Below are 72,089 nucleotides of genomic sequence, written 5' to 3'. Positions count from 1 at the left end.
ATGAGCCTTTGGTGTCTTTGACAAAAGAAAGACCCCATCAGTGTCAAAGAGATGAGAGCTCTTCTAGCTCTTCAGGCTTTTCATTCTCTTTTTCCTTCCTATGCCCCTCAACATTCTCACAGACAGTAACAGTGATGTGGTATATCAACAGGCAAGAGCAGATGTGGTATATCAACAAGCAAGAGCGGACAAGTTCTTATCTCCTGTGCAGATTATCACTTCAGGTTTGGGATCTAGCTATCCAGTGTCAGGTGACCCTTCAGGCAGTTTACATTACCTCCGATCAGAACATAGTGGGAGATTCTCTGAGCAGATCCATAACATGATCCTGCAAGTGGATGCTTCACAGGCATGCATTTCTGGACATTGTCCACCAATGGGTTACTCCTCAAGTTGATCTGTTTGCCTCTCCTCTAAACAGACAACTTTCTCTTTTTAGTACCAAAGTCCCAGGTCCTCTGGCTTGGAAGGTGGATACCCTCTATTTTTCTTGGAAGGAGATATTTCTTTATGCCTTCCATCCTCTTCCTCTCATTCTGAAGTTTCTGTTTAAGATAAAACAGGATACCACCAAAATCTTGCTGGTGACTCCCTTTTGACTCAGACACCATTGGTTCCCTCTTCTTCTGCATTTAGCCAAGGACAATTATGTTACCTCACGGGGTGGGCCTACTCACACAAGAACAGGGATCTCTCATCCATCCCCACCTGTCCACTCTTCAGCTGACGTTGTGGGTGATAGGATTTTGATCCCCTTCAAACAGCTTTTTTTCTGAGGACATGCTTAGGGTCCTGCAGGAGGCCAAGACTCCCACTACAAGAAAATCTTATTTGTCCAAGTGGAAGAATTTTCTGTTTGTGTTTCTTCTAACCTGGATCCACTTACTGTGGATGTTCCTTTGATTTTGTCTTGTTTGTATGAATTGCTCAGTACTGGGTTGGCATATTCTTCTGTAAATGCCCATCTATCAGCTATCTCTGCTTGTCTGCCTTTGACTCCCCCTTTGGCCTCAAGATTTGAGACCAAACAGTTTCTTAAATGTATCCTTCATATTAGCCTCCCACGAAGCCTGTCCCTCCTTCCTGGGACCTTAATTTTGTTTCAGAAAAATTGACTCAAGCTCCTTTTGAGCATGCTGCTTCAGCTTTCTTACAGTATTGTTCTTGAAAGACTGTTTTTCTTTTGGCCCTTACTTCTGGCATATGAGTGTCGGAATTACAGGCCCTTATGGCTGTTCCTCCTTTTTTAGATTTTCATAAGGACAGGGAGTCCTTTCATACTAATTTTTTTATAGCCAAGGAGGTTAATGTGTCTTAATCAATCTATTCATTTGTCCACCTTTTTTCCTGTTCCATAATCTGCTAGTGAGAAGGTTTTGCACACCTTGGATTTGCATAGACATCTCAGATTTTATTTGGATAAGAATAAAGCTTTTCATAAACATGAACAGCTTTTTGTTTCTTTTCATCTCAGGTCTTTAGGCTTGACTGTTTCCAAGCAAACCACTTCTTGGATAACTATTTCCACCTCTTTTGCTATTATTTTCATGGGAAGAGTCTTCCTTCTACTGTTAAGGCTCATTCTACTAGGGATGTGGCTTCTTCTGGTGCTTTTTTCAAGGGTTTGGTTACTAATTCTATTCCTGAGACAGCTACCTGGACTTCTGTTCATGCTGTTACCAAGCACCATAAGTTGGATATGATTTCTCAGGCCAGAGCTGGTTTTGCCAGGGTCATTCTCCATGGTTTCCTTGAGGACTCTGCTGGCCCTTCCTCCTCCCAGTCTTCTTCCTGAGCTATTGTACATTCCCTATTGCAAAGAATACTGCAACATTGATGTGGAAGGGCATAGTACAGTTGTATAAAATCTTATCATAACAGTAGTTGTACTTCCCTTCTTTGTTGCAGTATTCGTTCTCTGTCTCCTCCCCCTTTTTCTTTCTAGATGTGCCGGTTACCTGATGATATCCTTAGACTGTTGTTCCTATTGGGCTTTTCTCTTTTGAGGATGGTACATCTGGACATCACCTTTATGCCCTATACCATGCACAGGGAGCATACTTTTGATGTACAGTGTACCCATTGCAACCTAAAGGCTTTGGTTTATTGGCCAGACGTCAGAATGCCATAGACAGGGAATCACTTTGCAAAGAATACTGCAAAAGTGAAGAGAAGGACATCTACTGTTATGGTAAGATTTTACAAAACTGTACTTTCTCTGTGTTTTAAGGGTTGAACAGTGTGAAATAAAGTTTTTGTGCTTCAGAATATGATTTTTAGTGAGAAAATGCCCTTCCCCATTTATGCATACTCTTTCATGAGGCTTAGTAAAAGGAAATAAATGCTTGACTCATCATTCTCTGTAGTTATAATTTCTTAATACAGGCTTATTGATTTTTTTGTTTATTTTATCCAAAAATTATTAAGTAAAAGTTTTAAAAATATTACTTTTTTAGGTACTTCTAGTTCCTGTATGTAATTTATGGTTATTTTTGTGGAATGTAATATTAATTTCCTAGATGTGACGTTAATTAAAAATTTAACCCTTAATATTATGAAACTGAAATTTAAAAAAAATCATAATAAAGGCATGCATCCTAAGCACAATAAGCATAATGCAGTCATGCTTCAGTTTGCTAGGGTGTCCATATTTGTATATATATGACTAACGAGAATGAAAATTAGTGGAAATGAGGGCTGAGTTCAAGGGAGGCAATTAAGATGTAATGTTAGATGACATGATGGATGAAATTGCAAATGATAGACAAGGAAAGTATGCCCTACACGTTTAAATACAAGAAACCTTAAATGATAAGCAAGACCAACTAAGTAATAAGAGATACCCGAAAAATTCAGGGTAACTAATATTAAACATTGATAATGTGTTGCAACAACTAAGAAATCTAAAAATATAAAATAGGTGCTAGAGAAAAATACAGGATATAAGAAACTATGTGCAAGTCCAATAGTTACTTGGGTATGTGGAATGCAAGATGACATCTTCAGCAGAAGCTATTTCATCATGTATTCTGGGTCATTAAAGCCATTAGCTGTTAACTGGGGATTATTTAACATGCGTTCACCCAGTTTCAAAAGTCATATTTGAGTTCTTTTTTGTTCTATAGAAGTTAATATAATGATAACACTCATTTTATTATCCTTTCTTACCAATTTTTTTTGAAAATTATCTTTTTTTTATTTTTATTCTTAATTGTAAAGCATTGGAAGCCTTATTTAGCTTAGAATTATTTCTTTTTGTGGAATATATCCTAAATAAATAAAGACATTTATGTTTCATTTTATACAATTTAATTCATTTTCAGCACCACCATTTTGGAATCTTTTTTCAATGATCCTTTGTATGTATTCTCTGAAGTAATATCAGGATTATCATATACCAGTTTTTGTAACAGATTATAACTGTAATCAGTTTCAGTACTACCTCTCAGTTGATCTTTTGTAATTCAGACTTTATTTCATAATTTAGTCATAATTAAATATGTCTCCTGTATGAGAGTCAAGATGGTTTACATCTTTTAATCTGAAATCTTACAGCATTATGGTTAGATTTTCTTGGAGGGTCACATGTCCTAATGTTAGAAATTAAACATTCTATGTTTGTATCCACAAAGACTAGTAGGTCATTCCCCATGTAGTATCTTAGACCAGCTATGAACATCCATGAAATTTGATAATATCTAAACATTTTTTGGGAAAAATGGCATGCAGCTGTACAATCTTTCCAAATAAACATTGCTTGCCAGTGACTGCTTTACTTGGTCATGTAGCAATTTTCATATCTGACCAGCTCCTATCATAACTTTCTACTTCTTGTTTCCCTTTTTCAAGTAGTGCAGGGAAGCAGATCTTGCTTATGTTGTTCTGATAGGTCTTCAGCTATGGAAAATAGATTCCAGAAAATTGGGCAATTCTCTCTCCTCAGGTGTCTGAAACAGTTTGGTCCCACAAATATTTAATCATCCTGAATGATTCTTCTGTTTTTTCACATCCCATGTGGAGGCAGAGAAGATTAAACTGCTTGCTATGTTTAGTAGATGTAGGGTGTCTGATGTTGTGTCCTTTTCATTCATTTCTCAACTGATGGGTTCAGATCTGACTTGGCCAGTTCTACCAGATCATCAGCAACCTAACATTGCTCAGATGTCATTTACCACCATTCAGCCGATCCTTCTGCTCTCGAGTTTTGAAGTTTTTGATAGCAGTTATTCATGAGATTTCCTCTCAGACTCTGTTAATTGTATATTTTAACTCTCCTACCTCCCTCCCATTTTTATTTTTATGTCTCTTTTAAGCTACCATTTTTTCAGTACTTACTTAAAGTACCATTGTTGGTACCTTTTCTCCCTTTTTGTACTCATGTGAGTATTCCTGTCTACCATTGTTGGTAGTTTCTTTCTAACTTCCTTTTTCCAGTCTAAAAAACTTTTCTATCGTTGAGTCTTTTTTTTTCTGCTAACTGCTTATAGTTGTGTTTATTGTACAAGATAACTGATAAAGCTATGAGATTTAAAAAGTGCATTACCTGTGCATATAACCTTCCCAACTCAGATGCCCACAGTTAATGCATGTATTGCCTAGGTCCTGCTCACTTGGATCTGGTTTTAACTCAAAGCTTTAACCATCCAGAGGAATAAGTTAGTCTTGCAAGGCCTTCCTTCTTCCTCTACTCCTTCAGTTGCTGGGGCGCAAACCCCTACCAAAATATCTGATGAGGAAGTCAGATTCCTCTTCCAAGGATAAGGAGTATTGCAGGAGGTCTCCAGATCATTCTTCTTTGTCTGCTTCTTCATCAGAGCCCCCTTCTAAAATGCATATGAAGACTGATCCATCTTTTTCAGATCTGACTATTTCAAAGTCTAGATCTCCTCTGATCTGTACCCCTCCACTTCTGTCAGATTCGGTGTCATCACGGCTGCCTTCTTTTCTGGAGAAATCTCCATGTAGACACTCAGGGCCTGCATCCACTACATCATCTCTTAGATCTTCCAGAAGCTTGTCAGAAGCTAATGTTGATAGTATGATGAAGTTTCTCAGACCAGAAATCCAAGTGGAGGTTCTTCCAGCTCCAACTCCAACTCCCACCAGATCCAATCCAATCCACTGTTTCAGAGCCCTTGGATCCAAGATCTCTGGGGGTGTCTTCATCGGATCCAAAGATGGACCATTCTTTATCTCTGATGGTTTTCCTGAATCAACCAACTCCAAGCCTTTCGGAGCTGGAAGACTCTCAAAGCCGAAGCATCAGCACCAAGTCAAGATGGTTGGAGTCAACTCCAAAACTTTTGGAGCCATCTCTTCCCCTCAGGGCTTCAGTGCTGATCAGTTCTGGTCTGACTCCCTGCTCGAGTGAAGTTGAGGTGGGTTTGCAGGAGCCAAAAGTTTGAGAAATTCAAACCCATTGCCATTGACTTCTGTGTCTCCAGGTCTTCTGCCTTTGAGGTTGTGGAGAGGGTTTTCTCCTTGTCTAGAGAAGGGGCATCCCTGCCCCTCTCTGATCAGATAGACTTGTTTCATTGGGTTCTATGTTGTGAGCCTAGTCCATTCATTCCACTGGGACAGCCAGCCCTAACAAGTCTCCAGCAGACATTGTCATCTCTTCTGAGACTTTTCCAGAACACCCCAATAAGGAAGTCCCTCAGAAGAGATTGTGTAAGAGGAGACACCTAGATTCCCAGGAATCTCTCACAGGGGACACCGACTTTGATGAGGGGGAGGGGTCCCCGAGATCTCCACCTGAAGACATCTCCTTTGGAGGCATCCTTGAGCTCCTGAAACAAAAAGATGGTCGGTCCTCTGACACCCCCTTCAAGAGGAATCTGTGTTCTTGGAGGCTTTTGAGTCTGTCCAGTGTACTTCTTGGGTGACCCCCACCCCCTGGCTGATGAGCTCATAGACTTAGTCTCTTGCCAGTTGTGGAAGCCAATTCCAAAAAGACCAGATAAAATTCTAGCCCCCCCACAAGGACCAGGCACACTAGAGCAAGGGATTCCTGGTCAATGCCATGGCTGTGGCTGCAGTCACTAGGAAATAACTAGAAAACAGAGTTCATCTGTCCATCCGAACAGAGGGTCCAGGGCTTTGGACAGATTTGGAAAGCACATGTACACCAGCAACCTTTGGCCTCAGGTCACTGAATTATCTGGCACATTTTAAAAGGTTACAAAGAGATCTGACCAAGGAGCTTGCCAAATCTCTTTCTGGGTCGACATCTGCAGAGGATGAAAATAGAATTTCCTCACAATTGGCCATCCTACAGTCTATTTCAGATGCGTACATGAGATTGATCTCCCATGCAGGTGAAGGTACTTCACAAGCAGTGGTTTCAGGCATAGCCATCAGGAGACATGCTTGGATGTTATTGTGTGACTTTTCAGAGCCCTGTAAGTCTTCATTCATCAGTACACCTTTTGATGGATCTTCCTTCCTCTCCAGATGTGAACAAGATGGAAAGACCCTGTCTGCTATGGGTGTGTGTTTTCAACCTCTCAAAGACCTTTCTCAAGGAATCAGTAAGGAGGTATAAAAATGTGGTTTAGAAAATCTCAAGGTCCTTTTCTAGATTCACAAGAAGATAGTTCCCCCAGAGGCATTAAGGGAACTTGAATGGTAGTTACTTCCCTCATGGCAGAGGTGGTCCGCAGAACCAGGGCTTCAGAGATTCTTTCTCAGATAAGCCACTTCAATGCTTCTGAAAAGAGACCTGACTGTTCCCATCTGGAGGCAATCAGGGGATGCTTGTCTCTGCACCGGAGAGCCTGGCTATCTACAACAGATTATTCCTGGGTGCAGAGAATCATATCCAGAGGTTATACTACACCATTTTCCCTAACCCCCTACCAATGTGAAAAAAATCCCAGATGTTCCACCCAGTCAGAGGGAAACAGCAACTCTAGAAATAAAAAAATAAGCTGCTAGAAATAGAGTAATCCAAGAGGTCTTCCCAGACTAGAGAGGATTGAACCTACTCAAAATTCTTTTTGGTGCCAAAAAAGACAGGCGCCTTGAGACCATTTCTGAATCTCAGTAAATTAAATCAGTTCATGCACTATTCAAAGTTTCAAATGGTCATGGTTTCATTCCATTTTGCCTCTGCTACAAAAGGAAGATTGGATGTGCTTGATAGAGCTTCAAGATGGGTATTATCACATCAAAATGAACAGGCACTCCAGAAGATACCTGCACTTCTGGCTAGGAGCCAGTTGTTACTAGTTCAGAGCACTGCCCTTTGGCCTCATCACTGTCCCCAGGATGTTCACCAAATGCATGGCAGTGTTAGCAACTCACTTGAGACTGCTGGGATTCAGAGTGTTTCCATATCTAGATGACTTACTCGTAACTGCCTCAACCAGGCATCGACTTCTACAGACAAAGGACTACTTGCTCCAGTTGTGTGTTCATCTGTGAATCACAGTCAATTACAACAAATCACAACTCACACTGACACAGAGCCTGGAGTTCATAGGTGCTCATCTGGACACAGTAAGTCAGATAGCTTCGCTTCCCTGTACTTGAATACAGGCACTGAGGTCCCAAGTCAAGATAGTTATTCAAAGTACTTCACTTCCAGCTCAACTAATCTTACAGACCTTAGGTTCTGTGGCAGTGATTATCACTCTCATTCCTCTGGCCATATTTCATATGTGAATTCTTCTTTCTGCAACATCCATTGATCGCTCCAGTCAAGATCACGCAAGTGTACAAAACATATCTTCTTTGGTGGACTCATTAAAATGAGCTCTCTGAAGGCTGTCCATTTGTTCTTCCCCTGTCCATGGCCATGGTGACCATGGATAGCTACCAACTGGGGTGAGGGGACACTTCTTGGGAAGGACAGTCCAAGGTGCTTGATCACTTGAAGAGGCCAAGTTTCATATCAGTGTTCTGGAGATGAGCGCAGTCCTTCTATCATTGCAGGGCTTTCAAGAAGTTCTCCCCTCCAGGACAGTTGCCATCCAGATGGACAATATGTCAGTCATCTGGTATATCAACAAACAGGAAGAAATCAGATCTTACCCACTGTGTCAAGAGGCAATAAGAGTGTGGCAATGGGTGCTCTCTTCTGGTCACTTTCTAATAGCAATGCACACCCCAGAGAAATCCAACATGACTGCAGACAGACTAAGCAGGCACAAGTGGGCTGTCAGTGTCAAGGTAGTGAAAAGAATTTTCTGTCAATGGGGCCAACCATGCTGTGACCTATTCGCCTCTCCCTTCAAGAAAAGGTGCAGCAGGTTCTTTGCCCTGATCCTTCCAGCAAGGGAGTTACTGAGAGTTGCTCTAGAACATGATTGGGCATCTGGTCATCTTTATGCTTAGCCACTGTTACCTCTAATTCCCAAATTTCTACAGAAACAATTTCAGTTGAAGAGCACAGTAATCCTCATTGCCCTCTTTTGGCCTCATCAAATTTGGTTTCCCTTCCTCTGGCCTCACCTCCTGCATCCACCCTGGATACTGGATCCCACTCCAGACCTATGTCTCACCCAGTGGGTATGATTCATCCAGACTTAGCCAGACTCAAACTAACCACATGTTTATCTCCAATTCCATTGATTGCTAAGCAATCCAGGCTCTCCTCCTCAGTCTGCTATACATTGTTATCCTCTAAAAAGCTTTTATTAGAAAGATTTACAAGAGTTAATGGAAAAATATTTGTTCGATGGGCAGTTAGCAAGGACCTGGATCCTTTTTCAGCACTGGTACCATCTGTACTTGAATTTTTAGCTTCAATTTTCAGTGAAGGGGATAGTTTTTAGCTGCCATTTTAAACTTCCATCTGGGTGAAAGTAAAGCTACATTGGCCTCATCTAAACTATGTAAAGCCTTCCTTAAGGGAGCCTTTCTACTTAGACCCCTGTTAAAGGATCTTACTCCTCCTTGGGATTTAACTATCATGCTTCAGGCCTTGACGCAATCTCCCTTTGAACCTTCTGCCAAAGCAGAACTAAATTTCTTCTCTAGGAAAACCATATTTTCAGTCTCTATTACATCAACTAGATGAATATCCGAGTTCCAGACTCTATCTTCTAAATTTCCTTACCTGTTTTTTCATAAACACAAGTGCCCTTGTGAACAAATCCATCTTTCTTGCCAAATTTAGCTTCCGAGTCCAACATAGAGCAGGTCATTAATCTGCCAGTTTTCTTTCCTAACCTTTCAAATAAGGGAGAGTATATGCTCCACCTTTTGGATGTGCACAGACAACTTCACTTTTACCTTGAGAGAACCAAAGACTCTAGATCTGACAAGTTATATGTTTCCTTTTGTCCTAACAGATTGAGCAAACTGGTATCCAAAGTTACATTGGCCAAATGGTTAAGTAAATGTATCTCATTTGTTTATGGTTAAAAAAGTTTATTCTTGCCCAAACTTTCTAGAGTTCATTCCAAAAGGTCTGTGGCAGTTTCTTCAGCCTTCTGGTCATGGGCTTCCTTAGATGACATTTTGTGCAGCTGCAACTTGGACTTATTCTTACACCTTTATTGCTCATTACAAATTAGATTTGCTGTCCAGGAATAGAACGTCCTTTGGCTCTGCAGTACTCCATAATATCCTTCCATGCAGGCCCCCAAAGTTTCAGTAGCTGGAGACTTTGTCCTAGCATTTGAGAAATGAATGAAAAAGACATCAGATGAAAAAGTTATGTACTCACAGTAATGTTCCATCTGTGTTGTCTATTTTCATTCTTCCTCAACTTCCACCCCTTCCCCTTCCCTTTGCTTCTGGATATATCTAAGAGTTGTACAGGAACCTATGTTCCTTGTTTGAGCTCCAGCTTTTCTCCCTTCTGCCTTTGATAATGTCTGTAAAAGGTTGTCTCTTTATATCTAGGGGCAGCAAACTTGATCTGAGGGATAAGTTATTTTTTCCATATCAGAGATAGCACTCAACTTTGGTGAGGGAGCACTCATCCTTATTCTAGAATACTTAATCCAATCCCCTCCCCACATCCTAGGATACCACTTTAACTCTCCAAGAATTCTTAAAAAAAGTCATTTCATTTTAAAAGTCCTAAGACATGAACACTACTGCTGCTCTTTCTCCCTCTCCCCCTTTTTTCATGTTTTCACTCTAAAGGTGGTTATATCTCACTTCCACAAGGATACATTAACAAGCTTGTTCACACTGTACTAAGCCTACATGTTTATTTTTATTATTGTGATGAGCAGCAGTGCTCCTTGAATATGCAAGCTACTAAGCAATCCTACAACTTGAGCAGTACCTGTTCAAACACCTGCTAGCAGCTGTGTTGAGGTGCAGATAGGCTTCAGCCCACAGTATAAACAACAGGTAAATAAGCTCACACTAACGAAGTGAGCACGCGTGGATGACACAATACAAGGCAAGGGTAAATTGAATTACATAACTGAGGGGCCAGATGAGTTTAAAGAGGAACATGTAGTTATATATAAATAGATTACTGTATAAACACCACTAATAATAATTACTGATAACTACTGAAGTAATCCTATCCATTCTGGGACACATCTATGTTTTAAAAAAAAAATGTCAAATGAATGAGAGAGAGACACACAACACACCTACGGTGTAACAAAAAGAGTAAATGTGAGTCATGTAAAATTATGTTAAAGTGGGAAGGTGAGGTAACAGTTGGCATGGTAAGCAAATACATTAGGGGATATTCTATATACTGTAGGTATTGCCTATCAGGTGTGTATCCAGAAATGTATAACTTGTACACAAACGTATACTGTTTTCTCCACCACCCACCTAACATTTAAAAGATGTGCTCGACTCAAACACCTGCCCTGTGCACTTCAGAAAGGGACTTCTGTGTTCAATTGTTGTCATGTGTAACCATAAAAAGGTTATTTTACAGGTAAATTTATGTTAGTAAACAATGTTTTGTATAGGAATTTATATTATACAATAGTTCAGACATTTATAGAAAAATCACATACTGTTTCCGCTATAAATTATCTGAGGCATGCTCAGAAAAAAAAATACTCACTGGAGTACATTGATTACACCTGTTTACACATGTGCACATGTATGGAACTACACTGCCATTGTCATGTGTACTGTGAGAGTAATCAAGGGAAATAATTTACATACACATGGTTAATGTTAGAATATACATACAGGTTAAAGAATTGTAACCCTTTCATTGCCTTATATGTATGGATGAATGAATGAAACAATAATGAAGTTCTAATGGCAATATGCACATCTATGACAATGGGGAAAGACAAGAGGATTCATGGACACCTGTGAAATCATTCCAATAATAGTATTAATTCAGGAAAAAAAGGATTTGTGCCAGCAACCTGCATGTTATGAATGGCAGAAAGTGTGACTGTTCATACATGCTGCATATGTGTGTATGTGTGTATATATATATATATATATATATATATATATATATATATATGGTCTACTTCATATGACTGAAATTTCATTTGACTGACTTTCATTTGACTGAGACTAAAATACCTAATTTTCAAAATACTGAAACTCATTAAACTGAAACCTTACAATGTTAAATTTCAAAATGCTAACTTGTATACCATAGACATGCACACTTACAACACCAATGACTAACTCTTTCCAGAACTTAAAAACTACTTATCCAGTAGTAACCAGACAATATAAAACCAAACTAGCTAGGAGTCTATGCCCCCCACACCCCCAACTATATTTACTACAGTGGGGAAAAGGGCATATACCTTTTACTTACCTTACAGTAGTCTACATGCTGCCACTACTGCTGGGAATGCACAAAACATCCACCATATTACTTGAGAAATTTCCCATAAAAATGTAAACAGACATACCCACATTTAGAAACACTACAACACTACTTTCTACATGACTATCGGTATTCTAATAATCAGCACTATAAGTTACAATAATTCTTTTTATCACAAGCAAGTCACAGGAGAAGGGAAACCCACATCATGTCTGTGGCTTACAATTCAGTATAATGAGATTCAATCAAATGAGTTTTCAGTTTTTTGAAAATTCGGTATTATGGTCTCAGTCAAATGAAATTTCAGTCATATGAAGTACACCTATATATATATATGACTGTATATGTGTGTGTGTAGCAATCCAGAAGGACATGACACATGCACTGAACTGTCACTTTGACTAGCATATCAACAGAATAGTGTACTACTGTCCATACTTACAGTTGTCTTAACTATAATAGATGTGAGATAAATGTGGCTGCAAAATGAGGGGCATGGTCATGTGACATTACTGTCATGCACATGAATTGATGCAAAACCTGTGTGTCCTCACTCCCTTGAAAACTAGGTTTTGTATGTAGGAATGTCAGTATACCCCAATGCATATGATGTATGTATTTGTGATAGAAATACCATAAATGGATAGGTAGCCTATACAAGACTCAGCCCAGACAAAATTATATGGCAGCAGTATTGTATGACATCACCTAAAGGGGAAATGTATCACCTCTCATTTTATAATTATCTGAATGTGATGGAGTTGTGTGAGTGTAATCATATTATATGTCTCCTCCCTGCTGCAACTGCCACACCATAAATGTTGAAATACAAAAGTTTTATCAAAGTACACATGTGAATGCAGTATAGCATCACAATTAGCCCTGAAGTAAGTCTTGCTAAACACACTAGTAATACCTGTATGACAGTACAGTAATTTAAGTCACAACCAGGTGAAGCATTAACATGTATTAGTATGTGAACTGTTGAAAGTTTGCATTTCACATACACCAAGTATACACTGTAACAAATGTTGCTATCATCACCATGTAGGTTTTTAACTCCATTGTGCAGATACTGGCAAAGCACATCTTGCAGAGGTTAATTCTATTACTTTTTGACAAAGAAGAGTAAATGACAAGAACAGTCTCATTCATTGATTACTTAATGTGCTTTGCGCTAAAGTTCATGCATCTACTACATCATTATACTGGGCAATGCTCATAAAGAAGTACAGCAATGACTACAATAACATCAACTACACACCGCAAAACTACAAGAAACTACCATAACTCAGGTCCACTCACACAAAGTTACAACATGGCACACACCAAGAACTGATGAATAAGTCATTATTGCCTTTAAAGCCATATACTGTGAACAAAATAATATAAATGTTTGCATTAAAGCTATAGACTACAGATCAGTATTCTTGGAGAAATAAACAATGCTAGTTAGGTATTGTCTGACATATTCATCACTTTCATCTTGCTAGACTTAAACCCATGCCTGAGGTCAGGTCTCATAGAGAGGTGCATAAACCATTGATGCCATAGAAAGAAGCATATCTGCTGTATGTGTCATGAAGAACACACTTGAGATTACATCAGTATCCTTTTGGAATGTTTATGGCTCCTCTAATATACCTGTCTAAGATCACAAGCTAGAAGACATGGCTTGAATTCCAAGCATCACACAAGACATTCTGATGTGTGAGATAGAGCACATTTTAAAGGATGACATCACCATGTACTGGAAAAGGAAAGTGTGTGCTAAAAGGGATTGAAAGTGGTTGGAGAGCCATCTCCTACCATAAAGGTAAACAAATGTTTGGGTGAAACCATTCCTACCAAGTTCTAGAGACAAACACACTCATTGTAGTAACTCACTTCTGGATTTGAACCACCTACCTATCCAGTTATGCAATCTACTATACATATTATCAGCCCCAAGTGCCACAGAAGAGTTTGACCACAAAAGTGACAGTGCACATTTGAAAGGATGACATCTAAAGTGTGTTGCAGAACAATTGCTTGTGTTAAAAGAGGAAACATTGGAGGTGCCCTCTCCCAGTTTAAATGTTACTCCTGAGTGTAGGAGTACATGTGATGTGTCGGTAAAGCCGTTTCTCCTTGATTCTAGTGACACATGCACACTAACAGACACTCATACTAGTTCCTCACTGCTGTACTTGAACCACCTGCCTATCAAGTTGCACAGTTTAGAGTAGATAGTGTCAACCACAAGCTCAACCAAAGAAATTTGACCCTAAGAGTGAAATAGTGCACATTTGAAAGGATAATATTATCACTGTGTTGCAGAGAAGATGTTTGGGCTAAAAGGGGAAGAAATTGCTAGGGGGAGTTCTCTCCCAGTGTAAATGATTCTTCTGAGGGGAAGTTTACATAACAGATCTTGGGGAGAAGCCATTTCTTCCTAATACTAGAGATAAACACTTGTACTACTTCTCACTGCTGTATTCAAACCACCTATCTATCAAGTTACACAAGCTAGAGTACATAGCATCAACCAGAAGTGCCACAGGAAAAGTGTTATTTTAAGTGTGAGAGCACATTTGAAAGGATGACCTCATCCATATGTTGTAGAGACGGTGTTTGGGCTAAAAGGGGAAGAAATTGATGGGGAGCCCTCTCCTGTTTTAAATGTGTTTTCTGAGTGGCCGTGTATGCATACGATCTCTGGGGGAAGTCATTTTTACTTAGCATTTGAGACACACAAAAACACACACACACACACACACATACTAGTTCCTCGCTGATGGATTTGAAAACCTACCTATCAAATTACACAATCTAGAGTACATTGTAAGAACTACAGGACAAGTCTTACTTTAAGTGTGAGATAGTGCACATTTGTAAGGATGACCATGATGGCAGCAGAGCAGATAGTGGGCATCACATTTTGTGAAAAGGAGTGTGTCTTGACAAGCAGGAAAAAAGAGCAATATGTTGATCACAAGTAATTACATACTCTGCACTGATAAGTTATGTATCCTTTCATTCATGGATATTTTGGTACTATGTGAGTGAGAAATTATGATCATTGTTATGCTTAACATACTTCACAAAGAATACTGTTAATTATTTATTTGTTGACATTTGATTACTGGGAAAGTACAACTGGGTAGGAGCCCATTTTCCGAGGAGGCCCGGGGTGAAAAACTCCAAAGTATTACACACATTTTAAGAAAAATCATTTTAAAATCTTTAAAACGAATATAAAAACAGCTACAGTTTAAATAATTATAACAAATTAGACATAATTTGAAAACATTGGTTAAGAATAGATACACGTTATATGACAATGATTTAATATTTAGAGAACCTTTAGCCAGTTTATAGAGAAATTAAAGGTAAGTTGGTAAAATACAAACAGTAATTCAATATAAAGTGAGAGAAAAGCAGGCCTATGGTATATTTAGAGAGAAAGCCAGGGGAGAGAAATTGATAGGACTGAGGAAGTGCGTGAAGAAGGGAGAGTAAGGAGGTGTAATATATATATAGATGCTTACATTTAGGGATATAGTTTATCCTGGTGTTGAACAAGAACAGAGCCAGCTTTTGGCTAGGAAGTCTTTCAGAATGAGTTTAAAGGATGGGATGGAATTGACTTGAAGGTAGCAACATGGTATGAGTACAGATAATCCCCAGCAGATTTGAAAGTTTGGGAACAGGCAAGAGTTTTTCATCACTGGGTCGTATTGACTGACTGGGAACATAGTTGTGTGAAATGTTATTTAGTTCCAGACAAGCAGATAGATAATTTTATAGGTTATAAGTAGCTGTGTATAAGTTAGTTGATGGGGTGGTTGAACCAGTTTAGGCTTTTAGGCTTTTTAGTGATATACAATGGTGGGTTGCTGTAAATTTAGCAACTTTGTTATAACATTGCTCAAGTTTTGATTTTTGTGATGCCTGAAGGTTAGTAAGGACAGCAGCACCATAAAGACGTGCGGGGAGGAGATATGTAGTGGCAAGTGTAGTTTTTTCTGTGTTGGTGAGAAAGGTTTTGGCTCTATAAAGCATCCCTAGTTTATAATGAGGTTTTCTTATGCAATTTTGAATTTAAGATTATCATCCACTATCATTCCTAATAATTTGCTATGAGAAGTGACTTCATTGATAATGATAATTTATTTTTTTTCATTAGAGAGAGATTTGGGGAAAAAAGCAGTTTGGCTTTTTTAGGACTCAGCAAGAATTGTCAGTTACAAAGCCATGTTTCAGTGGCTATTAAAGCTTCCTGCATAATTTTTTGTTGGTGTGTCATGTTGTCAGATGTGCAATTAATTGTGGCATCATCTGCATACTGTGTTAGGGAGGCCTGTTGTGTGGATGTGTTGTGGATGTTAAAGAGGAGGCGACCAAGAATAGACCCTTGTGGTACACTGGTGGTGACTGTGAGGTATGGAGAGAGGGTGTAATGCAATTTTATTGACTGATAGCTATTGACTAGGTAACATTTGAACCATAGGAGGTTGGTCTAAGAGAGACCTAATGAAGACATTTGAAGTAGAAGTTTGCTGTGACAAACTTTGTCAAAGGCTTTAGACAAGTCTAGAAATAAGGATGAGACTATTTTGTCATTTCTATAGCTTTATTGACAGTATCTGTATAGGTTAGAAGTACAATGTTAGTCCTATGAGAAGTACGGAAGCCATGTTGTGTGAGGTATGAGAGATCTTCCTGCAGGAGATAGTTTAGCATTTGATTTTGAATACATTTTTCAAGTGTTTTTTTTTGGGGGGGGTAAGATTGCTATATGCCTAAAGTTAGTAATGTCTGTAGAATTTCCTCCTTTGTGCAGAGGGATAATGTGTGACTTTTTCCAGAGAAAGTGGGAGCATGGGATTCCTGGACTAACCTGTTTATAAAGGCTGAGATAGGATGGACAATGCTATTGACTGCTATTTCAAGGTACTCACTTAAAGGTCATTTGCCGAAGTAAAGCATGGTTTGGGTTTGTTTAAGATTAGTTTTATATAGGATGTGGACACAGGTTTGAAGGTGAAAGTGGATGTGGTAATACATGGCTGTTACGCAGGGTTAGGATTAGATGTTAGGGAATCCATTGTTAGAGATGGTATACTATCTATGTTGTTGACATATTTAGCATTCATTACACAGAGTTGTGTTGTAAATTTAATTTTGTAAACTGATAGTTGTAGTTAATGTTAAATTCCTAATATTAAATCTGTGACGCTAGTTATTCTGACCCCCTTCTTTAAAGGTATTTGTAATCTGGATTTAAACCCTGCATTACTTCTACTGTTACTCCAAACTTAATGCATTGACTTTAGCTACATAGAAAGTTGCATTACATGTGTATTTTCTTCATTCAGTACTGTCCAGAGTGCTGTGAGAAGTACAATGGCTACTGATGGCATGCCAAATTGAAATTTTCAGATTTTGCCTTTAGAAGTTAACTATCTTTCCCTCTGACAATCGGCAGTGTGCATTTGCAAGTACTGCACAAAGGCAGAAGGTTAAAAAAAATCACAAAAATAAATAAGCAGTGTGTTGATTTATTCAATTGATGGCCAACTAAAATATGCTGCACTGAACACAGCAGCTTTGACCTTATCCTAACCCATTTGATATTTGAATAGCGTTTGCCACATGATAACTTGCATTTGTGTTGTACATCATCATCATGCCTTCAAGTAATTACACTTCTTGAGGAAGAGGCCAGACAGGAGATTACATAAGCTCATTTTGTACACAGCCTATACAAGTAAGAATTACACCTTTTTAAAGGAAATGTATTATTGTCATGATTACTAGTCCAGACATTTTGAATACTTTAGATTAATTATCCATATTTATACATTTATCATGTTATTGATTTTATTTCCTCACACTTTAGTGAATGCATATTTGTTACTTCATGGATATACAATTGTGGTATAACCAATAACAATAGATTATGTTCCAACAAGAAAACATTTGTGTAATTGTGAAGAGTTCCTTCAAAATATCAAATGCTTGAATCCAACTCTGCACTTTCTGTGCTTTTACTCATACGTTACTGCATTAACACATTGAGCCACAGAGAAGGTTACATAACCGCTATCTTTTTGGCTCTCAGTACTGTCCAGAGTGCTAATTGAAATGCACTGGTGCCAGTCTCATTTGCACTACTGATGGCATTCCAAATTAATTTTTTGAGGTTCTGCCTTAGGAAGTGAACTGCTGTTCCCTGCTGGCAACTGCTGACAGTAACTCAAGCACAATGCCAAGCATCGCACAAAGGACAAAGCCTAAAAAAGGGGAAAAAAATTACTGTATGATGATTTCTCAAATCTGTGGACTTAAGAGACATCACCCCTTCTAGATTTGAAACAATGGCATTAACAAAGACATTTTGAGAAGATTAGTAGTATTTGCCACATACACATAGATATTATGAGACAAAGTAGAGCACATATATTCAAGCTTTGACATTCTAACACTACATTTAGGAGAAATATATCCATTTTCTCAAACTTGTCCTTTGTCATTTCATAGTGGATGTTTGGATGAATGGGATATTTACATAAGTTAAGTGAAAAAGTCATTTCACAGTAAAAATTAATGCATGCAATACAAAAGTGTATACTAACTTTACTTTTGTGACCAGTTCTCTCGTTCGATACATTTGTAAAATGATTGCATTTTGATTTTATTTATTTAGAATGTTACTGTTTGTATGCTTACATTTTATGCACCTCATATAACTTACACACACTATACTAAGAGGCACAGTTACCTCTTAAGCATATATAAAGGTGGTATAAAGGTTGTCTCCTAGTCAATGTAATCTCAAACTTTTTTCTAAGTCTCTCCTCCCTGACACACCCTCTAGAAGTGTACATCAAAGTGGCAGGAATATTAAGCACTTAATTATCTGTGCTCTACGTCTAATGAGTCCCACTTGTAAGTCTTTAGCTAACCCCACTTCTCAGTACTTGCTGTTGTACTGCTAGGGCATATGCATGGCATCATGGTGGGTCTCACAGCATGTTTACCTGCCCAGCACATTGAGCAGCTTAAGTGATTCATGAAAGATAATAAGTTGACAACTGATTTACATATTCAGTGTGTCCAAAAAGGTTAATCAGCACTCTACAAGTACAACCTGGGGCTAAGGAACTTGTGTTATAGTAGGGAAGCCTGCTTTTATTCACCAAATTCAGGTACTGCTGCTTGACTACGGCAGTTGCATTAGGTTTGGTGAACTTTACTGTATATTCTATGAACGTATGTAATGTTCTTTACAAGTAATACTCACATAGTTTTTTTTTTTAAACAAAAACATCTTTATTAAATTATCATGTATGACATAGGCAATCTTATAGTTATATAAATGAAATTATACAATGACTGCCATTTAGTATTCCAAAACGTGCACGCTGATTGGCCAGCCCAACCAGCGTGCCCATTGTAAATCCGACTTATACTAATAGAAAAAGGTCCGGTCGCCCGGACTTTTTCCATTAGTATAAGTCTTGATTTTTTTTGTTTCTGTTAGGTAGCAATGGAGAACGGAAGATCTCCATTGCTGTAATCTCGCTATGTTATATGTTTAACATAGCGAGATATCTTTAAAAAAAAAAGCAACGGAGATCTTCCTTTCTCCATTGCTTTTTTTAAAGATATCTTGCTATGTTAAACTCGTTTAACATAGCGAGACAGCTTTAAAAAAGTAACAGAGATCTTCCTTTCTCCCTTGCACCCTCAACACACCTCTGATGTACTGCGTAAGCATACACATGTGCAGTACATCAGAAAACGTCCCAAGACAGCAGAAAACCTCAGAAGGGAACCACGCAGGTATTATACAAAGGCATTATTTAAGAACAGTATTTTTTTCTTAAATAATGTCATTGTATAATAGCAATAACCCACGTCTGGCTGTGGGTAATGCTAGATTTACCCATGATTGTCTTCATTTGGCCACTCGGGCTTCGCCCTCGTAACCAAACCACACCAACCGTGGATAAATCTAGCATTACCCACACCCAGACATGGGTTATTGCTTAAATAAACCGTAGTGACACAATTTCAGTTGCACACATTATAAATTACAAACCATGGAGTTGCAAACATTATACATCACTTTTAATATATCCAGTCATTGTCAGTCAGGCATTACGTACCTCATTCAAATCCTGCCTTCTTTTAAACCTCATTCCTCCTCTGCATGTATTGAGCCCACATTTCCCATTTTTTCCTATGTAATTTGCACCAACCCTTTTCTAAAGATCGCAGTTCCAGTTGTCTTATCTCTGTTACTATCTTCGTTACTTCTATTGAAGTTGGTTTCGATTTTGACTTCCATTTTCTAGTAATTGCCTTGTTGGACTTAGCAAGGCCTTACTATGTCTAAACAATTCTGGTTCTGTATTATAGCTCAAAAAAGTCATTTCCCTAGTTACTTCAGTTTACTTACTCAACATCTCCAACAGCGCAGTCTGCAGAGAATCTTTAAAGTCATTGAAAACAATATAATTCTTGGTATTAAAATATTTGTCTCCATTTGTGGGGTTGGACCTCTATTTATCATGTTTGCTGAATCTTTAAAGTCAGTCAACTCATTACACTTCAGAAAATATGTTGCCAGTTACCTCTTCCCTGTCACACCTCCAACATTTGCTGTCTACCTGAGGAAAAATTCTTTGGAGCATGCTTGGGGTATAAAAATAGGTATTTAAACACTTCCAGGCAAATATCCTAAATCTTCAAGATTTGTTGCATATTTGGGAAATATACATATATCCCCCATTGTTTCTTTGTAAGTTGCTCATCCAATCTCTGTCCCCAATCCTTCCTAACCTCCAATAATACTTACATAGTTATAATGTTAAATGATTTTTTTCCTCGAAAATTGTGTCTGCACTTTCCCATCTCTGTTGGTATAGAAGGTACAGCATTTGATGCTGTAAGGATCCTCATCTTATGATACATGGCTTTATAGCAACATTTCTCTTGATAGTGTAATGATTATCATCTTATGATACATTATGCAGCATTTCTCTGAAGATGTGAACACATTTAAGAACTTTTATATTGGAAGAAGCGATGTCAAACATGCAGTTCAACTGTGGGTGTGATGACAGCATGCCGTCTTTGTTAAGAACTTATATTAGAAGAGGAAATGGGTGTTACATTGTAGCAAAATTCTATTATAAGGTTGTTGTAGATGTCTGATATAAATAACCATTATCAAATTAGAAGGGCTGTGTCCCTGGCATATGAGTTTGATGGTGTAGGTTGTGGGGAATGGTTGTTTCATAGGGGTATTTAATTTTCAATACTTCAAGAGTGCTGTCTACAATTTGAAAATCTCCTTCTCTAAGGAGCGTTTAATGGTTGATATAAAAAAGAATCACTGATTTGCATTACTTACAAAAGTTTTGTTCTGCCCACATGTCCGTAGCATTGTTAGCAGCCTTCTGAATATAGAAAGAAAATGTTTTTAAAATTATTTCGTACACTTGATCTGGTAATGCTGTTATATATTCTGGATGAACTCATTTCTTTAACCTTATTCAGATATTCCATTGCTGGGAGGGTGGAGTGGTGAGGTAGAATTTTAACTTATGTCTTACATGTGTGCATTTATATAGATCAGATATGTGCATGCTTATATTGATGACAGTATACATGCATATTTGCATTCTGGCCAGTCCCTGCTGATTTTTTGGAAACGTGTATACATTTTTACTCCCATACAGGGATATGGCACTGAAAATATCTGGGCCATGTAAACCTACATTTTCAGATGCTAAGAATGAGGTTATTATAGTGCAGGTCCTCCTACAACATGGCTGATGCCTATTAATGAAAGTCATTGCTGACAAACCCTTCTGTGACTATATGTGGCAGTAGGTGGTCAGTGATATGAATGCTGTAGGTGGTGATGACTGTGAGTACAACTGCTTCAGATATCAGGTCAGTGACATGATCACCAAGATCAAAAAAGAGCCTATGCTGTAGCATGGGGATGGGGTGCTACTAGTTGTGGTCCTGCTACCAAACTACCACTCACTGAGACAGATAGTTTTTGTCTAATGTAAGGGATTCATGCAGCTCATTAGGGTTTCTCAGAGATGGAAGAGAACCAGAACCAGAGGGTGTCTATTGCTGAAGCTCCAGTTATACCATATATATATATATATATATATATATATATATATATATATATATATATATATATATATATATATATATATATATATATATACACACACAAACACACACACACACACACACCGAAAGAGAGACTGAGAATAGTGATATATTTCATTAAATCATATTTAGAGGTATAACTAGGGTTGTCTTTCTGTTTAATGCTTATCATCCCTCTGTCCATCTTCATTTTGTCATCTCAGGGTAGTGAGGTTACTCCAGTTGCAGAACTGAGATGGTGAAATACTACACAGGAGTGTTGGTAGGAGTGTTCAGAGTAAGCATGCTTTTCATCATCCCCTACCTGCTGTTGCTATGCAACTTACATGTGGGACTGTTGCTGAGGCACATGCAAGTCAGAGTACTGCATGTGGTGCATCTGGCCATGCAAGACTGCCTAAACCATGTGGGTGAGTCCTTGGATCAGGTGAATGTTACACTGGATTATACACTGTCTGTAACAGAAAGTCTGCTGGGGGGAAGGCTAGTAACCACATAGCCAAAGAGCCACTACATCACCAGGTGCCAGTCGGCATGACTGTGCCAGATCCTGCATCTGTAGTGGTACCACTTCCACTGCTGCATCAGTGATTGAGGTGTCCACACCCAGGTGTGGTAGATCGTTTGGTCATGGACCCAGACATGATGAGAGGTTATCCTGCAGATATCATTCAGGTTAAGGTAGCACCCTGACTTCTAGCCAGGGTCATAGAACTAGCAATGCAACTCTTAACTGAGGTAGTTCACATGGTCAGACATGTCAAAGGTGAACTGAATCTAGCATGTCAGGGATAGCAGGGCATAGTGGTAGCACAAGAACTTTGATTGTGTTCCTGCAGACCCACACATGCTGCAACTCATCTTGGCCATACCACCACACACACACACACACACACACACACACACACACACACACACACACACACACACACACACACACACACACACACACACACACACCTATATTAAATCATTAGTAATGAATGACTTACATCTATTGCTACTGGCCCTGACAATGCATTCTTGCTGGTAATCTGATTTCACACACACACACACACACACACACACACACACACACACACACACACACACACACACACACACACACACACACACTTCTTTTTTGCCAGGCTTCCTCTGCTGTAACCCACCCCCCCACCCCCACCCTGTGCAAGTGATGATGATAACTGTGCCCTGCTAATGCTTGCTTAGTCAGATGTTTGCTTTAATAAAAAGTATTGTATTGATTTTAACTTTTTTTTATTTTGCACAAGTTCAAGTGCTTTTTGTGTAGGTTGTGATCCTCATTGTATTTACAGGTTTGTCATTAGTAATGCAGTCCTACTAGTTAGGAATTACTGCCTACTTGGCACCTTACACAAAATATGCTAAGATTGCCCTGGTCATTGTTGGGATACCTATGGTGAGCAACTTGTATTCATGGTGCACAATACTGAGCAGGACAAGCATATGTGTTTGGTCAATACATATTTGTTTTAAGCATTTGGATGGCATACTCCCTAATTTGTGTCTTGTATATTAATATTGTATTTTCTATTTCTTAGGGATGCTTAAATATGTTTGCTCATGTATCTGTGTGGATGATTGTGAAATCTGAGTTAACATCGTGGATGTTGTTTTGATATGGGCCTGCTTTGGCTTGATGTACATGCAATACACCATGTGCTGTGAAAAAACAATTATATTGCATATCACTTATGAGATACTGCTGACATTCCTGTACAGCAGACTAATGTTTTATCCTTGTGAAGCACAGTACATGCATATGAGTATAATCATTTTTATCTCTTCCTTACAAGTTCATCACTTGGTTAACACTGTTGGTACAAGTTCTCTCTTCTGGTATTGGCTCTGATGCTAACAGAGCCCACATCCATTACATGAGTAAGTAAACGCTGATAATTTTGCATGAATCACTGTTACCATTTGTAAGTACTTCGATTCTTAAGTTTTCACTTAGGTAGTGAGTGTGTGCGCAATTCTTTGCCTCTTAGCCAGGGCCATAGTATATTATGCATGTCTCTGTCTGTCAGGATCATCCCTAGCTGCTGGTTCTTCATTAGACTCCTCATCTATTGGCCCTGCTTGTGGAACTGGGAACTGCGGTTCTTGACCTTGTTGTCTGTGCTGCAACTTTTTTCTAACAATTATATTGTGTAACATGGCACAGACTGTCAGCATTTTGGCAGAGGTGACTGGGTGACACTACGGGACAGCTCCAGATGTATGTAGACATCAGAGCCATGATTTGAGCAAACCAATTAAATGTTGCATAACATTTCTAGTTTAAGCATGAGCATCAGTGTAACCTTGCTCAGTGGGTTTGTGTGGGTTTCTTGTGGGTGTCATGATCCCAGGTTTCAGTGTATAACCTGCATTCTTGCAGAAAGTCACCTTAGAAAACTTATATACAGGTCACAGTTGTGCAGTATGTGAAAGTCTTGGAAACTGCTAGGGTTACCTGCACACACACATTATAGATGATCATTTGGGCATTACAGACCACCTGACAATTGATAGAGTGATATCCTTTTCTGTTGATGTACCTCCTTCCCTGTTCAGCAAGTGGAGATTTTATTCCAATATGTGTTCGTACAATCTATGGCCCCCAGAATCTTAATGTTGCATGGTGATAGCTCTCTCCTCTGGGGTGTATGGAAACCAGATATGCTGCCTTACATGTTGCAGCATTGTGTTGATAAATTGGTATAATATTCTTGAGGATGAGGCCTGACACCCCTAATATATCACCTGTGGGTCTCTGCAAAGTGACTGTAACTAGTACATTTAATGCTACATATACCTTGGTTTCCACTGAGATGGTTTCTATATGATTTCCCTGGGGCCTAAGGTGAGGGTAGCAGAGGTTGACTGTTCCCTGTTCACCCTGTAATGTTCTAATATTTCAGTATCATGAATTCCATGGTAAGTCAAACGTTGTCTAAACACTCTTCTTCTAGGCCAAGGTGTGGGGCAACAGCTGCAGCAGCACCTTGTATTAAAGCCTGTTGCCCATACAGGTTAATGATATCAGCAGCAACCTCTAACATTTTTTACAAGTGTATTTACAGATGTACTACAAAGAATATTGTAACTAAAGGCTAAAGCAAGCATGGTGTGTAAGGCACACATTTCATACATTCTTGAATTGCCATGTTGATTTGCTTGTTTAGCCTGCAATTCACTTACTTATGTCTTCGTTGGCTTATACTGCCAATTACTTTGTTTGGCAGCCTGGCACGACATGCAGAGAGGTTTAATGAATACAAATTAGCATGTTTGCTGCTGCTCGTCACATACACATGGAGTTACCACTAAGTAACAAATCCTGGTCTTCATCTGTTTTATTTACTTAACTGCAGTCATATGTAAAGACTGATGCTATCTTATTTTTTTTTTTGGACATTAAGAGTATAACATCCATACACTTTACTTTGGTTTAACTCAAGTGTCTCACCTTCAAGAGTATAAAATCCATACACTTTATTTCGGTTTAACTCACTTGTCTCACCTTCAGCTCATTCATTCAGAATCTCCACATTCCTTTCCACTCCCTACATTCTAAAACTCAAGGCTTTCTCCATTTATGGTCCAGGAAAACAGAATTTGTTTCCTACAAATATCAGACCCGTTTCTTCTCTCTCAACCTGTCTTAAATCTACAACTGACAGAACCCACACTGTGAAAGTAGCAGACTCCAAATCTGACTTCAGACCAGTGACAAGTGGAGTACCACAGGATTCAGTCCTGGGTCCTCTCCTATTTGGTATCTATTTCTGAAGTACAGGCTAACACAGAAGGTCTTTGGCTAACTAAATTCACAGATGACTGCAAACTAGCAGCCATAATAGAAACTCCTAACGATGTGGACATCCTACAAAAGGGCCTCACTGAGACAGATGCCTTGTGTCAAAGCCATGGTCTCAAGCTCAGTGCCAAAAAGTGCATTGTCATCCCCTTTGGTAAAAACTCTGTACCCATGAACTACCACATAGGCGGTAGTCTACTTAACACCGAAAGTGTGATAAGAGACCTTGGGACACAGGTGGACAATAGTCTCTCCTTTGATAATCACATCGCCACAGTGGTCAGGAAATCCTTCTATGTGGCACACCTCATCACAAAAGGTTTCTCATCCAGAAAAAAAGAGGTAATTGTTCCCCTCTACTCATCAATCATTAGACCCATTATAGAGTACAATGCCCCTTTTGGTATGTACCTCACAAGACATCTACAACAACTGGAAAGGCTGCAAAAATACCTCACAAAAAGAGGATTACTGCCATCAAACAGATGCCTTATGCAGACCGTCTCAAAAAACTCCAGCTTTACTCCACTGCATATCACCTACTCAGAGGCGATCTCTGCCTAACATACAAAGCTATGTCAAACCCAGAGCTGTTGGACATGCTCCACTTAAAGAAATTCCAGTCCCTCCGAGCTACACGCTCTAGGGACCTAAACCTTATCACCACAATAAACAGAACATGCTGGAGGGATAGATTCCTGTCCCAGAGACTTCCCATACTCTGGAACAGACTACCTATCTATGTCAAACAGAGCTCCTCATTAGCACTCTTCAAGAAAAGTCTTGATGATTGGATGGGTAATAGGAAATTCACCCCGGGGATCACTTCTGTGTTTCTGCTTGACAGGGGCACAGGAAAATAATTTTCTTGGGTGGTGAAAGCCAGGGTACCTTTTTGGCTAGGCTTGTATAGGCCCTAAGGCCAATAGCCTAGTACCTATAAAACTTGCTGTTACTACTCTTTGGGAGTCACTTGATTTCACAAGTACTCTCTTTCCTCCTAACTCTCACTGTTTGCAGTCCTCATCCACAGAATTAAATGGTCTTCTTATGATGGAAACAGATTCCATTTCCTGATAGCATTTTACTGGCATTACTTTGATTTCCCAATGACTACCTTACCACAACCCATTTCTTCAGCCTCAGTGTCCCACCTTCCCATCAGACACTCACAAAAATGATAAAGCTTTTTAAACGTTCTGTAGGTAATGCATCACTGCACCCCTGATGTGGCCGCTTTACTTCTCCACCCTCCAGTCCCTAATGTTAATACCACAGAGTTTGTATTAACTTGGAGAAAAGGAAAATACTGGCATTCTCTTTTGTCTTAGCTCGTGTGACTTCTGAGGATGTGTATTTAGAGATCAGTGTTGTGTGAGCAGAGCACACACATCAGGGAGTGCAGGAGTGTGACCTGTTGAAAAAAAAATCCTACACAGATAGGCTAAAACCCCTGTCCCTCTACTTAGTCTCATACAGACTGCTCAGAGGTTACCTGTGTCTGGCATACAAGGCCATCTCAGACCCAGCCTTGATGGAGTCTCTGCATATCCGTAAGTCAAACTCCACTCGTGCAACCTGCACGCAAGGTCTCAACCTTGTCTGTGACATTAATAGAACTTGTTGGTGGGATAGATTTGTGTCCCACTGACTCCCCCATCTGTGGAATAGACTTCCTCTCCATGTCAAGCAGAGTACCTTACTAGCCCTCTTTAAGAGGAACCTGGACAACTGGATGGGAAACAGAAAATATACCCCTGGGATCCCACCTATGTCCCTGCTGGACAGGGAAAACAGGTGCTGACTTTGTGGGAACATGGGTGAAATTCTTGGCTTGGTTTATAAGGGCCTCCGGGCCAATAGCCTAGTATCATCCTATGAACTGGATTGTGACTAGTTATTTGTGCCACTGTACTATAACAGATGGTGATAGGCCGCAGTCTAGGAAACAGGGGGTGAAAAACAAAGGCATTTACATTAATTTCTCATTTAATTTAACCCATTTTAAAGTTATTTCCCAGTGACACTTTCATTTTTATATAGACTAATGAACACAATGACTGCAGAACATGTAAGGCCATACCCTCAGATTAGCATTTGGCTTCTGCATTAATGGCATATTAGAAAAAATGTTAGGTTTTTACCTCCCAGACTTACATATTAACAGCCTGATGAATGCGGAGTTCTAGATCTTTTGTGATACAGGCACTTCTAGTTAAGCAGAACCTAATCCAAGGACATCATGTGTTTTTTAAAGCATGGAAATACAATAAAGGGGATGGCTAAAAGCTGTTCATAAACTTTCAAAAGTGCACCGCAGAGCTACTTTGCATTTGAGTAATTGTCACCATTCATGAGATGTATCCTTTAGTGAATGGTGATCTGGTTGTTTAAAATGTTTACTTGCACACTGAGTTTAAGTAATTATGCTTCCCTTCAATTTCAGACATCATCTATGTTCCTTTATAGGGTAAAGGACCTGGCACCTCATTCTCATGAATCCTTTCCAAGCTGACACTGGGATTCAGCATTGGGAGAATGGTGGGGGTACTGTCCTTCAGTTGAGACAGTAAGCTAAGGTCCCATCTGCTTGAGTTCATAGAAGCTTAAGTGGATGTTAAGAATTCATGGCACTTATCAAAAAGTAGCGGTTATTTTATTAACAACCGGAAAATATATGCATGCATTTCTGACCGATTACATTTACATAATCTTAACATTACAGAAGCAAGATTTGCTACAGCTGTCTACTTTTTAACATCTTTACTTTTCCATTCCTTACTGTATAAAACATAAAAACATCTACCCTTTGATTTTGCCATAAAACTCAGCAATTGTATTTAATCTCTGCCTTCACTCCTTTATCCCTTGGAATCCCATCAAAGAGCTTGTTTCCTATAGCTGGATTCTGCACTTCTTTACAGCTCAATTATTTTGCTTCTAAATCCCTAAGACTGCATTAAAAAGTCCTAAGAGTAGATCCTACACACACACACAGAAAAAAATGCTGTATTTGTTTTAATCGTGGAACAAGACAAGGTCAGACTATAAGCAGATATTATACTTCATACACTTCTGCTATTTTTGATGACATTCCTTAATGTAAAATCTCATCACACAGTAACTGTTCTTCAGATTTTCTTCATTCCTCTTAGGCCCTGTAGTGTCCCATCAAGATACAAAGTTAAACAAATCCAAAAATAATGTCATACCATTACTTTCCTTCTGTCATTGGAATGTATATATTTCACTTCCCACTACCATAACATTTGAAATCTTTTAATGCATTAAACAAGTCTTCCTCTTGTTTCTACTAAAATCACCCCAAGCCTTTTAAATACTATTTAGGATGGACTCCTTCAGATCCTTCAGTGCCTTCAAAATTTAATGCAAATTTTAAAACGTATTATGCACCACAGGGTTCATATTTAATCCCCTTGTACCGCCTCACTATATACAATTCCTCTTTTAAGCAGGATAAAGTTATAAATCTCAAATCAACAATAACAATGTTTAACAACTCACTCTCCGTTTCTTCAGGACAAGAGTAATCTCCATAAAACTAAGTTCTTGTCCCCAAAAAAACTGAGTTAAGAAGGAATATTTTTTCCATGTGTCACAGAAATGTATGCTGCCATAATTCCAACACCTCTCATTTTATCAGCCTTTTATGTCCAATGCTTCTTGATCATCTTCTGATCAGCAAGCTGACTGCCCATAATGTGATACCTTTTTAAAAAGTATTCTCTTGTCTATCTGCCATTTACCCCGTTTCCTTTATGGTAAATTTCAGAAGCATCTTTGTTTTTTTTTTTAGTTATAATCCTCATGTTAAGTTTTATTTATTTCATTTTATTTATACTTTATTGATGGGTTAATCCCATTGGGGCAGTGGCCTCTTTTCAGGGGAGACCCAAGGAGATATTCATAGTGACTAGGGAAAATTTGGCCAGGGCACAGGGGAACTTCCCCATTCTTTTCAATGGGTGTCATGGGATCTTTTACATCTAGCTGCGCTACTGCCAACTCTGGCAGATTTGGTCTCATCTGAAGAACAGTTTTACAAAGTGGTTTTGCAAAAAAATGAAGATTACAGTGTGCAGTTTCATTTTTTAGTTGCATTGTTTACCTAGTTTTTCTGTATAACCAAACTCAAAAAATGATGTCATAGTAGGTATTGGATGATGATTTACATACAGTTGCAAAGCATTACGGTCAATCACAACAACTTACCTCTTTAAAGGGGCAGCTTCTTGATTCATTGTCATTTCATTAGTACATCACCCAAAATGAAACTAGGCTCACAGAATCCAAACCAAAATTAGACTTCCATTACTGGATCATCACATCTTAATTTTTCATTGTGAGGAGTTCGGCCTGCAACAACTAATCGACAAGTTATCTTTCTATGAAGTAAGAAACTACTAATGATGCATTTAAAATGGATATACTTGGAAATGCAATAGCCCATACAATAACTTAGGTACTGATGCATTGTGGCTTCACTCTCTCATGATATCATGGCAGGGATTTTCAGCTCTGAGAAAGAATTTTTTTTTTTTTGGGGGGGGGGGGCTGCTGTTCTCAATAAAGTAAAGTGAAAAAACAATTTGATGTTTGCATCAAAAAATATACATTGTGGTATTTGTTAAGGATGCTATATCCAACTTCAAAGGCTTGTTTCTTACACTTGCATTAGAACATGACCAATACTCTTTAAATTTGCTGCTATTCACTTTATTCAGCTGTCATCCTACTTCCTTTATTTACCCCCACATTCAAATACAAAATAAAAGGAATAATAACAGGAACAAAGTGTGTATATGTTTCCACCCCCCACCACTAAATCAGCATAAGTCATAGTAATAGTTTCTGTAATTTTCATCTTGCTTTCTGCACAACCACATTTATTACATTAATTTTTGGCTGAAATGCTAAAATTATTTACATAGTCAAGAAAATCCATTGAGGGGTGGTGACAGTTTAGTAAAATGCTGCCACATATGTAAGGAAGGTCACAACAAGTCATTTTTCAAGTAATTTAGGGTAAGCCTGAGTTTATCATTCTTGGCTGTATGTGAGAGTTCCTGATCACGTGTACCTGAGTTAAAACAGATTCTTAAGACAGCTTTCAAACAGAGAGTTAAATATGGAAGAGGTGAAAATGTCCCTTAGTAATGCTATTGATCCAGTGACCACAAAGTTTTGTTTTCTACAGCTGAGAAGGTTTCCCTTCTAGAAATACTTCATCTTGAAGTCATTTTAATGTAGTCATATGAGAAATGTATATAACATGACTGCTTGAAATGCTAAATATGTTCAAAACATTTGCAGGCAGCAACTGTGCGCATGTTTAAGTTGTTGAACTGCATGGTTATAAAATTTAAGTAACACACATACAAAACTTTCCTAGAGATCATTTTTAAGAAGACTGCACCATTATGAAAGGTTCTAAAAATATCTGATCCCCCCCCCCCCACACACGCACACACACACTCGCACAAAGTTCTTTACATTGAAATGGTTTTGGAATTACATACTACTGACTATATTGCTTGATCAGGAGGCAACACTTCATTAATTGATTTCTAAATTAATTGTTCAACAAAACACTACATGCAGTTATTTTTCTATTATAATCTGTTCAAGTTGGAGTACTTAAATGTTGTCAAATATGTATGTGTTTCACTGCTTGATGATATTTAGAAGCATTGAGGATGTACTCTGTAAAGGTCAGTCTGCACTGCATTTAAGAAAAACTCAAACTGAACCATTTGTGTATGGCACCATATCTGTGTAATACCCCATGTGACAAATAATAGCAACAGCATACAATGTAAATAATGATTAGAAGGCAATGGGGGTTGGTAATGACGACACACTTTTTTCTCTTTAATATGTGCAAAACATTTACGTTAAGAGGTTCCTTATTACTGTCCATTTCCAGTAAATTCACTGAGACACAAAACAGTTCAAGACGACATTGTCAGAACAAACCATTGACAAATGTAAAAGTAGATTAACTAACATGGTAGACAGCTAGGCTTTTTGTGCATGAAGAGGTATATTGTAAAATTCCTTTCAATTATAAATTGCATCCTTGTTTGAAAGTAGAAATAGGCAATCATTATTCAGAACCCTTCAGTACTGGTTAAATTTAACACTTTTTTATTATTGTCCTGGTTCTCATAACTTCATCTGTGGTGTACACAAACAACAATTTACACACTTCTGTAAAGTTTTATGCACTTATGTTTAGTATATGTGGCCATAGTTGTGGAAACACTAACCTCCCATACCTAATCCTGACTGCAATATCTGCCCCTAAATTTCAGCATTAATAATTACAATAAACAATCACAAACTTAAAAAAAATAAATAAAATAAATAAATAAATGCATTATCAGAAAACCCTTCCCTAATTTTATTATGCAACTTTATTTCTGAACCTACCCACCCATTTAGTAATAGCAATAAATCAAAATATTAACCGCAGTAGCTTATTTCTAAACTCGTGACATCTTAGGAATGCATTCATAACCATGAATGCTTCAAACATTGAAGTACAAGAAATTGACCACAAAAACCCAAAGCAGTGACAACACTGCAGCCAGCATCTTTGTGTGTGTGTGTGGGGGCACCACACCCCCTCTGCTAATTATTTATATCAACCCTGAGACTGCACAACAGTGGGGAAAGAAAAAAAAAAAAACATTCCCTGTTGTACTGCAATCTTGTGCAACATGCTAATGGATTTTCAGTGTTGCTAAAAAAAAAAACAGTAACAAATAGCATCAGTGTTCTATGTTTCAACCTTCTGTGGTTGATCTTTTGTGGTTCTGTATTTGAAGCATTCATGGTTATGAATGACACCCCAACATCTTAATACATCTAACAAATGAAATGATCCACATTATCAAATGCTTTCACTGTAAAAAGGCAGTCACACATACATCAGACTTGGCTGTCTCATTCTTTACCTGCCTTATCATAAGCAGCATTTCCCTAAAAATCCTTTCCATTAATGCCCTACATGTATCTTCAACAAGGATCTGTACTCACAACCTTATTTATATTTACTTGTAAACTTTTATAATCAGCATTTATAAATGATACAGGCCTCCAACAATTCTATATAGATGGTATATAACTGTACTAAATTATGACAAACATCTTCCTATATCCTTTTGAATTTATCTTCCATTCAAAACTAATAATAATATTTTCTTGTTCCACTATGACATTTTGTTTATGAAAATCATAACTCAGTTCATTCAATGCAGGATATTTTCACCTTTTATCTCCTTTAAAATATTCTCTACCTCTCTAAACGTACTTCTTTCTCAGCTTTTATATCTCTTTCATTCACCTTCTTAATCTCCCACTTATCACTTTCCCTACATACCATCTCTTCAAATAGCTTTCTAATGCTCCCATAATTTCATCACAATTTCAACTCACCATACGTTTGTCATACTTAACCTTTTTCAGTCAACACTCTTTTTTAATGAAATCTTTTTTTAATGGTATCTTACTTAAAAAGAGACAGAAAAAAAAAACTTCTCTTTTTGTTTGCATGTACAAAGCATTGTGGTATCAGTCTTTTTGCCACTTCTCTTTGGTATTTACTTCTCTGATATTAAGGCTGACACCAAAAGCCTGTGGCTGACTGCAAACCTAGAGCTTTCCTGAACTCTCTGTCTGACTCCCAGACTGTCAAGATGGCCCAAACATGTGCAAACAAATGGGGGCAGAACAACAGCCTTAAACTAAATGCCAAGAAATGTAGTATTGTGTCGTCTGGCAAACATGAGCACCCATGTGCCTACCACATGATAAACACTGCTTGGAAAATTGACAAATTTATTAGGGACATAGGCACTTTCTTTGACAATGAACTATCCAATGACCACCTCTTGTATCTACTATCATTAGGAAATCCTTTTATCTAGCCAGACTGATTACCAGGATATACAGTGGATATAAAAAGTGTACACACCCCTGTTAAAATGCCAGGTTTTTTTTGTGATATATAAAATGAACTTTTCCCACCTTTAATCCGATCTAGAACCTGTACAACTCAATTGAAAAACAAATAATCTGTTAGGGGAAAACATATAAAAAATAAAAAACATACAATACGCTGGTTGCATAAGTGTGCACACCCTTAAACTAATACTTTGTTGAAGCACCTTTTGATTTAATTATAGCATTCAGTGTTTGGTAGGAGTCTATCAGCATGGCACATCTTGACTTGGCAATATTTGCCCACTCTTCCTTGCAAAAGCACTCCATATCTGTCAGATTGAGAGGGCATCTCTTGTGCACAGCCCTCTTCAGGTCACCCCACAGATGTTCTATTTGTTTTAAGTCTGGGCCATTCCAAAACTTTAATTTTCTTCTGATGAAGTCATTCTTTTGTTGATTTGGATGTATGCTTGGGGTCATTGTGTTGAAAGGTGAAATTCCTCTTCATCTTCATCTTTCTAGCAGACACCTGAAGGTTTGGACCAAAAGTGACTGGTATTTGGAACTGTTCATAATTCCCTTCACCTTGACTAAAGCCCCAGTTCCAGATGAAGGAAAGCAACCCCAAAGCATGATACTGTCACCACCATGCTTCACAGTGGGGATGGTATTCTTTTGGTGATGTGGTGTTGTTTTTGAGCCAAACATACCTTTTGGAATTGTGGCCAAAAAGTTCAACCTTGGCCTCATCAGACCATAACACATTTTCCCACATGATTTTGGGAAACTTGCTGTATTGTTTTGTAAAGTTTACCTGGGCCTGGATGTTTTTCTGTGTAAAAAATAAGGCTTCCGTCTTGCAAGCCTACCCCATAGACCAGACATATGGATAATATGGGAGGTTGTTGTCACATGTAGTACACAACCAGTACTTGCCAGAAATTCCTGAAGTTCCTTCAGGGTTGCTGTAGATCTCTTGGCAGCCTCCCTGACCAGTTTTCATCTTGTCTTTTCATCGATTTTGGAGGGACGTCCAGTTCTTTGCAGTGTCACTGTTGTCCCATATTTTCTCCACTTTTTGATGACTGTTTTCACTGTGTTGCATGGTATATCCAATGCTGTGGAAATATTTTTGTATCCTTCTCCTGACTGATACATTTCAACAATGAGATCCCTTTGATGCTTTGTAAGCTCTCTGCAAACAATGTTTTTTGCTGTAGCAGGCAATTGAGTAAATGTCAGGAAAATCCTACTAGGACAACTGAACTTTATTTGGGATTAATCAGAGTCTCTTTAATTGATGGCAGGTGTGTACCCAAGAAGACTGAATGCTGTAATTAAATCAAAAGGTGCTTCAACAAAGTATTAGTTTAAGGGTGTGTGCATTTATGCAATCAGCTTATTGTATGTTGTTTATTTTTTATATTTTTCCCCTAAAAGTTTTGTTTGTTTTTCAATTGAATTGTGCAGGTTATATGTCACATTAAAGGTGGGAAAAGTTTTGAAATGATTTATTGTGGTCTCATTTTTTATGTCACAAAAACCTGGCATTTTAATAGGAGTGTGTACACTTTTTATATCCACTGCAGCTTTTAAGTTAATGGAAGATGTAATGTGATCCTATCTCGCCTACATTCATTACTGAAGGGCTCGGAGCCGAGAGTCGGCTCCGACTCAGCCACTATAACTAGCACGAAGTCTCTCATTGGCTGGGCTAACCCTGTATCCCAGGATGCATCACACTCAAACCCCCAGATCTTGTTAGAGTAACGAAGTGGTCTCGACTTGGCTGTGGCTAAGTACCCTCTCTTTTTGAACTTATACCTGTTTGCTTGAGTTATTATACCAAAAAGCTATTTTAATAGCTACGTTGTCTGTTGTTTCCATTTTTTGTGTGGTAACCCTTCTGTTTGGTGGGCTAGGCCCATTTAAATTAGAGGGCCTTTGCCCTATCTTGTGTAGTGTCAGGCGTTTTGTGTCTTAGTGTTCGGGCGTTTACGTTAGAGCCCTTTCCACCCTCCCTCCTTGTGTTGTTGATTGTGCGGTTGTTTTTTTCTTATGTCTGGCAAGGAATAAAAAGAACATAAGCCATCTGGCTTTAAAAAATGCGCCAAATGTGCATACAAAATGTCGTTGACTGATGGCCATGCCATCTGTGTTTATTGTCTTGGGGCCATACACTTGCAGGAATCCTGCAGTGTTTGTCATGCCTTCTCTTCCAGGGTTTTACAGGAGAGAAAAAATAAACTTATCCTTAAGGGTTTTATTAAACCCTCTTTTGAGGAAATTTTATCGTCTTCTCCCCCCTCAGTGAAATCCAGGTCCAAGACAAAAATGAAGTCTCCAGCTCCGGCTAGTTCTTCGGAGCCTCCGGAGAAAAGGTTAAAAGCTATATCTCCTTCTTCGGCTCCACAGTCCTTGGAGCAGCAGGAGGTACTGTCCAAGGCTATGTCTCCTTCCTCGGCTCCACTGGTCTCGGAGCCGCAGGAAGTCTTGTCTGTTTCGGGGTCGGTTTCTTCGACTCCATGGTCATTGGCACCGAAGGAGGTTGCGGTGGTTCTTGAGCCTGCTTTCGCTCCGATCCTTTTGGAGCCAATTGGGAGCCGTTCCCCCAGTCTTGTCTCGGTTCCGACAGAGAAGGTTTCTCGACCCCATTCTGTCTCCTCCAAGTCCTCCAGGCTGTCGGATTCGGATGTGGATAGTGTGGTCCAGAGGCATCTACAGTCACCAGTGTTAACTAAATTATTTTCGGCTCCAGCCCAGTCGGCTCCGGAGCCAGCCACTATATCGGTTCCGTTTCTTCCTCCTCCGACAACCTCGGTGTCATCGGAGCCGGAGTCTGCCGAATCGAGTGAAGTCCTTGGGTCGGCTCCGAAACCTCCTGCTGGTCTTTTGGATCCAACCTCGGCTCCAACCTTTTCCATCCCTTCTACAGGATTTGGTTCTCGGATGTCCTCAGTCGAACCCGAGGGGGATACATCCGGGCTTCAGGCTTCGGCTCTGAGTCTCCCCCTTGGTGCTTTGGCTAGGGGTGCCCTGACTCTGGTCATGGTCTCGGAGGCAGGTTTTTCATCCGATTCAGGTGGACCTGCCTTTGAGGCTATGAGGAGTGTGCTGGCCAAGTCCATAGTGACTTCACCTGAATCGGCAACTCCTTTCCCAGACGCTGCGACTAGAGCTTCTGGTGCCCCCCTATCTCTGGACAGTGGGGCTCCTAGGCCTGAGGATACCTCCATGTGTGGTCCCCTGCTTTCTGAGGGCCCCTCAGAGTCCATGCCTGAGGAGCCTCCCAGGAAGAAGTGTAAGAGGAAGCACGTAGATTCCCCAGATGAGTCTGTCACCTCGGACACCAACCTCGATGATGCAGAAGGGTCCCCGAAGTCGGCCTCTGATGATGTCTTGTTCTCCGATATCCTGGAGATCTTGAGACAGCGGGGAGATCTGGCCATCCAAAAACCCTTCTGAGGAGGAGTCGGTCTTCCTCAAGGCCTTTGGAGCCCAGCCTTCCGCCTCCTGGGTGTCTCCACCCTTCGATGAATTATTGGATCTTATTTGTTGAAGGGTGTGGGAGCACCCTGACTCTGTGGAGCCAGTTCCTAGCTGCCCTGATAAGTTCTTATCTGCGCCTCCTGGAAAAGAATTTTTGACCAAGGGAGTACCTGTGGATGCTATGGTGGTGGCGTCTGCCACTCAGCAGGACGTGGCAGAGGCTTCTACTTCCATCCATCCTCCTAATAAGGAGTCTAGGAGCATGGATAGGTATGGGAAGCATACCCTGTCTTCAGCGACCTTTACCTTGCGGTCGCTGAATTACTTGTGTCATTTTACACGGCTCCAAAGGGATCTCATAAAGGAGTTGGGAGATACCCTGTCAGGTAACTTGCCTGAGGCATTGGCCCAGTCTGTTAATGCCCAGCTGTCTACCCTTTCTTCCATCGTCAACTCGTCCATGAGGCTCATATCTTATGCAGCCAAGGGGGTGGGTAGAGCAGCGAGTTTGGGCGTATCCCTCAGGAGGCAAGCTTGGATGCGCTTGTGTCATTTTGCGGAGGCTTTCAAGTCTTCTTTCACAGATGCCCCATTCGACGGGTCCTCCCTTTTTGGACCCAAAGTGAAAGACACCCTCACTGGATGTGAGCAGGAGGGTAAGACTTTGTCTGCCGTTGGGGCCCATTTTTTGCTTCCCACTACACCTTATCCCAAGGCTCAGAGGGGAGGGAAAATGTGATTCAAAAAGTCTCAAAAGTCTTCCCCTGCCCATCAAAGTGACCCCCCCCCCTCCAGGGGCAGAGGAGGGGGAAATTTTAATGGAAGGCGTCGCCCTAGAGGCGGTGGAGGCCCCTGCAATACAGGAGACTGCGAGTCCTTTTGTGGTTCCTCCTACCAATGTCCCTGAGGGATTACCCAACTGTGTGTCTCCGTAGCCAGTCGGGGGTCGTTTTTCGGAGCATCTTCAGGCCTGCGAGTCCATCACTCAGGATCAATGGGTGCTTCATATCATCACTGGAGGTTATACCATTCCCTTTATTCATCCTCCCCCCCGCCATCAAGGAAAATCCCGGACGTTCCACCCAGTCAACGGGATCAGGCAGCAATAGAGGTCTCAAAGCTGCTAGAAAAAGGAGTCATCCAACCAGTCCCCGCAGACCAGATCAGATTAGGAACTTACTCAAGATTATTTTTGGTGCCAAAAAGAACAGGGGACTTGAGACCCATTCTGGATCTCAGCCGTTTAAACCACTTTGTAAAGAAGTCCAAGTTCCGAATGGTCACGTTGCAATCCATTTTCCCATTTCTGGAAAAAGGAGTATGGATATGCTCCATCGATCTCAAGGATGCCTACTATCACATCAAGATAAACAAGGCTTCCAGGAATCATTTACGCTTCCAGCTGGGAGCCAGTTATTTTCAATTCTGGGCCCTGCCCTTTGGTCTCACCACAGCCCCCAGGGTGTTCACCAAGTGTCTGGCAGTGGTGACAGCTCACCTGAGACGTCTAGGATTCCAGGTGTTTCCTTATCTAGATGACTGGCTCCTCACCGCCCCCACCAGGCATCTACTTGTTCAAGCCATGAGAGCTACTGTCAAATTGGGCCATCTTCTAGGGATTTCATTCAACTGGGCAAAATCTGCATTGCTGCCATCACAGTGTGTTGCCTTTATCGGTGCAGAGCTAGACTCTGTAGAAATGTGAGCTTTCCTACTGGCAGAGAGAATAAAAGTGTTACAGGCCCAAGTTCTGGCTTTACTACCCCAGGGAAAAGCCCAAGCCAGGATGGTTCTTCAGTTGTTGGGATCAATGGCGGCTACCATTCTTCTAGTTCCGCTAGCCAGGTTACACATGCAAATACTTCAGTGGCTCCTTTCAGCCCAGTGGTCATATCAGGAACGTCCCTTGTCCCATCCAATTCTCATCATGGAGAGATGCCAGCAGGATCTGTGTTAGTGGCTTCTCTCATCCAACCTGAATCAAGGGAGACCCTTGAGCCCCCCCTCCCCTATTGCCACAGTAACCACAGACGCCTCCCAGATAGGGTGGGGGGGCATTATCTGTGCGAGACTGTCCAAGGTACGTGGCAAGACCACGAGGTTCACTTGCATATCAATGTTCTGGAGATGAGAGCGGTGCTTCTAGCATTGCAGGCACTTCACAGCTCTCTTCCCAAGGGAACTATTGCGATTCTTTCCGACAACATGTCGGTTGTCTGGTACCTGAACAAGCAGGGAGGAACCAAGTCCTACCCCCTTTGCAGGGAGGCCATGAGAGTGTGAAATTGGGCGATCACTTCCCAGCGCTTTCTAGTGGCAACGCACATTCCAGGGAAGTCCAATGTGATAGCAGACAGGCTGAGCAGAGCTATTCTGATGCCTCACGAGTGGTCCCTGAACGATCAAATGGCTGCTCAGATCTTCTCCAGGTGGGGCCTTCCCTACTGCGACCTCTTTGCCAGCCCCCTGAATGCAAAGTGCAGCAATTTTTTCACTCTGATCCCCCCACAGGGGGAGTCACCCAGGGATGCTCTAGTCCACAATTGGCCCTCCGGTCTGCTCTATGCCTTCCCGCCGGTCCCTCTTCTACCAAGAGTGATTCAGAAGGCTACCTGCTTTGGAAGCAAGATGGTTTTGATCGCACCACACTGGCCCCGTCAAGTTTGGTTCCCCTTCCTTCGGAAGTATGCAGTGGATGGTCCTTGGATTCTGGACCCAGCTCCAAACCTATTGACTCATCAGTCAGGACAGCTGCATCCATCCCTACGAACTCTCAAGCTTGCTGCCTGGCTTTTCCACTTCCGATCTTAGTCAGACAGCACATCTTTACTCCAGAAGTAGTACATATTCTGTCTTCCTCCCACAAGTCTTCTACTAGGAAAATATACTCTAGTAAATGGAAGAGATTTGCATTTTGGGCTCAGCAACGCAATCTTGATCCCCTTACAGCCCCTGTGTCAGCGGTGTTAGATTTCTTAGCAACACTTTTTAGACAGGGTTCGGCTGCCTCCACTATAAAGGTTCAGTTGGCAGCAATCTCCAATTATCATGTTGCATATGAGCCTTCCCTCATGGGTCATAAGCTGTGTAAAGCCTTTCTAAAAGGAGCCTGGTTGCTTCGCCCTCTGGTTTCGCAACCCATTTTGCCATGGGATTTAGATGTGGTGCTCAGAGCTTTAACTTCTTCTCCCTTTGAGCCGGCAGCCTCTTGTGAATTCAAATTTTTGTCATGGAAGACTGCCTTTTTGGTAGCCATAACTTCAGCCAGAAGAGTATCGGAGCTTCAAGCCCTTTCTGTTAAACCTCCTTATTTGATTTTTCATAAGGACAGAGTATCTCTGAGACTTAATCCTTCTTTTCTCCCTAAGGTCTCATCTGCCCTTTGTCTCCACCAGTCTATTGAGCTTCCGGTCTTTTTTCCACGGTTTTCCAACAAAGCGGAATATAAATTTCACCAGTTAGATGTGCATAGACAACTGAGGTTTTATTTAAATAGGACACAACAGGAGAGGAAATCAGATCAGTTGTTTGTGTCCTTTTCGGACAATAGAATTGGCAGATCTGTAACTAAGGGCACCATAGCTAAGTGGATTAGAGACTGCATCTCATTTATTTATGCATTAGCGGGTAGGGATCTTCCCTTTCCAGTTAAGGTGCATTCTACCAGGGCTATGTCAACTTCAGTGGCCTTTCAAACTAGACTATCCATAGATGAGATATGTGCAGTAGCTACTTGGACTTCTCCACATACCTTTATTTCTCATTACAAACTGGACATGGCCTCTAGAGGTCGGGCTTCCTTTGGTTCCACAGTGCTTAGGAGTGTTTTCCAGTGAGCCTCCCGGGATTTAGGTGCTAGGGACGCTGTCCCATCAGTAATGAATGTAGGCGAGATAGGATCACATTACATCTTTTAGTTATGTACTTACCATAACGATAGATGTATGTGATCCATCTCACCTACATTCTTACGTACCCGCCTTCCTTCCCCCTACCTGTTGGACTTGGAGGAAATTTGTATTCTGATTCCTCTGAGGATATTATTTTTTCTCTCCTCTTACATATATATACCCTTGTGGTGTGGTGTATGTGGGAAGATAATATTGGGGCAAACAAGATCTGGGGGTTTGGGCGTGATGCATCCTGGGATACAGGGTTAGCCCAGCCAATGAGAGACTTCATGCTAGTTATAGTGGCCGAGTCGAAGCCGACTCTCGGCTCTGAGCCCGTCAGTAATGAATGTAGGCGAGATGGATCACATACATCTATCGTTATGGTAAGTACATAACTAAGTTATTATCCCTCTCTTTTCCTCCCTTATCAGACCCATAATAGTAAATAATGCCCCCTTCAGTATATACTTGTCTAAATATTTGACTCAGCTCAAAACTCAACAGTGTTTCCTCACAAAGAAAATAAAGGGCAAGTTCTCCATGTTCTATATAGGCCATCTTAAAGCACTATCTCTTTCCTCTGTTTCCTACAGTCTTTTAAAGGGGGATCTTTGGCTCACCTACAAAGCCTTACAGATCCAGTCATACTGTGTCAATTAGATATCCATAAAACAAGCAACTCCTTAAACACCTGCTTAAAGGAACTAAACGTCCACAGCAGTATAAAGAGGACCTGCTAGTGAGATAAATATCTCTCTCAAATAACCCATCTATTGTGGAATAGACTTCCCTTAAAAGTGAAACAAAGTAGCTCCCTGACTCTTCTTCAAATGCAAAGATGAATGGCTGGGATACTGTAAACTCAAGCAGTCAGGTTCCTCAAACCCTCATTGAAGGGGAATGATATTAAGTAGCAATTACTTCACATTGTAGGGTATTGACTAATAGGAATCGATTTCAGAAAAGACTAAAAATGATCTATCCAATCAGTAGCCTAGTAAGAACTTATGAACCTATAAGATATGTTAAGCTACAGAATTTTTTTCGGCTGAAAAAATATCTTCTGTCGTCCTATGACTTTATGGGAACAGGGTACATTGTCATGTATCCATTTAGTGAATTTGCTTCTGATCAGTTTCCACTGGCCAAAAGAGCCATTGATCAAATATTGCTGGTGAGCAAATTTTTTGGCCACTGAGTACATTTGCATATTGTAACTGTCCAAACAGAAATTGTGTTATAGATTATGCAAACATGGAGCATAGGGATCAGTCAGTATATTATACTGACTTATTGTTTCAAGTTTGTGTAGGGCGGCCACGGTGGTGCAGTGGTTAGCATTGCCGCCTCACAGCAAGAGGTTCTCTGGTTCGATCCTCGGCTGGGGTGCCTTCTGTGCGGAGTCTGCATGTCCTCCCTGTGGTCGCGTGGGTTTCCTCCGGGTGCTCCGGTTTCCTCCCACATCCCAAAGACATGCTGCAGGTGGATTGGATACTCTAAATTGGCCCTAGGTGTGCGTGTGAGTGTGCCTTCTGTGGAAGGTTGGGTGCCGGGCTGGCAACTCGACACCGTAAAACTCCACTGCCAATCAATGTGCGGACAAGGTGATCCGCTGTGGCAACCCCTAACCAGGAAAAAGCCGAAAGAAGAAGATTGTTTCAAGTTTGTGTGATCTTGAAGTTAGTGTATAAACAGACAGGCATGTAGGGGGGAGATCCTACCATATGGAGATGCAGGGATTTTCCCTTTTCACAAAAATGCTTAGTTTTGAATCTTCTGCTGAGTTTTATTTGCAGATTTAATTTAACATTCATTATGTGTGGTTGTTCAGTAGTAGGGAATTGTGAAGTAATAGGTTATTTTATGAATGTTCAATTACAGTGAGTTTTAATATGCTTAGCCATTTGATGGCAGGTGAGTTGTTGGAAATCAATAGCAATTCCCCTAGTAAGGTGTCCTGGATCTGGTATTCCAATGTATACTGCTCTAAAAACCCAGGAAACTCCTCAACCATATTTTTATTCAATTTCTTTATTTTTCTCATAATTTTCCTTTGAATTCTATATTACACAGATATCTCTTTTTTAGAGCAGCCTGTTTCTCTGTCCAGTCTATGTAAAAATCTCTCATACTAATATTATCCCTCCAAAGCCATATATAAACTCAAAAAATCCTTTTTGTTAAATTCTTCACTGTCTATCCTAAATTTTCCTTTCTCTTTGAAAACCTTTTCAGTCACACCTCCTACTTCATATCATATTTTATTGTTGTATGTGATAATGTTGTGCATGGCTACCATTTATGTTTGTATGGTCTGCCATGTTGTTATTTTAACTATTAATATTTTTCTTTTAAAGTCTATGTGTACCTGACATTTATATATATCTAAATAACATTCAAGTGCATTAGATTAATCCTGTCTGACTGTTCCTGCTGTGAATGCTGATGTTTACATTTGCATATATTGCTTAGTGACCTGATACAGAGACTGCTATAAACAATGTTCTTTTATGCATACTGTGTATTTAATGACCATTTTAGATGTATTAAAAACCTTTAAGGCCAAATATCTAGCTAGTATTTAGTCATAGTACTGAGTTTTTTTCTATACTGTATTGAACCATTATAGTCACAACTGGTCAAAGGTTTCTACAAATGCAATAATTAAGACACTGTCCTTTTTGTTGTAATTCTGTTTTAAACCACCGACACATATCTTTTTCTTTTTTTGCATAATATTTGCCGCTATCTCTTTACACTTACATTTTCTTCCCTTCCTGTCTTTATCCTTAAGTAGTGATTAGTGTTATACTCCATTTTCTGCATACCCTAACTTCTACCTGTAAAGGTCTCAGCTAACCCATATTAAAGTAAAACTTTTTGTGGGGACTCTATGAGAATGTGTGAGTTCACATCTAACAGTACAGGCCCTCTTTTTGGTACTGCTACACAACAATAAAAAATAAAACTGCACTGTTAGCATGACAGGGTACATAACTGCTACAGTATCACACCATGTTTTGTTTGTATTGTGTAAGGTGTCTATATAGGTTAAAATGTTTAATTATGGTGACTGTGGTTCTGTCACATCTTCCTGGATTCTCCACTGGCTATTAGAAGGCTATGTTCCACAGTAAAGGGGTTCCATTCAGGAGCCTCACTTGAAGTGTAGGAATTTATTAAAAATGTTTGTAATATTACTTTGTAGATCAATGCCTACCATCTTGACTTCCTGCTACTATAGTAAACGTGAGCTGAGTTCACAATGCTTAAACACTCAAGCAACATCTAGTGATCTGTGAACAGATAGCTAATTTAAACATTTTTTTTTATCACATATTTACTTATAGATTTTATCAAATGGCTGCTGGCTTGCCTTTCCAATCTGATTGTTGTCACTACAGTGTGCGTGCACAGATTGAGTAATGATCTTTCTAGTTGGTTGCCCAGTTCTCTACCCTCCCTCCCTGGGGTTATATGTGTAAACCTACCTAACCTCCCACTCCCCATCATTGTCTGTAATTAATCTCCCCCCTGCCTTTTATCACATTTAATGATGACACCAATCACATACTCTTGCAATCAGCTCAGCTCAAAACTTACCTTATACCAATAAGCTAGATTTTATCCAAATATTCTTTATATAGGTTCATGCGCCTCGCTAAAATGTAATATCTATATTAAACCTACTTGGTATATCTATATTCAACATTCAGTTTAGTTTGTACTTTTTCATTATCACACTGGCATTGCATATTATAGTGAAATATGTTTAGCCAACAAATCAGAGTTTCTGATTTGCTTTTCTGCTTAGTCTTACTACCAAACTATCATATTTTAAACTAATTCTAGTATGTCAACTTTTAGAATTGGTACTATATAACAACATTTTCTTATTCCAGAAGAAATATTATTTACGGCTATGGGGTGTTGCTATGGGCACCCCATGTGCTAACACATACGCTAATTTAGTCATGCATTTTTGGGAGAAGCATCATTTGTTCAACAGTATATGGTTTGATAAAATCCAATTGTATAGGAGATTTGTGGATGATGTGATTATTGTGTGGCAAGGCACCCATTCTGAATTTCAGACTTTTTTAAATTACCTGGAGTCCACTACAGGATTTCTGAGATTTACGGCTGAATACTCAGGAGATAATAAAAATTTTTTTAGATGTAAATCTGAAGTACAACAATGACTGCAGATTAGTACCCAAGTTATATAGGAAACCATGCTGGAAAAACACGTTACTATGTTTTAACAGCATGCATCCCAGGCACATGTTTTCGGGTATTATAAAAAGCCAGTTTGTTAGATTGACTAAATTATGTAGAGACCATGTCACTTTACAAAAAGAGGCTGATGACATGGAACATTTATTTATAGATAGAGGCTATACCCCTAGTTTGGTTAGAGACATCAAGAATACTACTATAGGTTTATCGATAGCAGATGTGGAGTCCAACAAGGGACATATTGTCAATACTCAACAGCAACAATATATTCCGTGCTTTAGACCACAGGGAGTTTATGGTAATAATAGGCTGAGATATATGATAAAGTATACTAATGATGTTATAGAACTTAAGAAGATTGTCAGTAAGCATTGGAATGTACTGACCATGGAAGATTCAATTAGGAATATAGTTGGTGAGAAACCTTCTTTTATGTTTAGAAATTGTGATAACCTTAAGGTAATATTCAATTGTGATTTCAACAAGATAAGACACGATCGCTTTATAGATACATCCATTAAAGGTAGTTTCCCTTGTGGGAGATGTAATATGTGCCAATACATCACAGAGATACAAGCTTATAAACATCCTTTTGGCTTTTTCAAATTTGAAACTAAAGCCTTTGCTAATTGTGACACAATGAATTCGATATATTTGGCAACATGTATACAATGTGATGCATTTTACATAGGATTAACAAAAAGAAAATTTAAGGAAAGGATTTACAATCATATTTATGATATCAGAAAAAAGAATGAGTTGAACGCTCCAGCGAGACATATTAACATACATTCTGATCATAGTTTCAAATTTAGAGTTTTACAAGTTGCCACACAGAGTTTGAGACTGGGAGACCACTTGAACTATTTAGCCAGATTGGAATTAGAATTGATATTTAGGACAGGGGCACATCTATCACCAGGTTTGAACCACTATATTTCATTGAAACCCTTATTAGAAAATAACACCCATTGATAGTATACAAAATTCAATTGTTGAATGATATATATTACTTAGTGTTTGAATTTGCACCATTATTCCATTAATTTTGGCCCATGATATGTTATTTACGTAACTATTTTAAATATAGACTTAGGAATTTATACAGTGATTGTTTTGTTTCATATGCTTAATTCTATATAATGCATATATTTTCAGTTTGAGTTAGATATTTTAAGTTTTACATTTTAGTAATATATTTTATATATATTAGTTTAAGATTGAATCTATGTCTCTATATGAATCTATATTATTTAATGATACATAACTATTAATAATTAGAGTTTATTATTGTTCATGAATACTCATATGATATATTTCATATACAGTATAATAGCTGCTGATGATTCATTTTAATTTTAGTCTGTTTCTATTTTTGTAATATTGTCTATATATGAGATATACATATATATTTTTATATGCTCTTATAATAGATATGTAATATGCTTCATATTAGTATGCTAAGGTGAAAGTTTTTATTGAGTTTTCGTTGAGTGATCATTATATGTTAGGCGCAGCTATGAATATGCCATATGCAATGTTGCGTTGAAATATTGCGTACTAGGATTTTAAGTCTATGTTTTACATCAAATAATTGATTGTTTCAGTATAATTGTTTAATTGTTTTATCAATTGAATCTAGAAGATTGATTCAGCTATAAAAGCAAGTAAGAATTAATGTATGGTAGATCTGATGAAGCGTGCATGTGGCACGTGAAAGCGCTCATCCTTTGTTTTTATGGTCAATAAAAATTGGAATATATTGCAACAAGGATGTTCATTTCTTCATGGTGACTTCAACAGTTTATTTTGCCTCAAACTATCATATTTTAATTGAGCAGAAATTCCATAATAAATATGGTAACTTCATACAATCCACTAATAATTCTATTACACTTATTCCACAAAAACATCATATATCAAAATTCAATGTCCAAGCTTCAATGATGTTGAAATATTAATTATAAATATTTATATAAACAAACATATGCATATTTATATTGTTACATGCTGTATGTCCCCAATTCAACAAATAATAATAATAATATATCCATGTATGGAAGACATTCTCATGGATAACAACTACTTTTTAACACAACATTATGTACTGAGGGGCATGAATATTGACTGAATTAAAAAAAGAAAACTCCCATTTTCAAACCCACAACTTCCAAATATACAGCTGCTTGGTCAAATGATCGACCTTCCATCCAGATTAGGTAAAAATAGTGGGAAACAAAGTAGTTTTGACTGGTTTCTAACTGATAAACCAATGGTGTCAGTTATCATCATCAAGTTACTCCAAGAAATACCTTGATGATGATGTATTTAACAAACAATTGAAAGAATGTAACTGGAGTCCAATTTAACACTTGCATCTTGATGAAGCTGCTCATTTCTTTAATACATCCTTATTAAACATTCTAAATGCACTAGCACCTCTTTCAAAAAAAGTGAAATTAAAGTTTGCTCCTTGGCTAACACCAACATTTAAACAACACATGTCTAACAGAGATAAAACCTGGAAGCAATGGAAGCTAATCCTGCACAAAATAATCTATAAAACTATAGAAATTCCAAAAATAAAGTAAAATAGGTGCTATGAACTGATAAGTCCAAAGTCACCTTTAACTTATTAAACACCAGCAAAATATAAATGCACTCCTCAGCAGGAGGAAACAAGCTCAGCCTAATTCAGCACTTGAGAAAAGTAAGAAGAATATTGTCTACTCTACGAATGTTCTTTTCATTTAAACTGTCTTAGCATTGAATACAGACCCAGAGGGGAACGTTCATTTGGAACATACAATACTCCATCCAGAGTGCAAAATGTGGTACACAATTTGCACAAGGAATCTCTACCTAAAAGATTCAAAGGGACAGAATTTCCCACAATAAAAGCATGTTGCGCTTGTAATGGACTTGTTTGAATTGGGACAGATTCTGGCTCTAGGTAATCCAAAGGCATCCCAGCGACCCCCCTCCCCAAACATATTTTCTGAAAAGTGGGAGACTTTTTGCATGTGATGGCATTATCATAGATCAAGTTGGTTCTGTGTCAATAAGAAAAGGAAGAGTAGAGCTGCACATTATAATGTTAACAACGGGACCATCATGGTCCTCTAGTACCCAAGTAAATAGCTGTGTCTCCTGTTCATAGCTGTCCGAATGGTCTTGTTTGCCATGTTAATGGTTGCCAAGCTGTGCTCCAAGTAGGAAGTTGTCTCTCCACTTGCTATGGGGCTTGGATATTGGGCTGATTGGTAATCTGAAATGACAGTTATGTTTGTTCAAAAAAAGGGCATTCATTATGCCAGTGCCCACTCTGGCCACAATTAATACAAGTGCTACTATGTAGCCCATACAGCTGAGCCTAAGGTGAATTGGGGGGGGGGGGCTAAACATTTTAATGGTATTGTCCTGGGGTTTATGGAATGAATTTAAATCTACCTCTACCACCTCTCTGATTTCTCCTCCCCTGCTCCCTTCCCGGTGAATCAGCGCTGAGCTGTTGAAGTTGAACATCCACTAATTTCTTTTGTTGTTCTTTTTCCTCTCAGACTATGTTGTCTGCCATATTGTGTGCTTGGTTCTGGTTTCACAAATACCTAAACTGGGCCAGTGTATAAAACCTTTTTGATCTGATCTTGTACATGTGGTAATAAGCCTTCTACAAATGCTGACAGCCCACTGGCTGACACTCCTTCAGTAGGTTCTGGATGACCTGAAAAAGTCTCAAATGCATCTATCATGCATTGTAAATATGCATCAATAGATTCATTTTCCTTCTGTACAATAGCTTTAATTCATCCCCAATTAAGTGTTGGAGGACATGTTGTAATTATTGCCTTTAGTAGATTATCTCTTGCTGTTATGAATCCCTTGTCTGTGTTTTTTGGAATACTGTCTCCTGTAGCTGACTTTTCCCATATTTTTCTAAAAAATATCTGTAGGAGTGGAAGCTTTTAAAACTGCCTGTAAGTCTTCAGTTGTAGGGTTTTACAGCTGCAAATATCCTTCCAAAATGTTAGAATATTTAAGTGAATGTGTTTAAACAGGATGGAGAGAGAATCAACATCAGTTTGACAAATCTGCTGGTGTCCAGGGACAGATTACGCTTACAGTAGGCTCAGAATCACCATCGCACAATGCTGCAGGGTTACACACCTCCCTCAAAGGGTGAATCTGAGTATTAGTGTGTTGGTGGTGGGGGTGTTATTATCAGAGGATCAATCAGAACTTGCTGCATCCTCGGAGCTTTGCTTAGGAGGTGGTTTCCACCTGTATACTTTTCTAACAATTTGTTTGTGTCTTTCGGCTTTTCCCGGTTAGGGGTCGCCACAGCGGAACTCGGGTCCGCTAATGATTGGCAGTAGATTTTTACCTACTGGCTTGCCGGGCCTAATGCACAACCTTCAACGAAGGAACACCCATTCATGCATGTCGCTACACAGAAGATGCTCTAACTGAGAATCGAACGGGCAATGTGTAACTGTGAGGCGACAACGCTACCACAGCACCACCACCGCAGTATAATTACTGGAAATTGTGTAATTAGCTCTTTGAATTTCTTTAAAATAGTTACATTGCCAGATGAAGCACTTTTATTACCAAATCATTTTAACATGTCTATATGTTTTGTCCAAGAGACATGCTTACGTTTTGGATAGAGCTGTTTACTTTTGTTTTCTGTTCTCATTAATATTTAATCTGAATTTGAAACAGCATATTGCTACTGCTGTTTTAAACAGAGCCTTTACATTGGACTGAAGTACTAGACATGACTTGGAAAGTATCAGGGACATAGTAGAGGGGCTGTCTTTGAACTATTCTACTACCTGATCTCCCAGAGAGGGAGGGCTACTGCTGCATAAGAAGCAGAAGAATGGTCATAAGAGGGAGGGGGAGATGAAGGAATTAGCAGCTAGTCATTATCAGAAGAATCAGGTTGTTATCTTTAATTTTCTGAACAGTTTTAAAGGGTAAAGTCGACAGGTACCATGCATATTATCTTATGCACATTTCTGTAATGTACTGACTGTTCTACTAGCTGCCTACAGCTGTGGTTTAATCTAGCAGAGTTATACTTTAAACTTTTAACTACAAATTCCTTTTCCTTATTTTTAGATTCTACTTGCTAGTCATTCAAAACTGACCAACAAGAAGCAGGTATTTGTTTCTTTTTTGTTTGAGTTTCTTCTTAAGATTTTCAAAAAATAGCCTTACCAAAAAGTTCCACCCTCGGGGAACTGCAGTACCCTATCATTTTTAGTGAGCTCAGACCACAACTGCCTTGTCCATATTTATTAACCATATATTTAGTTGAAGTTCTAAGTTCCATTTCTTTGAATACCCCACAGTCAAACCCACTATAATCTCAATACAATGGAAATACTACCCACTCATACAGTATGATGAAACCCACTCTCATAAAAAAGTGTGATCAAACATGCTCTCATATGGTATGTTAGGAGTACTTCCAAGATTACTGTACACCAGTCGTGCACAATGTTTTTGGTGGGAGGGCCACTACATGAATTCTTAATGCATTTGAGGACCACCTCAAAACATAGTAAGTTATTGCAAGTTAACAACAGGTACATGTGAGTTGCATTTTTACTTAAGACAGCAGTCATGAAATTGCCTGTTTTCTCCATCAACTTTGCATTTAACTTTATTCTGGCTTGCAGCCATGACTTATTACAAACTCTTGCAGAAAGTTACTACTGTTTACAGACTACAAATTATAAGCAACAAAGAATAGTTACTTCTGTAGCTAAAATTAGAGGTGTGCGCAACTGCAGTGAATTAGGCAAGTAAGCATGTGCTGGAAAGTTGAGTGACTGGAGTAAGGCACAGCATTTTTTTCACTTTTTTTTTTTTAAATATTTGGTTACTCTCTGGGGGCTGGATGGTGTTGCTTCAAGGGCCGGATTTGGCCCCGGGGCTGGACGTGGTGTACACTGATCAATAGCATAACTTCACCTCTTTCAGTGTGAACACAGAAAATGAAAAAAAAAATGAGTGACACTGAATTTTTTTTTGGACAAAATTCAGTTACTGAACAGTACTGTCTGGATACCAGCAAATAAGAAATTTGGAAAACCTGAAAGAAAATCAACCAAAAAAGGTAAAAAGAAAATATTGCCTAGGAAGGATTCTGCAGCTGTTCAACAAAAAGCAGTTCAAGCTTTGCCTTTGGTTCAAGAGATGGCTTCCACAAATTTAGAGGAAAACATAAATCAGATCTACTCAGAGGTGATTAAAATAAATGAAACACTGAGGGAATATGTCAATTCAAGCAACAAAAGGCTGAAAAAATAGAAGCTTTAACAGCCATTCAAATGAACTGATAAAACTGCAAAAATCAGAGGCTGACATGAAAAAAAGCTGGCTGAATATGAGGTTTCTCAAGAAGAACTGTTTAAAAAATAGTACAGTTAGAAGACAGAGTATGCTTAGAAAACCTCCTCAGGATTCATGAAGCATAAAAGTCTGTGCAGGAACAGTGTAGCCGTTCCTGCACGGAACATGGTAGCAGAGCGATCCAGTAACGTTAGTTCCTGACATGCACAAGCCTGCCTACACTGTTCCTGTATGGAGATCCGTGCAAAATGCTAATTACCTTATTTGCAGGTGAAAACTATGCAAATGAGGTAAAATAGCAATTCTGCAAGCAGGCAGATCTCCGTGCAGGAACAGTGTAATGTGCAGAACCATATTCAGCTAGTAGCCAAATATGGTTCTGCAAACAGCAAAACAGAGGTCTGACAGCTCGAAGAGCATGTATTAAGTTAATTAGGCATGGCAATGACTAAATATAGAGCCATTGGCATTGCCATATAAATAAAAATTATAAAAATAACATTGTTTTTGTGGCCAATTTTGGATGTTTAAGTGTAGCGCAGTGCCGCGCAAACAGGAGGGGTCTGAAAATAAAAAAAAAAAAAAAAAAAAAAAAGGAAAAACAGTTTAAAATAAAAAAGTCTGCATTTGGCCCTTATAGTCAATGGCATGCAGAATGTAAACAACTGGAGGCAACACTGATTGCTAAGGGGAAAGGCTGTGTTGTAGTGCAGTAACTATGGGCTAAGGCAGTGGGGTATGTAAATGAGGGAAATTTACCTGGCAGTGGGGTATATAAATGTGGGAAATGTACCTGAATCACAGATTTCTTCTAAGTGCCACATTGCACCTAACCATGTAGGAGCAATGACAACATGGTGTAAGAACAAGGAGCATCAGACATGAAAGGGGTGTGTGTCATTGTTCTTGTAACCACATTGGAGCTCCGTGCAAATGGGAGATACGGAGCTAAGCTTAGCTCAGTAGGGGGGTGTGACTGATGTGTGTTCACAGCCAGTGGAGGGTCAGATGATAGTAAGCATTGTTTACACTGGCTCCACAGGCATAGAGGACTTGGAGGAGGAACCCCCGAGCCTGCACTTGTAGGCAGAAGGAGGCATGCCTAGTATGCCTGGGCCTTGGCAAAGAGACAATGCATAGCACACACACTGACACTGTAATGGCCCAGGGACTGACATCTCTCTCTCCGACCCCTGCACACAGTAAAATGGATGCCAAACACACCACACAACTTGTTACCCACCTTGTATAGGCTGTGTGCATCCAACATATGCAGCCCTCAAGCTTCGTCCTCACCTCTACTGCAGACACAAGGTAAGTGTGTTTTCTGAACAATAACTGCATGGATTACCATGGATTACAATGTTCTCTTACCATACCTATGGCATTGCAACATGCATGCAAGGGACTGGAGTGGGCTACTGGGATAGCAGCATACAAGTGACAGCTATATAGGACACCAAGAAGTGTGAGGCCAACACTGCCATCACCACACTATGCAGTAATACCCAAGGCGAGTAATACCACAGCAGTATATGTGGGGGGCAGGTAACTGGGGTGCAGAGGTCACAGGCATGGGTGGCACTGTGGGGGTGCCATACTCAACCCACACAGACCCACACAGCAACTTAGCTGTATATATCCATAAAAAAATATCTGGCATAGGCTAGGCTCATAAATGGCAACAATAATGACACACACCCATACAGAGTTATACAGTGATAGCACAGCAGGTTCTGCAGTCATAGTAAGGCTCTGAAGGGCAAGAAGTCTGAAACTCACATGTATGCCAACACAGTCTGACCTCATTCTCTGTACTGATATGCCTGCTGTCTACAACTCAGGGCATGATGTTATGGGAAATGGCAACAAAATGTTAAGGAAATATCAGCACAGTCTCTGCAAATGTGCACAGTTCAGAGGTGCCCCCCCATACCAAAGCAGTAACGTATATGTCTGCAGGGAAAGAACAGTACAGCACACATTGCAAGGGCTGTCACAATCAACATGATAACCTGTGCCATAACAACACAATTGTTTGAATGCCCCTACTGATGCGCTGCCTGTAGATGTGCATGGGGAACACACACTAAAGTCCTCTGATCCCTCTGTGTCTCTGCTTGACAGGGGTTCCTTATGCTGACATGTTGTAACATGGCCTACACTCTCATCTGTGCAGGTGATAAGGGCCTCAGGGCCCATACCCTACTAATGTCATACTGACCTATCAACCCACACAGAAGTGTGTGTGTCAGGGGTCACTGCTCTGCCACTGATATGTAAGTTACATTGCTATCCTGCTTATACTACACATATGATGGACATTTCTGCACAGTAGACTGCACTCAGTACCCACACACATACTCACAAATCTGTGACAGCATCAAATCTGGGCAAGGTCTTAAGTGAAAGTGGGACAACTGCAAGATGATAGGGATGTAGACTACCCATACATGTCAAGCAGAGCACCTCACTGGCCCTCTTCAAGAGAAATCTTGATGAGTGGATGGAAAATAGAAAATTCACCCCAAGGATCACTCCAGTGGCTTTACTCGACAGTGGCACTGGCAACTAACGTTGGGTGGCATGATGCCAGGGTAATCCTATAGGCTAGGCTTGTAAAGGCCCCAGGACCATTAGCCTAGTACACACCTATGAACCTATGTGTACTGAGTACTCCCCTACATAATGAAGAAGCTGGTAGGGTAAGGTGCCTTACATTCCCAGGACTTCTCTGCAGGTGAGGAACTTTGATACAGTAATGTCTGTCCATAGGTTGTAATGTCAGTCTTCAAGTACATGCACCTAACTTGCCATAATAACGCCAGTCTATGTAGACTGCATGAAAGTGCTGGATAAAACCCTGGACCAATCTGACCAGAAATATAATGTTCAGAGGTATGCCTGCAGCAGGATATCACCTGTCAGGTAGGAAGAGTAACACACAAGCAGGGGATCCCTAGCCAGTACAATACCAACTTGCTGGACTGTTTATAAAGCTGTAGCAGTCAAGTGGCTGTAACCACACCTGTAAACAGGCTTATTGGGCAAGAATGTGCATAGCGTGGCTCATAATATTGTTTTGTTTATAATGATTCATGCATCTTGTATTCCTCTGGAAAAGCACTGTGATGATCTCAGGATGTCTGTCAGTAGGGAATGATTGAACATGTTGTAGAGTCAGACCTCACATATATCAGAAAACATGTCTGCTAAAATAAACCCAGTACCTGTAGGGCAGTTCTGCTTACATTTTGGGAGGTATGGTTGTAGCACACAAAATCCTGGACTGGACTACAAGTATCTGTGGAATGGAGTCCAACAACACTATGGAGGGTCATAGTAGGCATGCTTATACACTTAGAAAATCACAGCCCATGTGTACACTCACTATGGAGGTCATACCTCTCAACCTCTAAAAGCAAGTAATCTGGAGAAAGCCATCAATAAAAGTGGGACAAAGGCCCAGAAATAGGGACAATATTGAATTATCTTACAAACGTAGAAAGTTGCTAGAATAGCAGGTTTTGCATTACCATGAATTTTCTGAAGAATATGAAGTCTGAAACAAATGTTTGTCATTACATTTGAATGTCAACCTTTAGTGATTTAATTATATTTCCCAGAAAACCTCAATTTTATGAGAAATGGATCAAAAATATGAGGCCACATTTTGGACATTTGGTGAAAATCTGCACAGTTAAGAGGTATGTGCAGGGTCATACTGGCCATATTCCCACAGTTAGAGAATCACAGCCCATGTTTACACTCAGTATGGAGGCTCATACTGGGCATGTTCCTACACTTGGAGAATTACAGCCCATGTGTACACTCACTATGCAGGGTCATACTGGGCATGCTCCTACACTTAGATAATCACCATGTGTAAACCAAGATCACGTTCCAACTGTATTGTGCCTATATGTCACTACACACAGACAGCTATGTACAGCTGACCTGTCTCTCCCAACCCCTATCACACAGCCATACTGTCAGCTACCTGTAGGTGACCCATACATCATAGGTCTGCAACTGGTGAGTGTGATACACATGCATATGTAAGGCAACACATACAAATATATCAATCATACAGTGGCAGAGACAGGTGGAGAGAGAGAGAGAGTGAGAGAGAGGGGGATGCACACACACACACACACACACACACACACACACACACACACACACACACACACACACACACACACACACACACACACACACACACACACTCATAGACAGATACAGACACACTTAAAGGCATAGAGTGTTGTCCTGCTGCAGACAATTGCACACCTTGTGTTACTACTCCCATGTCCCACTATGAAGGTGAGTCCCATTGCCTAAGCAATCTGCCATCACCTACTGTTGTGTGTTTGCAGGTGACAGTTTCTTGAAACTTTGGCCGACAGAACAACACTGGCCATTGCCAAACTTTACAGTGCCGTCTGATGACACTCACCTTAGAAGTCAATTCAGTCCCTCAGTTACCCAGTAAGCTGCGCGGCACATCTAATAGTAGGTAGGAGTTCTAATGTGTGTGTGTGTGTGTGTGTGTGTGTGTGTGTGTGTGTGTGTGTGTGTGTGTGTGTTTGTGTGTGTGTGAGACAAAAGCATATCTCCTGCGTAGATGTTTTGAAAATAAACTTTTGAGGCCTGTGGAGGGCAGTATAGTTCCCATTTCCCCACTTTACAAGGCTCTGTGATGACACTCAGTTTAAAAGCTACCTCAGAGTGTGAGTAGCTCAGCAAGCTCCGTGGTGCATGTAGTAACTGCATAATACAGTAGTACAAGTAAATATATAGGTAGGGTTCTAATCCCAGTACTGGCAAGTGCGTGTGTGTTGTGCTTGAGAATCATATCCTCTGTGGGTATACCATTCTTATGTGTGTCCTATCCACACTTTTTTTCCACCTCCCGACGGCATTACTTTATTTACCATCTTACTGGCATCTGCCTCCTATGCACCATGTTACACCATTGCACAGGCCACTACAGTCATTTTTACAGATGTCTATACAATATTTGGTAGTTGGCAACCCATATGTGATCTGTGTCCCCCAACAATGGCCATGCATGTGATATTGGTGGCAAGTAGGTCACAGTTACTGTACCCACACACATGCTAGCATCAGATATCATATATGATGGAAAACTCATGGTGATACGATGTGTGTTACCCTGTCACTTGTCCAGGCTTGTAGGAGCAGTACATAATCGCAGTCGTTATTCTTTGTGGGTTATATCACTATAAGGGTTGCCACCTTTCGTTGTGGCTAAAACCGGAGTAAAGCCACACCCCTCACATTCCACCCATTTTGTGATGTCATGAATACATCACCTGACAAGGAAAGCCCTCTTTTTCCATTCCTGCTGCCTGTTTTCGACTGATTTACTATGCTTTTCTGTAAAAAAGCATAGTAAATCAGCCAGCCAATTTACAAACTCTGATAGTCTGTTTCCTTTTTTGAAACAGAATACTGGAGTATGTACAGTGTTTTCCGGACTACCAGCAAATCAGTTTGATTTCCAGATAGTCCAGAAAAGAAATGGAGGGGTGGCAACCCTAGTCATTATCCATAAAGGCTGTCACAACATTAGGTGTTGTAACAGGTACTGGGTTATGTCCCGTGCATTTCATGTATGTGGACCATGTCATGTGTATGTAGCAGTATACTACATTAAAGTGGATGTCTTGGTGTAAGAATCTGTCCATTGGCAACTGTGTTTGTGTTACTGTATGCACATCCCCTGTGTCAGTCTTTACTGTGTGCATGCTAAGGATATCCCAATTTCTCTACCTCTTCCACACTGTGAACTGCAGAATACATACCACAAACCTTTCATGCACAGTACCATGCATGCCCTCACCAACCGCATCAGGCTTGAGTGTATTTGAAAGAAATGGCAGGGCCAACAGGTGCTCATGTGCATCTGTTGAGGTAAATAATGTGGCTAAGTTGATGAGGGGCCTACTGACAGTACTGCAAAACCTGTTCCACAAGTATGGGCCTGCCAGTGCTATTACACTACACTGAGGTGACATATCTAATGGTTACCTGTCTGTGACAAAGGGTATGTATGGCAGGTCACACTGTCTGACAACAGTGTTCATCACACACTATTACATGCACACACACCTTGTAAACATACATATAAAGGTGTACCCTAGCTATGAAACGGTCAGTGTATGTCCACTCTGCCACACACCACATTGGTATTGTCTGCAGGGTCACAGCCTGCAGAGACACAGACACCTGGAACACAAACAGAATACAGCATGTCAGACTACATTAAGGCACTGGTACTAACAGCAATAATGCATCATGGCTAATAAGGTACATACACCTCTGTGTGTATCCATAACAAATGCAAGCAGACAGCACTTTAAACAATATTACATATCTACAATGTATGATAGTCACCCTGTGCATCAGACCCATATTAGCCTGTCCCTGCATTTATGGTATGGATGACAGGGATGTGGCAAGGGTATCATTATATGCACAGGGTGTGGTGTGGGTGTGCCAGAGGCCTAGGCTGGGCCATACGGTTGACATCCATGTGTGTGTGTTTGTACTGCTATTTTAAACATGGGCTATGTAGAGGTGCTGTGTGTGTCTGGAGGTGACTCACCTGTAATACAGATTTGTGTGTGGGTATGTATGCACACCGTCACACCATGTGGCTGCCCTACACAGGGGTATGTTGAACAGCTGTGGACCATACAAGGCAGGGTGTCCAATTCATTGTCTCTGGCCATGGACACATGAACTGGCCCTGCCAGGGGTCTCACTGGCAGCAGCAGGCCCAAGGTCAGATGCAGTACTGCTCCTTGATGGTGACTGATGTCTGCTGGATCTGCATCCCTGATAGAACCAGCCAGGACCACATCCCTATGGCCTGATGTGGTGTGCTGTGGACAGCAACCCCCCCCTACAGTGGTGCTGGTGTCACTGCCACTACAGGAGTGTGAAGGTGCACAGCCCTGTATACTTTCAGCTGATGTTGCTGCTGACCTACGTCCACATGGCCGACACTCATCTCCTGCCACACGCTCTAGCACAGACGTGACATGGTCGAGGATTGACAAGTTCTCACCCCACCGTATATCCATGGCCTCAGTTTGTTGGTGTGTGGCCTCCAAGGTCACGGATGTTGCCACGTAAACTAGGAATACCTGCATCCAGCATCCTGAGTATCTGTCTGGTGTTGCATTCACTACATGCCTGTGCATCCATCACAGCCCAGAACATCTGTCTGGTGACACCTGCTGTGGCACTTACAACAGTGGCTCGATGAGCAGCAGTCCTCCTGCGAGCACCCCTGTTCCATCCACCTATGTGGGAGCTCAAAAGCACTCTGGCTATAGCCAGTGTGTACACTCACACCTGCCATAGTCTCCACACCATCATGTTCCATGTCACCACCTGACAACTGTCCATCATCTGTGAGTGCTGGGGATGGGGCATGTGTGGGCATTGTGACTGTGTGTGGTGACAGTGTGTATGAGTGAGGGATGCCAACCAATGGCACAGAATCAACCCCTGACAACATCACCTGTGCTTGTATATCAGCATCATCACTGGCAGGGTCTGTGGACACACTGTCATCAGACACTGAGTGGGAGGGACTGTGACCACCTGTGTGAAAAAGAACAACATATGTAACATAATATCTGATATTGTTAATCCTCGTTCATTCCTTACACATGGGTATCGGTTCCGAGCTCGAAACCGAGCCGGCCATTTTCCAAGCTCATGTCAGCTTCAAAGTCTTCAGCTAAACTCTTACTCACAATCCCCCTCTCCCTGTTACCTCAGATTTCGTTTGCTGCATTGCCATCCAGTCATGTCAAGCTACTTCTCTTGAGCTAAGTACAGTCAATTGTTGTTTAATTGCTTTACAAATTACTTTCTGTCAGAAAAGTTGATATTTTATTGTCTCTTACCCTATCGCATCTAGCGTTCATAATTTCCTCAGGTTTTTTCTGTCCTTTACTTACCATTTTTACTGCGAGGTAATTTTTTCTTTACCATCGTTGGTAATCTTTTTCCCTTTCTCTTTCATACCTTCAGGTACTCTCTTGTACCATTATTGGTACTTTTCTATTAGTTAATATGGCAGATAAAAAAGGTAGTCCGGGGTTTAAGCGGTGCTCTGATTGTGGACACAAACTGCCTACTTCTGATGCACACTCTTTATGTGTTTATTGTTTGGGAGCTTCCCATTTATCTGTTGAACCACCTTGTACTATTTGTGAGAACTTTTCTAATAGAACTTTGTTAGAAAGGAAAAATAAGCTGATACTGAAGGGATTTCTAAAATATCTCTTTTCAGAGGCTATTTCTGGGTCAGAGGTCTCAACCCCTCCTAAAGCCCATAAGAAAATGGATGTTTCTACTAAGGCTAAATCCTTGCCTTCATCCCCAGCTGGGGACTCTCACCAACCAAAACCTAAAAAGGCTAAAATTTCAGCTCCGGAGCTCTCTCAGTTAGCCCCAGTGCTTTCGGTGCCCAGACCTTTGGTACCAAGGTCTTCGGCTCCATTAGTGATTTTGGCTACTTCCTCTCCTGCAGCCTTCTACATATCGGCACCGAGGGGCTCCTCGGTTCAGACCATTACCACTGTATTGGCACCGACCATTCAGTCGGTGCAGAACTTGACCGCATTGGCTCCAAGATCTTCCTCGGAACTGAACCCTTTATTGTTGACTCCAGTTTTGTCGGTTCCAGCTTCAGCACTGACAACCACTTTGGCACCGATCCCTGTGTCGGTGCAGACAATGACATCAGCACCGATGACTTCTTCGGTGCAGACTACAGTAGTTCAGTCTTTCTTGGCACTGTTGTCCTCGGTGCAGTCAGATGAGATGGGTACTGAGTCTGCCTCTTTTGTGGACAGGCCTGTTTCTCCCTCAGTCTCTGTGAGGACCACTAGAAGCCTTTCAGAACATGATGTGTTGCGTCTTGTGGACCAGGCATTCTTGGCCAGAGGTATTCCACCCCTCAAGAACTATCCTTCCTTGGGAGGTGATCACCCATCTCCAAAGACACCTTCTTATTCTCCTCTTTCATTGCCTTTGAAATCCATGGATATAGTACAGTCTTCCCTTTATGGATCTCACTAAGGAACCACAGTTGCCTTCATGGCAAGAAAGTTTTGCTATGACCCAGGATGTCAGCTGTGACATGCATAGCTTGCTGCTCCACAGCCATCCAGGGACTCTGGGTCGGCAGGCTGAGCCACTTAGGGGAGGAGTGCCCCCTGTCCTAGACATACACTCCTCTCCGGGTGGACCAGTCTTCCAACTGATGGAGAAGGCTTTCACTGCCACTGGTGATATCAGACTGTCTATACCTCCGCCCTCCTCTGGTACACTGGTTTCACAAGTCGCACCTAGCGGACACCGGGTGCAAGGGCCTCAGGACATATTCCCTCAGGAATCCCCCTTTCCGTTGTCTTCCCCAGCTTCTCCCACTGAGGAGGTCCACTGGAAAAGTTCATGTAAGAGGAAGCACATGGACTCAACAGAGGAGTCCCTCACCGAAGACACAGATTTCGATGAGGGGGAAGGATCCCCTTGGTCACCCTCTGAGGTATCCTTTGGCGATATCCTCGAAAACCTGAAACAGAGAGGTGACTGGCAGTCCTCTAATCCAACCCCTGAGGAATCTGTGTTCCTGCAGGCCTTTCGCGCCCATCCACCTACCTCCTGGGTTACTCCACCTGCTGATGAACTTGTCAAGTTCATTGTGCAGCATGCTTGGAAGGCCTCTGATACCATTGAAGCTATTCCCCGGAGGCCAGATGAGATCTTGTTCCCTCCTGCTTCAGATCCCCATTGGTCCAAAGGTCTTCCAGTAGATGCTTTGGTGGTGGCGGCCGCAACTAAAAAGGATCTGGCAGAAGAAGAAAGCCAGACTGTCCATCCACCTAGCAGGGAGTCCCGGGACCTGGACAGAATAGGGAAGCGCACCTTTGCTTCAGCGACCTTTGCTATCAGGTCCCTGAATTATATGGCACATTTTACTAGGCTTCAAAGGGATCTGGTTTATGAGCTCTCTGAAACTTTGGCTGGTGCAGTGTCTGATGAGGTCCGTGACAAAGTGGCCTCTCAGCTGGCCACCATTGAGTCTATATCTAACTCCTCTATGCGATTGATATCTCATGCATCAGAAGGAGCAGCTAGAGTGGCGGGTTCAGCTGCAGTCTTGAGACGACATGCCTGGATGTGCTTGTGCAACTTCACGGAACCTATTAAGTCTTCCTTTCTTAATGCCCCCATTGAGCCCTCCTCGTTGTTTGGGCCCAAAGATAAAAGCACACTGGCCAGATGTGAACAGGATGGTAAGACCCTTTCTGCCGTAGGTGTCCGTTATTCTTCCCCTCAACGTGCTTTCTTTTGAAACCAAAAGAGTGGGAAGATATGGTTCAAGAAATCTCAGGGTCCTTTCCATGACACACAGGCCGAGTTCTCCCCCAGAGGCAGAGGGGGAAACTCACAGGGAAAACGCTCCTTTTGGGGCAGAGGGGGACTGCATAACCAGGGTTCCAGGGATTCTTTCCCTGGTCAATCTTACTAGCGCTCCTGAAGAGCGGCCCAACCCCTTTCCTCTGGAGGTGGTTTGAGGATGTTTCTCCTTGTAACCTTCTGCCTGGCTAACCATCATCACCGATTCTTGGGTACAAAGGATCATAACCAGAGGTTATCATATCCCCTTCGATCTTTGTCCCGTCCCTTCAAAACATTTTCCCGACGTTCCACCCAGTCAACGGGAAGAAGCAGCACTAGAGATAGAAAAGCTGCTAAGAAAAAGAGTCATCCAAATAGTCCCTCCAGACCAGATAGGATCCAGATTCTACTCAAGACTATTTTTGGTGCCAAAGAAAATCGGGGACTGGAGACCAATTTTGGATCTCTGTGTACTGAACAAGTTTGTGAGAATACAAAAATTCCGGATGGTCACTATGCAGTCTATCCTCCCGCTTTTGGAAAAAGATGATTGGATGTGCTATATAGATCTTCAAGATGTGTACTACCACATAAAGGTGGACAGGCCATCAAGAAGATTTCTGCACTTCTGTGCAGGAGCCAGTCACTACCAGTTCAGAGTACTGCCCTTTGGACTCTCAACAGCCCCCAGAGTGTTCACAAAGTGCATGGCAGTTGTCACAGCTCACTTGTGACTTCAAGGTTTCCAGGTGTTTCCATACCTAGACGACTGGCTCATTTCCGCCCCCACCAGACATCTACTGGAAAAAGCCCTGGCATACTCTCTCCTCACTGTTCAAAGGCTAGGCATAACCATAAACTGGCAGAAATACAATCTTACCCCAACTCAGTTGACAGAATTCATAGGGGTTATCTTGGACACAAAAAAACTGCAGAGCTGCTATTCCAGAGCACAGAATTTTAAGGATAAAACAACAACTAATTCCAATCCTTTCAAAGGAATAATTCATGGCTCACTCAGTTCTACAGTTGTTGGGTTCCATGGCAGCCTCCATCACCATTGTTCCCCTGGCCAGGTTTCACATGAGGCTTCTACAGTGGCTACTGCTCACCCAATGGTATCCTTTTCAGCATCCTCTTTCAGCCATAATTCGAGTAACCCACAGGTGCAAACAGGATTTAAATTGGTGGATGACGCACAATCTCTCACAATGGTCTTGCTCCTTCTCACCCCAGAAACCCAAGGCCACAGTGACCACGGACACCTCCCTGATGGGGTGGGGGGGCTATGTCAGGGACAGACAGTCCAAGGCACTTGGTCCCAACTGGAGGTCCATCTGCATATAAATGTTCTAGAGCTGAGGGCGGTTCTTCTGGCGTTGCAAGCATTCCATCCCCTGCTGCCATCTGGGACAATTGCGATTCAATCAGACAACATGGCGGTGGTCTGGTACATCAACAAGCAAAGTGGAACCAAATCTTACCCCCTTTGTCGAGAGGCCATGAGGATATGGCAATGGGTGATGGCTACCAACAGTTTTCTTCTAGAAACACACATTCCCGGGAGTTCCAACGTGATAGCAGACAGACTCAGCAGGTGCATTCTTCAACCTCATGAGTGGTCCCTGAATCTCTTGATAGTGGCGGAGATCTTCCACCGCTGGGGCTGTCCTTGCTGCGACCTCTTTGCATCCCTGACCAACTACAAATGCAGCAACTACTTCACCCTGATTCCCCCTCTGGGACAGTCACCCAGGGATGCTCTAGTCCACGATTGGCCCTCGGGGCTTCTCTATGCATTTCCGCCCTTTCCTCTTATTCCCCAGTTTCTGAAGAAAGCCCGGCAGTTGAAGACCAAGGTAATCCTCATAGCGCCATATTGGCCCCGACAGATTTGGTTCCCATTCCTTTGGCCTCACCTACTAGATCGACCATGGATTCTCCATCCAATCCTGGAGTTGATCTCACACCCACAGAACCTGATTCATCCCATCTTGAACAGCCTGAAGCTAACAGCTTGGCTACTCCAATTCCCTTGATTGCCAGGCAGAATGATCTTTCTTTACCAGTGCGTGATATTCTCATTGCTTCTCATAAGTCTTCCACTAGAATTACTTATCTGAACAAGTGGAAAAGATTTACCTGTTGGCTGAATGATAAACAAGTAGACCCTTTTTCAGCACCAGTGTCGATAATACTAGACTATCTGGCCGACCTGTTTCAATCGGGTCTATCAGCCTCTACCATTAGAGTTCATTTGGCTGCAATTTCTAATTTTCATGAGGGTGTCCAAGATTCCTCTCTTATGTCCCATAAATTGTGCAAAACCTTCATAAAAGGTGTGAATCATCTGAAGCCACCTTTTAGAGAACCTATTCAACCATGGGATTTATCATCAGTTCTACAAGCTCTGACAATGGCACCTTTAGAACCAGCCTCTTCTTGCAATCTCAAGTATTTGTCATGAAAAACCTTGTTTTTGGCCACTATTACTTCCGCCAGACATATTTCTGAACTTCAAGCTTTATGTATCAAGAGTCCATACTTGATTTTTCATAGAGATAGAGTGTCTCTGAGAACTAATCCGTCATTTCTGCCTAAAGTGATCTCTGAAATGTCCATTAATCAAGCCATTGAACTGCCAGTTTTCTTTCCCAACCATTCAAACAGAGGAGAGTATTGCCCGCATACCCTAGATATACACAGGCAAATCCATTTTTACTTAAACAGGACTAAATCCTTTCGTAAATCTGATCAGTTATTTTTGTCTTTTTCTGGATCTAGATTAGGATCTGCTGTTGCTAAGGTCACATTAGCTAGATGGTTGAAAGACTGTGTGACATTTATTTACACACAATGTAATATGTCGTTGCCTACTACCATGAAAGCTCATTCAACAAGGTCAGTGGCAACCTCTGCTGCCTTCCACACCAGTGCTTCTTTACATGACATCTGTGCAGCTGCAACTTGGGCTACGCCTCATACCTTCATCAATCATTACAAATTGGATTTGGCCTCCAGGGGAAGAGCATCTTTCGGTTCTGTGCTGCTCAGGAATGTCCTTCCATGAGAGCCTCCCAGGAATAGAGGTAGCTGGGGACTCTGTCCCATGTGTAAGGAATGAACAAGGATTAACAATATCAGATAAAGAAGTTATGTCTTACCATAATGTTCCATCTGTATTGTTGATTCTTATTCAGTCATTACGACCCTTCCTCCTTCCCCCTCCTGTGGTTTCTAGTGGATCTCACCATCCAGTTCTCTTAGGTTATTTGACCAGAGGTAGCCTCTACCTTCTTTAACTTGCAAACTCAATCTGAGGTAACAGGGAGAGGGGGATTGTGGGTAAGAGTTTAGCTTGAGAGTTTGAAGCTGATGCGAGCTTGGAAAATGGCTGGCTCAGTTCTGAGCTCAGAACTGATACCCATGCGTAATGATTGAACGAGGGTCAACAATACAGATGGAACGTTATGGTAATACATAACTTCTTTATCTGCACTATACCATTTCCTGATACACATGCACACACATGCACACAGATGGACACACACACACACACACACACACACACACACACACACACACACACACACACACACACACACACACACACACACACACACACACACACACACAAACATGTGAGGTGGCAGACATGCATCACACAGACCTCACACTAGGCAAATACTGACATTCACAACACAGTCAGACCACTACATATCCTAGACATGTAGTCAACAGCATGCAGTGCAGCCCTTTACACTTCCTGTTACAACTTCTGTACACCTCTGTGATATGTGAGTATTGTTAGCAGATGATGGACATTGTAGTAGCACACACTGCAGACATGTACACATAATTGCTGTTCACCTGTATAGCACAGTGCAACTCTTATAGAACATACCTCCCAACTGTGCAGAGTGTCGCTGAAAGTTTACATGTGTGATCCAGATGTCTGCTCTGTCTTTCATAAATCCTGCAGTTGTCACCTTACTCTGCTGATATGGGTTCTGCTGTCACTATGTAGTGACATATGTAGAGTCTCATACCTCCAAATCTGAAGTACATATGTGTCACAACATAACTGTGTACACTTACGTCTGATGCTTACAGTGGATATTATGTGTATACAACCATGTGTACATGCCAGCTATGTCCCATGTATAATGAGTGCACAGAAATTCTGTGATAACATCACCCTTTACTGTGACCTTTGACCTGTGTAATCCAATTGCAGAACACAAACATTGGGTAGGGGAACATGTTGGAGTTGCAATATGTACAGTAGGCTGGTTGCATGACTGTACACACTCTTAGGATAATGCAATGTTACAGCACATTCTCATTTCCTAACAGCAGTCAGTGTGCTTAGGAAGGTGTGTCTGAGCATGGTACATTTGCACTTTGCAATATGTGTACACTCACCCTTGCAGAAGGCGTCAGACTCTGTCGGATTGCAATGGCATGACATCAGCAAACTCCTCTTTAGGGCACCACACAGATCCTGTAATGTATGTATGTGTACACTGTGGCTGGGCCACTCCAAAACTTTGATTGTCCACTGTGGAGGACATTCTTTCATGGATGTTGATGTATGGTATGGGTCAGTGTTGTGTGGAAATGAAGTGCTCTCCATCCACACCTTTCTAGCAGAAACATGATGATAGAGTAGCAAAAATTACTGGTATGTTGAACTGTTCCTACTCCCCTCCACATTGTCCACAGGAACATATCCAACTCATGAACAGCAACCACAAAGTAGAACATTGCCGTCAATATGCTTCAGCATGTGGATGGCATTCCCCTGCTGATGCACACTGTCATTCTTCTGCCAAACAAAACTGTTGGTATAGTGGACAAAACATGCAACCTAGGTGTCATTAGACCATAACACATCTCCACACATGGTAATGGGGGACCTGCAGTATTTACCCTGAGACAGCCAGACTGGGCTGTTGTTCACTGTGTGAGACCCCATCCATATTCCAAGCCTACACTATAGGCCAGACATGTGGAGAATATGTGAGATTGTACTCACATGTAGTACACAACTGGTGCGTGCCACTGATTCCTGCAACTCCTGTAGTGTTGCAGTAGGACTCCTGTCACCCTCCATGACCACTGTGGGTCCTGTCTTACCCACACATTTAGAGGGCTGTCCAGTCCTATGCAATATCACTGTTGGCCCATATGTCCACCTCCATTTGGTGAGTGTCTGCACTGTGTTGCATGGTATATGTACTGCTGTAGGAATGTGTGTGTACCCTATTCTGCCCTGACCCCTTGCACAAAGGAGATCCCTTTACTGCTTTGCAAGCTGTATGCAAAGTACGCCTGTTGGTGTAGCAGGCAATGGAGTACATGTAGGATAATCCTGGTAGGACAGCAGAGCGATATTTGCTGTTAATGTCAGAGTGTCAGTAGTTGACAGCAGGTGTGTACCCAACAATACATACATCTGTACTAATATCTACATTTGCTGCAACCCAGTATTATTTTCAGACTGTGTACACATATACATGTAGTGTCTTCTACATTTATGTGTCAGACTTGTTCCCATAACAGAGTTGTTTACCTTACAAGTGAGTTGTACAGGTTATAGGTCACATGACAGGTTGCAAGGGTGCATAAATGTGTGATAGTGCTGCCATGTTTGTACCTCACAAATGGCCATCATGTTCATGGGTGTGTGTACACCATGTAGATGCAGTGTATAACACTTATTGTAAATATGTCCGTAGATTTGTCCCTTCCTCCCCCCATTTTGTCAGTCTTTCTCTGGATTTCTTGCAATTACAGGTTGGGAGGTATGGTACAGATATATGACATCTCCTGCTAATAAGCCCCTGTGATGACCATTTCTGACACAATGTAGTTAACTCCACCACAAATGAACATGCAGATATTTGCAAAACAGTTGAGAGTTCTGTGCATGGAGACATGCATGACCTTAACATGCCTGTGTTACTGGTGAGCCACAACAAGGTAATACCATACTCACCAGCTGAAGGCTGCTGTCCCTCATGCAGACCAGAGCTACCTATGTTGGTGTGGGGGAGAGATATTGTCAGCAGGCTCATAGTTGGCAGTGGTACAAAGATGGATGCTATGTATCTGGAAGGTACAGTACAAGCTATGATACTACCCAATTAGCTGTCACTCACCATTGATGTGCACTTCTGTACATTACCAAACCCCACCCACAAATGCTGTTTTACTGACTTATGCATATAGATACTCTACAGAAGACAGTATGACCGATAAATTAGCACATTGATGTGCACTGTGACCTTACCTGGATACTCCTCACCTGTTACCTGGGTGCCACCCACCTCCATGAGTACCATGTGTTGTGCTGCTGGTCATGTGGGAGATACCCAAGGTTGGCAAGGAGCTCCTCAGTAGCCGTGAGTGGGGGCTGGATCCCCACCTGTTTCTGTACGGTCTCTAGCCATGGCAGCAGCCCTTTGCCAGGCACAATGGATCAGGTCAGTGGTGCAATGCCTGACCTGATCAAATGTGTGGCCATGGTGGCCTATGTTGTTCACTCTGTGGACAATGTCATCCTACAGGGCAGTGTCATGCTACTTGGAAGACATAAACACAGAAACACATCACAGGAACTCAGACATTTTGACAGAATTATACACAGAACCAGCACATCAGTATTGAATATCAGCAGCCACCACTTCCAACCACATCATACCCCTGTTGTGTGTCAGCACAGTATGAACCTGCATTGCTGTCTTGCTCCTGGTGTGTCATGTTCCCCCAATGAGGGCCAGTACATTGCATAAACCAACATTCACCATCCACGTTTCTGTAGAGGGGTGACAATGTCTGTGTTCCTTGCATATGGGATGTCAATGGTGCTCCAGCTTTGCTTCCATACAGTGTGTAATGGAGCTGGTAGCATATGGCTGTGTTTATGTAGGATGCAGAGAGGTATGTTCTCAGATCCCATGTGGAGTTGCTTTTCTTGACTTGTATTAGGTAGAATGCACCTACTCCCTGATGACTGGAGGGGTATGTGTGGTGTGCATATCCACCTACAGTGATGGTGAGCCATGGTTGTGATGTTTTCCCTAAAGCTGACCATAGCACTTTGTCTGTACCTATGGTGCGTGTGTATGTGGACGGATGACATTGCTCACTCACACCATTAAGGTCTGGGACAGAGTACTGGAAGCTATGTTAAGAAGGGAGGTGAGGAATACTGATCAGCAGTACAGTTTAATGCCAGGAAAGAGCAGTACAGATGCAATGCTTGCTCTGAGAGTGTTGATGGAGAAGTACAGAGAAGGTCAGATGGAGTTGCGTTTTCTCACTGTGGACCTAGAGAATGCATATGACAGGGTACCTAGAGAGGAGTTGTGGTGTTGTATAAGGAAGTCAGGAGTGGTGAGGGAATCTGTAAGAGTGCTACAGGAGATGCACAAGGGTAGTGTGACAGCATTGGGGTCTGCCATGGGAGTGGCAGGTGTGTTTACGGTGCAGGTTGAATTACATAATGGTTCGGCTCTGAGCCCTTTCTGACTTGCAGTGCTGATGGACAGGTTGACAGACAACATCAGACAGGAGTCTCTGTTTACTGTGATGTTTGCAGATGACATTGTGATCTGTACTGACACTAGGGAACAGGATGAGGAGACACTGGAGAGGTGGAGATATCCTCTACAGAGGGGAGTGATGATGGTCAGCAGGAGTATGACAGAGTATATGTGTGTGACTGGGAGGGAGGTTAGAGGAATGGTGAGTACATAGGGAGTACAGTTTGGGAAGGTGCATGAGTTGTAAAACTTGGGATCAACACTGCAGAGTAATGACAAGTGTGAGGTAGAGGTGGAGATGACAGTACAGGCAGCTGGGTAGGTTGGAGAACAGTATCAGCAATGATATGTGACACACGCATACCATTACAAGTGAGAGAGAAGGTGTACAACACAGTAGTGGAACCAGCTATGTCATATGTGTTGCAAACAGTGGCACTGACAAAAAGGCAGGACTCAGAGCTGGATTTGGCACACTTACACATGGTATGGTTTGCAGTGGGTGTCACAAGAGTCGACAGGATTATGGATATGTATGTTACAGGATCTCCCCAGGTTGGACATTTTGGAGAGAAAGCCAGAGAGTAATGGGATAATGTTGTTTTGGACATGTAAGGAGGGATGCTGACTATATTGGGAATAGGATGGTAAGGATGACACTGGCAGGTGAGAGGTGAAGAGGAAGGCCTATGATAACGTGTATGGATGTGGTGACAGAGGACATGCAGTTGGTTGTTGTGATAGAGCAAGATGCAGAGGACAGTTGGAAATGGGGACAGATGATCCACTGTGGAGACCCCTAACAGGAACAGCCAAAGGAAAAGGAGGGAGGTGCTGTAATGTCAGTCTGCACAGGTTGCCAATGAGTTGACAGACACAACACAACTCTAATAATAAATGACTACAAATATGAGGCGCACCTTTGATCAGTGTGCATAACACTGCAGATCTGAATGGTACAAGTTCAGCATATCACATGCCTTTCAACAAAAACATCTGCAACACTATTGCGGTATGTAAATACCCTGCATAGGTCACTCACATTTCTGAGATACACAACTATATCAAAGCTGTACTCACAATGAACATATGGATATCTACAACATTCCAGTATCTGACCTAGCACTGTCACAGTCAGTTTTGTTAACATACACTCCTGTAGTTGGCATATGTGAGCCATCCTTTCGTGGGGTGACTCAGGCCCCTGAGCTTTGATCTATGTCACTGCAGACAGACCCAGTTGATATGGACATAGGTACTGTTCAGCAAGATATCAGGACAGCAAGTGTGGTTGAGACATATTTGTTGAACTTCCTATTTTCCCATTAGTACACACCCCCTACTGCATTACATTACAGGCTTACATGTTTGACATGCCTTTTTTTCCAGATGTCTGTGTCCTGCTGGTGCAGTCTTCAGATGTGTTGGTTGGTTTATTTATTTATATTTTGTTTTTCTTTTCTCTCTCTCTCTCTTGGATGTAACAGAGACATCTGTTTTGCATAGGCAGCATCCTGCTTTTTGTAGGTAATGCTCAAGAACAGCTGATGGCCTATGCACCAGTTGGTGTCCCCCACTTGTTAATTGCATGCAGAACAGCTGTGGTGTTAGTCCTATAGCCAATGACATAGTAACACACGCCTATAACTGTGTACATCTTTTGGGCATTGCCCCTTTTCCTTGCCTGTGAGGAAGACGTCATGTAGGTGTGTGAACAACAGCATCAGAGAGGCTCCTTTGAAATACCAGTTACATCGTACACTGTGGAGACTGGCCAACAAACTGGGGGAGAATGTTCCACACATAGGGGCAGAATACAAGTGTTGCTGTTATACAGTTGTATGGATGCTAGTGTAACAGGGTTCTGTGGACATGACTTTTCTGTGTGATTTTAAAGTCTGACAGTGTTATGTGGTTGACATAACTCTCAACAGTAGGCCAATCTGCAGCATGGCCAGGTTTTGGACTCTCATGTTTGGTGTGTTTGTCAGACATGTCTTCTATTTGTAAAATCAGTACCATACTGTGGGGATTGCAGTCAGTAACTTCTATCATCCATTTGTGTTTATGACTTCATATCCCTCAGACAATATCTGTTTCAAAAAACCCTGTTACATCAGCAACTGTGTCAGTTTATGGCAGCAATATTGCATAAATGCCCGTGTTTGTGGGCTTTTGTCCCTCAAGCCTTTGTCCTGGCTCCCCACTTAAGCACCATGTTCAATAATAGCATCGCATCAGGCTTTATGCCCACTGAATGGCACACAACAACAGTTATCCCACTCCACAAAGGGGGAGCCACCACTGATCCCAGGAACTATCGACCTATTAGCCTGACGAGCCTGGTCTGCAAGGCCATGGAACGTATCATCATGGAACTC

The sequence above is a fragment of the Protopterus annectens genome, chromosome 2.part0 (assembly GCF_019279795.1).
Source record: "Protopterus annectens isolate FY-2018-M chromosome 2.part0, PAN1.0, whole genome shotgun sequence".
In the NCBI taxonomy this organism is placed as follows: Eukaryota; Metazoa; Chordata; order Ceratodontiformes; family Protopteridae; genus Protopterus; species Protopterus annectens.
The sequence above is the reverse complement of the archived record's forward strand: the minus strand, read 5'-3'. Positions refer to the sequence as shown.